This window comes from Drosophila novamexicana, unplaced genomic scaffold (genome assembly GCF_003285875.2).
Source record: "Drosophila novamexicana strain 15010-1031.04,08,12 unplaced genomic scaffold, DnovRS2.1 tig00000108-arrow-pilon, whole genome shotgun sequence".
NCBI lineage: Eukaryota > Metazoa > Arthropoda > Insecta > Diptera > Drosophilidae > Drosophila > Drosophila novamexicana.
In genome coordinates this window covers 1,721,830-1,780,314 of record NW_020824772.1, presented here as the reverse complement: position 1 = coordinate 1,780,314, position 58,485 = coordinate 1,721,830, and the positions used below count along the sequence as shown (strand labels likewise).

Genomic DNA, 58,485 nt, shown 5'->3' with positions numbered 1-58,485 from the left:
CCGCAGTCTGGCGACAACGCACTTTGCCATACCCAATAATTCAGTCGCACTGAGAGCAGCAAAAGTACATATTACAATATATAATAAACGCCCAGCTCTTCGAGTCTCAGTCTCACACTCAGGCTCAGTCTGAGTACTGAGTCTGAGTCTGAGTGTGAGTTGCTTTTGCACTTTTTTCCGTGCAGTTGAACACGAGATGCATGACAACTAAACGTGTAGCCGCGGGGCTTGCGGATTTGAAAGGAGGGCGAGCTGGTTCTTTTGCGTAGATCCCGGTTCTAACATCGCAGAGCAGCAGCACTTCATTAGTTAAACACAAAGATGAAGGGTTTATCAGCTAGTCGATTCGTTTGGCCAAATTAATTGCCACAAGAGAGAGCAAACTGCTTGAAGTAAATATTTAATTAATCGACGATTTGTGCACTGAGCTACGCCGTTTGTCTTCACAAAAATGTTGTAACTAATCGATGCCATCAATTATGTTGATAGATTGGACCCAGCAAAGCCACGTACTACACAGCGCGTACATGAAAATAGTGGCCCAGTGGCTTGTTGGCCACTTTATCACGAGTTGGCAGCTGGCTGCTTACCGCTGCGCAGAGGTACACGTAATTGAATACGCTGCGGAGCGGCGGGGATTTCTGGGTAGCTCTTATATTCATAAGCCCTGGCCATGTAAATAACAAGTGGACGTGGTTGTTGTCAAAGTTTCAAGCAGACTTTTCAAGTACCACACATAACTAGCCACAAGGATGCGGCAACAACGTAAAAAAAGAAACCACTCGCAAAGCGCGGACAGTACAAAGCAGGACAGGAGCGTGCGGGCACAATGCCTGGGCGTGGAGTCGAGTGGAGTGGACAGCAGACGGACGTGTGTCTGATCTGAATGCAAGATAAAATTATTACCCTTTTTATTTTGGTTCTCTAGCTGCTGTCCGAGTTCCAGTCCTAGTCTTAGTCCTAGACTGAATTCGAGTCGCCGTCGCCGTTGTTGTTGCTGCTGATTTCCTGTTGGACACTTTCCGTTTGTCGTTTGTTGTACAAAAGCGCGCTCTATCCTGTTCGCACGTTAGGGTTATATCTGTTTTTTTTTGTATACTCTTTGCCCGTTGAAAATGGCTAAAAAGGATGTTGCGACTTTGATTAAATATATGAAACTGCACACTTTAAATTTGCATGGAAAGTTCTCGCATAAAAATGATATTTCAAGCCATCGCCCATCACAAAATCGATAAATATCGATTAGCACATTGGTGTTCTGAGCATTTCTTGAAGCTTGTAAGACCTAAGGACACCAAATGTATACAATAGGTAGGTTCTCGTATAGTATACGCAGAATCTAAAGATATTTCTCTTGTAACATATCATTCCCCCTGCTACTTACAAACACGTTGGCATATACACACTATCAAATGGCTCATTTAAGCTCTGATTATTTCATAAAAATCACTAAGAACACATTTCCCATATTGTGACAAGTAGGCAAAGACGGAACACGGTGGGTCGACACTGGTTTCAGGGTATCTTCTAGTCGAGCACTTCCTCCTTGAGTACACTTGCTACTTTTTTATAGTCAGCGCCATGGAGCGCACAATAAGCATCATCAACAACAACACCAACAACATAGACGGCAACTGCGCCGCACACTCAACGTCATCAGCAGCACATTGTGTCCAGTTGGGAGTCGGAGTCGGAGTCAGTTCCAGTTCTAGTTCGAGCTTAAGGCGCCAAAGACGATGGCCGCATGCCGATAATGTGCGGCCATAAGGTAATGAAAATTTTATCTGATTTTATGTGCGAGTGCGAATACGCTTTTGCCAATAGTTGGCAATTTTATGCTGCACCCTTTTCCTCTATTCAGCTTCCTTTTTTTTGTGGCCAGTCTTTGATTTGATTTTGGACACCCGGGAGCATTGGCGAATGATACAATACTTTGTGGTCAACACATGTGCCCAAAAGGTATTGGGTATTGTAGTCGCATTTGATTGAAATTTGAATTGTAACCCGCCCGAGTGGCCAGCATGTTTGTAAAAAATGGATTTTCACTTAGGGGCTGGCACGAGTTATACTCCTTCACCTCCCTGCTGTACTTGTGTGTACGTGCTGCGGCAGCTCGCTCTACCCAACTCAGCTCAGCTCAGCTCAGCTACTATTTCATTTTAGATTTTAATCAATGTTGTTTGATGTGACACGTTTATGTGATGATGCTGCCCCACCCACATGGAAGCCGGAGCGAAAAGGATGTGCAACATATGCACAGAATGCGCCACTTGCCGTTTAATGAAGGCACAATGGCACAGTCAAAGCATTAAACCTACAAAAATAAGAAGTACTGGGCCCGACAGGGTTTGCAGAATCAAAAAGAATTGCTTCATTATTCGAATTATTGTTCCATAATTTGATGTCTGAGAATTGATGAAGCAAGACGGCATTGATGGACAATATCCCACACATGTGCTACAAATTGAATATACATAATAAGATCTCCAAAAAGAAGTTACTTCAATAAAGCACATGTAAATGTAAATAAATATGTAAATCACAATGCAAAGTAACAAGCAAAAGTAACGAGTAGATGAAAGTAACGATAAAAATCGCGAGATTTGGATAAGTGAGCCGGTTTTATAAAAAGTAAAGTAATTACACTTATTATTAACTGAGTTAGAGTATGTCAGCCGTGAGTGCTCGAAATTAAGAAACCGTATAAGAAATCAATAAACATTGAGAAGAAAGAGATTACAGGACGCTTATTGAGCCACTCCGCCAGTATGGGAAGTTGAAATATAGACTGGCATATTTAAATAGAATAGTGCGACTATACTTGAATGTTATATATTTATTACAAAAAAGTGTTTTTACAATGCAAGTGATTTTACAATTCTGACGACTATATCGAGAGAGTCACTTGGGGAACCGAGGTCTGATCCATTTCCGTACTTGTTCATGATTTCGCTCTAATTGACCGATTATAGATGCTTTATCAAGTCGATGAGACTGCCACAGAATCACATTATTTCTACATATCCGGTGGTTGCTTGTTGGCTGCACATAACTAATTTTTGAGGATATAAATAATTCCATTTATTTCTTATATATTCTTTCCACTTAAGGTATGTGTTGTGTAGCTTCTGAGAAATATTAAAAATTCGGTACCTTTTATCTTGTAACGATTCTTCTACGTAGACAAAATTTGACTACTTAATCATAATTAAACAAAAAAATGTATTCTGATATACGAATCGTAAAAAGTCATCTTAACCGCAGAATAGAAATGCGATTTTTTGTTCAATTATAACCAGTTCAAGAGATTTTAATCAAAAACATTGATATATAAAAATTAAGTAAAAATATTTGTGGAAACAATAGATAGTTACCAGATTGAACACTTTGTAGCTGACTTCACACAGGACATCCAGAAAAAAATAATAAAAAACATCTTTATCTAAGTAACAGAAGTGTGTTTAACACGAGTAATACCTAGAAAATCCTACATTCTCTCTCTTTCTCTCCCTCTCTCTCTCTCTCTCTCTCTTTCTCTCTCTCTCTCTGTCTATCTCTCTCTCTCTTTTTCTCTCACTTTCTCTCTCACTCTCTCTGCTTCCCTAAACACGTCTAAAGAACTGGCTGTAGCATTTTGTGATATATGTGAAGGAAACAAAATGATTTCACCCACACGTAGCCCCAATAAGCAATGCAATAAATAACAGCTAAACAAGCCAATTGAGCACAAATCGACTGTTTTGCAGGGCACACAATAAATTCGGGGCACACAACACACCTGCAGCCCGGCGTTGCCCAATGGGCAGACGCTGCAATTATCGTCAGAGCCAAGTGGAACTCTTCAACAAATCCAATAAACTTCACAATCGAGCGGCACATAAATATTAAACGATGATTGAGCTGCAACTAATACACACACACACACATAGAGCGGGGGGAAAAAGCTTAGGAAAAATTACAATTTATTGGACATTTCCGCTTTGACAAAAATGGACAATCGAAGATTTATGCGCAGTGGCCAACGATTTGCTGGCAATTTATGGGCAAGTTGTTGGACAGTCTGCGCTTAGTTCCAACAAGAGGCACACACAGTTAATACCTGATCATTTGGGGTCAAGTAGTTACATTTAAAGCTTCAAGTGGGCTTAAAGAGTGAACCCGTCAGCAGGCAAATAAAATATAATAAAATAAATGCTGATTATTATGCAGCTGACAAACTAAAAGGCACCTCAATTGCATTTCGCAGTTATTCAAATTTGCATATCATTTTGTTTGTTTGAGTGTGTGTTGGGAAAACTAAAACTAAATAAATGCCAAACAAGCCCGAAAACTTACCATCCCCCTCGGGCTTTGGCTAACTTTATTATGCCCGCCTGCCAGCTCAGATCATGCACTATATAGAGTATATATATAAATCTGTGTGAGCTTGTTTGTGTGTTTAATGAAAGCACTATCTGCGGCTGGCTGTGGCCATAGCTCAGCGTTGTCCAAAATAAAACGCACAGATTCTGATTCCATGCTGCCGACATGTGTCACTCTGCAGTCCAGCAGGCATGAAGATTTGCGGGCCTAAAGTAAGCTACAGCCCCAGCTCCTTCTGGCTCTGCATACTGGTCAAGTTGGACTAGGCAAAAATTTGCATTTTCTAAAACATTGTGAGCCCGCAGCAGCTGCTAAAGCATTGCCAGGCGGGCTTCGGCTTGGTGGGGTCTGAGCGGGGGCGTGGTCGTAGGTGTTTGCCAGCTAAGCCGGCCAAGCGGCCACAGCCACTTGACAGTGACTGGAAGCGACTCGCATGTAGCTCCAGCTTCAGCTCCAGCTCCAGCTCTTCCATCATCGTTGCAGTCTCCACTAATTCCTCAGCAGCAATTTATCAACAATAAACAGTTGCAGACATTTGCCAAGTGTGTGTGTGTGTGTGTGCTTTTGACGTGCACTGTCCCAAACAGGAATGAATGAAAAGTTGGCAATTGCTGCTGCGGGCAGCTTTAAAGAGCTTGCTTTTAGCGTTTGGCTTTTTTTAAGCTACAATTTTACTAGGCACATACCAAAGGCCTGGCTTACTTTGTATGCAGCGTGTTTTTGTTCAAATTCACTTACAGCTAATTCAACAAATGAGCTTACAATTCGCACATTGTTCAAACACGCACACTCTCACATACACCCTCACACGCACACACACACACACACACACACACACACAAATAAGCTGCCTATAATCCAATAAAAGCGCTGCAATTTTCGCGCTTGCGTTTAATTTCATTTACGCCTCATTTGTCGCCTGTCAGCTTGGCTCCGTTTGGCGGAATTTGGCTGGCAATTTTCGCATATAATTTGTATCGATGGGCGTGGCACACTTGAGCTGGGCGGCGCAACCTGTTGCCGCACATTTTTATGTGCCATTGTCGATTGATTCAATTGATCCAATTGAATATGCGAATGTGAATAAATGAGTGAATGAATGATTGAATGAATGCATACTTTCCGCTAGATCCTTATGCTAATGAGCATTTGTTGTTGTCTTGGGTAACTTTTTAAGTCCCCTGACTCATGCTGACTCGGACTTTTTTGATTATAATCGAATCGCATGCTAAAATCAAACACCTTAAGAATACACACACACACACATACAAGCCGCGTACGCACACATTGACACTTTCGACTGGCGCCGAATTGGCTTTAATAAACTTGTCGCGCTGTTAACTTTATTAAGATTAATGACAATGTGCCTGAGATTTTGCAATGGCATATAGAAAATTGAAAAGTGCCCCGCCAGCCGTTACAATAAAAGCACATTTCACTTGTTTTAATGACGTCATTACGTGGCATTTACTTGCGTCAGGGAAAAGCAACGTGGCAGCAACTACGTCTACTTCTACGTCTGCGTCTACGTCTACGTTCACGGCAGAAGTCAAGACGTTAATGTGTCCAATAATTTAATTTTAAGTACCTTGCAAAAAGAAATACGGCCACATTTTTACAGACAATTTCCTTTAATGGCAGCAAACTAAAACAACGACAACAACAGCAGCAACAATTCGCATAACTAACTGCAGCTCGGCTAGGAAACTGAGGCAGCCTGTCGAAGCGTAGAGACACCACGTCGAACTCCAAGACCAAGTCGAAAGTCAAAGTCAGCGAGAGTCCTGGGCACTCTCTACTCTCCTGTGCTGGCCACTGCAGCAATGTTCGCGCCATTAGCCAGGACATCAGCCAGTGGGGCCAGCCACGTGTAAGGACGGGGCGTGTCCTGCAGCCAAGGCGAAGGTAATTGCATGGAAAAAGCGATGGCTGCTCTGTGATGCTCACTGTGGAGACATGTGAGGCAGCTTTAGTCGTTGTAATTGAAAATTTAATATTTATTTCGCAGTTAGTAAATCAAAGTTCAACGCAGTGGATAACACTGGAATTACATATTCATCATACGCCCGGGGTGCCTGTGCACAGTGGGGCACACAAAAAGTGCGCACACATGTGAAGAGCAGCCGACCCGAGCGATAAATCAACAAGCCAACCTTTGCATGAGTTTCGTTTTTTTCCCTTGTTGGTTCGGCTTCAACTCCGACTCCAACGTGAGTCAGCATAAAGTAATAAAGTTGCAGGAGCTGAGCGAGCGAGCGGTTGTGCGCTGGAGGCTATTATCCTTCATGTAATATGCTCATATATGGATTAGTGTTCGATAATACCCCCAGCGCAAGTTCTAGTCCTGGCCGGAGCACAACTTTTTGCTGACCAGACGCGCAACTGTTGCCCGTTTTGTAGCATATGCCGCGGTGGCTGCCCCCAGCCTGGGTTGGAGGTGCGCTCAAGTCCATAAACATAAACATAAACAACAAATGCAGCAAGCGAGACAACTTTAAAGCTAAATAAATAAACCGAATGTGGAGTGTGCACAACATGACGTATGCGTAATATAGCCCCAAGTTGAGTCCTTCGGCAGCAACGAGAGGAGCGCCACAAATATTTCACAGCGCATTTTAACTGCAAAATCATAAATAACAACATGTAAATAGCTTTTATCTAACAACTCGTCAAGCGGAAGCAGTGCAAAAAAAAACCAGACCTCACGCTACGTGGTCAAAACTTGCACAAAGGGAACCCTTTACCGCTCCCCGCCGTTCCTCCCTCCACCCTCACTCTAACCATGAGCTGCCCGGCGGCGACACTTCAGCGTTGCAGCGGGCATCAATTAAACCTAAATTGTTGCAGTTGTTAACACGCAACAAAATTGTCTGCTGCAGTGCAGCAAAAAGTGAAAAAGTCCTGGAAAACCCTAAAAAAATGTAACATGAATGAATGGCTGCCTTTGGCACGACGAAGATTGAATACACTTGTGGACATGTCGCTTATAATTATGCAAAGTTCGATCAAGATTTCTAGGAAAACAGAAAAGTTATTTAAGCAAACACTCAGTATGATTGAGCTTTATGATGGTTATTAGATTTCGCTCATATGTAAGCAGGACGCAAATTCACAATTTCGTAAAATTTATCGAACAAAACATGTTTTAATTTTCGACCGAATGTTCCTATGGAAGCTATATAATATTGTAGTCCGATCCATTTGACTCCAATGTATGCACTTTCTTCCAAACAAACGAAAGCTTTAAGACTCAACTTTTGCTACTTATCAAGAATGTATATGCACCATGTGGTCGGAAGCGTCTCCTTCTATGCGTTACATATATCACAAAAAAATGATACTACACTTTATATGGGCATGCAAAATTGTATGCAGCAAATTGGTAAAACGTCAAGTGTTAAAATGGCAGCAGATCCAAATGGTTAGAGGATTGTGGGGGGAAGTGTTGCCTGCCTGCATAGAACTGCAGCTGCATAAAGCCGCAGCATGAATTGGCAAGTGGAGCGGGGCAAAGTGTGTCCAAAGGGCACGCTCGAGCCTTTGCTTTCGAGTGTGTGTGTGTGCGGCATTTATTTTATTTTTGCGAGCAGCACTGTTCAACACTGGCCAGCGAGTAGCAGCAGTCGCAACAGCGGCAACTGGGCAGCAATTACGTCGCTTGAAATATTGACAATTACTTAAATTTATCTTTTCTAAAACGTTGCATGCACCTCAGCCTCAGCGTCAGCATCAGCCTCAGCCGGCGGCGTTTGTCAATCACGCGCCCCAGACAGACACTTCACGCGTGATATATTTGAAGTGGCCACCAGCAGCCGGAGACTCCTCCTGGCTGTCGCCCAATGCCCGATTTCCCATGCGCTGCATGCACTGGTCTGTATAATTTTTGCATATTTTGGGCGTTCGGCTGCATTCCAGGCGGCTGCTCACCTGCAAATCGAAATGAATGGCTGACTGGGTGAATGAATAACTGAATGTGTGTGTGAATGAATGAATGAACGAATGAATGCGGCGTTGCGGTGGCGCCCAGTGCTGTGAAATGGCCTGGAAATGATTTAATGCGCAAATTGTGGTCAGGACGGATTTTAAATTTATGCGCGCAGGTAGCGAGTGTCCACTGTAGCAAGGGCTGGCGTCAGATATACATATACACATGTATTTATACAGATATATATGCATATTTATTTTTTAGGCTGGATTTTAAGCATACGTTTTATGAAATTTGTTATTTGAGCATTTCAACTAATTAACTTTAAAGGCAAAAATGACTTGTCCGTGCGTCTATATTTGGATTTGGACTGTAATTAATCACTGTCTGCCCCAACTGAAATGTGCTAACAAATTAACACCAGAGATGCTGCCGCCAGTAGCGGCAACAAAACACGGCAACATTGTTGCACAATCTGTGCCCAAAGCAGAAGCAGCAGCAGCAGCAGCAGCGGCGGCGGCTAGAAATGCATTTGCCTGCCAAAATGGAATTGCATATTTTCGCTGCTGCAGCACGAGAAAAGCGAAAGTTTTGAAAATGCATTTTTCATTATTTGCATCTGCATTTGCACGGCACTCGGATGAGTTACAAAAATCCATTTGCTGGCCGAGCTCATTAGTGGAGCTGACCCATTCGCCGACGTGTCTCCAAAATAAAGGGCTGACGAGCCGCATGACGGATGTATGAAATCCAAGAGGCCATATCCACAAGATACATATATACGCACGCATGGCAACTGCTTATTTTCAACTTGAAGCAGCACCCGCCAGAGGCACTGCTTCAGCTGATGTGGAGCACTAAAATAGACATCAGGTTGGCTGGTAGAGTGGGTAAGCGCAGGGCGGAGGGGACTCGGCGCAAAGTCGAAATATCTTAGTTGGGTTTTTGGGTCCATTGTGTGTGTGCGTGGCTAAGCTGCCGCTGGAGCCGGGTCATCATCAGCCGCATCATCGTTTTTATTGTGTGGGCATTTTTATGAGCACTTTGAATGCTCTGCAAAAAACACAATAAAATCAATGAGGTGTGCACGTGTGTGTGTGTGTGTGTGTGTGTGTTTGGATGTGTCGCTGCACCTCAACCACATTCAGGGCAAGGCAAACAATCAGAGAACACACACATAAACGCACATGGACACAACAGCTAAGCAATCAAGCGCAGGCAATGGCCACCTACAATGCTCTGATGAGTCTTCTGCTCCCGCTCCTCCTAGTTTACTCGTCAGGCACAGCGCGCCAACGTTTTTACCTATTCATACTTTATTATTATTATCCTTGCACACTCAGGCACACCCACACTTACACACACACACAAGCCCCCACACACACACAGAGGCGTAAAGCTAGCGTAACACGTTATCCTGGCCCAGCCTGCCCGCTTTGTTGAGCACTTTGCGAGCCGTAGCCGAAGCCGAACAAAGAATGTGCTTTATTGGCACTTTTTGCACAATTGCCGAGCCCCACATGCCAACGCCGACTGCCCCAGCTCCTGCTAGCAGTAAATGAGCGTGGCATCGCTGGGCCACCGGAGCAAGCGGAGGCGGAGGAGAATCTGTGGCAAGCTGGAGGCCAACAAGGTACACGAACGTGGCACCGTTGTATTTCAGCTTCTGCTGCTCCTCGTCATTGTTGCGCTTTGGCAACAGCCGGCATTGATGTGCGACGCCCCCAATACATATACCACCCAGTTACCCCTCCCCTACGCCCACCACCACCACCAACTACCAACACCGCCACACCGGCTGCTGTATTAGGCAAAGCAGCGTGGACTTTAGCGAGGCAAAGGCAAAGGATAAACACATTCATGGTGTGCAATCGATTGGCATAATGTGAAGCATTTTATTAAGGTTATCAATCGAGTATGAATACATAGCCTAGGTGTGTGTGCGACGGTGTGTGTTTGTATGTGTGAGTGAGTATGTGTGTGTCTGCCAGTACGTGTTGTTTGTTTGGTGAGCAAACACAGCGAGGACAACAGCCAGGACAACAGGAAGAAACGACGCAGTTCGTCGCACAACGGAATTGCCCTTATCGTAAGTGCCGCATAAAACGTTCATCGATATGAATTATGCGGAAATTATTAGAAAGCATTTAAGCGGAATTATTAATGAGAAAGTGAGAAAACGGAACGCCACGAACAAAGTTCAGCACAGTTCAGTTCCGTTGGAGATGAGCTGAGTTGAGCTGCGTCGAGGTGAGAAGTCGAGACACTTGAAAGCTGACGTCAGCTGCCTCGAGGTGTTGCCACGAAGTGTTCCATACGCCAAAAGGTAGCAACATGGGGTTTCACTTTGATGGAGTGAACAGCATTTCATACAAACTATGGTAATTATGGTTACAACATATTTTACTGAAGTTTAAAAGTTCATAACCTAATAGCACATTATTGTCTATATCATTTAGAAAACTGTTGTTTAGGTTTATTAATCTTAAGCTTTTAAATTTAATACATTTAAGTAATCGTCGGTTGCTGAGGAGTCTTAGTGAACACCCAAGTCTTACTTAAATTAATGAGAATCGCAGAAAAGGACCACATTTTAAATTAAATTGCGTTTGATTTGCAACTGCGTGTAGCTTAAGCAAATATAAGTGCGTCTCTATATATGCGTATGTATGCTTACATACGCAAACAAGTATATACATGCATACATATCTATATATCTATATATATCTACATGCATACATACTGACATTCGTGCAAAAATGAATTAGGAATTAAGGTCTGCATTTTAGGTGTTCCGTCTGTTTTAAAGCTATCGTCTTGATACTATGCATAGGTTTGTTACTGTTGCAGGCAAAAAAGAAGTGTCAGCATTAAAACTGAGTAATTCACAGATACAAATTTAAGAGCTTTTCCTGGCGAACACAACAACACACACATAATTTCACACACTCACTCACACGCACTAAATATGCGTTTATTCAAACTTTGTGCCGTGTCTATTGTGTATTGTAAAACATGAGCAAATGTGATTGTTGTTGTTGGTGTTTCACCTTTGAGCATAAAATGCACAACGATAAAAGCGGAAAACAAATTTGCTGGCAAATGAAATGAACAACGCCACGTGGGCTGTTGATTGGGCCTGTCCATGGGGTGGGCGTGGCCGTAGATGCGGATTGCGGTGGGGCGTGTAGCTCAATGAAAAATACAATCAAATGCATTCAGCTGGAAAAGCTGTACGCAAAAATAAATACACATATAAGCATGTAAAAGAGTGCAAGTGTGCGCGTGTGTGCGTGTGTGCATGCGTGCATGCGAGTGTGTGTGTTGCCTGTTTGCATTTGTGGGCTGCACACTTTTGGCTGCACACAATTGGATTAAAATTTACACGCAGTTCAGCCTCGGCGGCCACACACGCAATTATCTGGCAACGCAACGCGGCGTGGCAGGGCGGCGTGTGTGGAGTGTGGAAAGGGTATCCAGCGGCTGGTGTTGGCCTTCGCGTGACTGCGTTAATGTGCTTAACAATAAAATGCAGCGCATTAATTGATAAACCAAATGCAAAATGATGCAAAAAATAATAATGAAAAAAAAAAAAAGAGCAAAGCCAAGTATGAAAAAAATAAAATGCGTTATTGCTGGGCCTATTAAATCAATTAAAATGCCAAAGCAAGTGGCATCGCCCACTGGGCCACCCAGACAACCGAGCCGCAATTCATGATAGTTTTTCATAAATTTTATGTCTAATTTGGCGACGCGCTAATGACGCGTTCATGCCAGGCGACCAGGCGGCCAGGCAGTCGGGCGGACTGACGGCCAGGCGGTCCAAGTATTGGCCCCCCTCTAGCCCACTCGTCCCTCTCCGCAGCCTGCAGCGATGCAGCGAATTAAAAACACTTTGCGCGCATTTTGCATACAATTTTTGGATTGAGGCCAAACTCATGCAGCGGGGGCAGGCAGTGTCGTTGCCGAGGGGGGAGGCGCTCATTTAATACGCCTTAATTTCATTTTCATTTTAGTTAATTGCACCAGAACTGGCCAAAAGCTGAACGGATGAGATTAGATCACTAGCAAAAAACAAAAAAACAAATCAAACATATCTCTAACAAGCAGACTTTAACACAGAGAAAACTCACTGTGTTACCCTGTAATGTGACAACAGGCAGATGAAGCCATTATTAATATTAAAAATATTGCTTGTCTTTGTTCCTTAACAGAAAGACCCTAACTTTAACCCATAACAAAGACTCTAGGAATTAGATACTGCATTTGGTATTATATGAAACGCAGCTCAACATTTCAGATTTGCAATGCCTGTTCCGCTGATCCGCAAAACCTGGTCTATCAGTCGAATTTAAAAATACCTGTATATTAAAGCTTAATGTTTGTAGCTTTACAATTTCTATGAGAGAATATAAATTTACTGTAATGCAAAACAGAGGGTATCATGACTGCAAGCCAAATATATTCGTAAAATCGGCTTTCCACATCCGCACTGACTTGGATAGTTGAGTTTCTTACAATTTTTAATGAAACTTTTGAATATAACTGTTATCTGGGATAAAAATATTGAAATCGTGTTATTTCCACACTTGAATTTTGTGCGTCTTTTATTTGTACTAATAATCCGGATTAATATAAAATATTGGAGTTCCTATCCTTAACGTGTTCGTTAGAAAACCTTTTCGACATAATTAACAGAGCTTATTCATCACCTGCCTACAGGGTAGCAAACGTGTCGACCTTTCCAGTATAGAGTTCCATTTCCGCTGTTGTTGCTTGTACGCGTGCCTCGTAAATAAATCGAACGACCAACATATGGCATAGGACCTTTTGGTGTCTTGTTCGATCTATTAAATGCACATAAAATCATATGCAGCATAAAATAATATGAGAGGTGAGCCGAGCAGAGCAGAGCTGAGCTGGGAAAAAAGAAATGTGGTGGTAGGTGGTGCAGCGGGTGGAGCTGCTTTCGTGGCGCCTTGCCAGCCATGTGGAAAAACAAAGGGCACAACTTTTGAGCAAATAACAATTTATTACATCAATAAACTTTTTGGCGCTGCGAATGCCACGGATGCTCTGCTTCAGCTTCAGCCTTGCTCCGCTTTTCTGTTCAGCCCTAAGGTGAAATAATACGAAAATTATGCAAAAATGCCGACAACACAGGCATAAACAACGATATGCTATAACATTTCCTTTAAGGCTGGCATATTGGCAAGCATTTGATGAGATTGTAAAAGCAGCCAGCTTTCATTAGAAGGTGAATTGAGTTTTGAGCAAATTTCAGGAAATTTATGAGCCACGTATTTTATGAGAAGCATCGCTTCAGATTTGCGCCAAATCCAATACACGCAAAATTAGACTCTAAACCTGAAAAAAAAATGTTTGGTTCATAGCTCGAATCAATGCCCTGACTGAGTTTGGTTCGTCAAAATGGCATACCGCATGCACGATTAATATTACTTCAACATTTTCGTAAGCCAATTAAATTTTTAATTTATAATTATATAAAAAAATTAAACTGTGCAAGTCGAAGTGCTCTAATTTTCTGAGCCCAGCTCAGAGCCATCGCCTTAAAGTATGCAATATACAATACGGCCACAATTGGAAAGTGGGCAGCAAATAGGACGCTTATCGGTTGGGCAATTGAAAAATTGCAAATGCTTAAGTAAATAAACATAAATTATTATCAAAAAGCACATAATGCTGGAAAATCTAGCCACGAGCGAGCCATAAAATTGCTGCTGCTCGGTTAAAGCTAAGGCTATTAAATTGGCTTCTGATGCCGATTTGCGACGATTTGCAACGATTTGCGTTTCATTTATTTATTTTCATGCGGCACACAGGCAAACAAATTGATTTCTCTGGCAAGCACACAAACAAGTTCAGCTGGTATGGGCGGCATACGGGCGTGGGGCGTGGCAAAAGGCGCAGCAACTAAATCAAAGTAGAGGCAAACATAAAGAGGCGAAAGCGAAAAGTGCAAAGCGGAGTCACAACAGCGCGAAAGTGTCGACTCCTGTTGTTGTTGCTGCTGTTGCAAGCGATAAGTTGCAAAAAATTACTTGCTACATCGTAAACAACAACAAATACATTGCCCAGTCGGCAACAACCCTTTGCCCTTTCGACAGGATTGGGGCAAATTGCACGTAGTATTTCAGCATCAGCATCAGCCACGGCTTATCCCGGGCAATGAAAATTTATACAAATTCGAAAAAAGTGACAACATTTTGCTTTTATTGGCCATTAAAACGACTTAGCGACTTGACGCAACTGGGCGGAGATCACATGAGATTTGTATTTGTACCTTGCGCCCACTTTGCATACGAGAAACATCCGCTGGCCGCGATTCTACGAATCTGTGGGTGTGTGTGTGTGTGTGGACGCGGACACATAATCAGTCTTTATGACAGGGAGAGCTGGCACGCGAATGTGCTGTCAATTCCCATTCGATAAGAGGCCAAGAAATTTTTATTGGCATGGATAAAAAATCAGCACACTCGGTGGCTTTAAATTTCAGGCGAGAACTAGTAGCCAAAAGAATATTGCCCCAAACTTAAGATTTGTCTTCTGCGCGTGAATAAATGAAAATAAGAAATCAAAAATGAGTGCAAAAGTTACTTAAATCTCCATGAATTGCATTTAAAACGAATTGGGGAACTAGCTGAGGATCCGTTCAAAGTAAGCTCTGCCACCAACAAACGATTTAGGTTATAAATTTAATTATCTTGAATATTACAAGAATATTTAAGAAATTAATCCCTATATATAAAACTGTTTGTCCTGACTGAATGACTGATTAACGCACAGCTCAAAACATGATTTTGGGAAATTCCACCCGCAACTATGGACAAATGGCAAAACAAAAGTTGTATGGGCGTAAGCAGTTAAACATTTGTTTCTTAATTGTGGGTTTTTTTTTTCAAGGTATATATGTTTCTATGTTTATGCGTATACACTTAAATGTAATTGTATGTACATATATATATATGTATGTAGGTATGTGAGTATATGAGAACAAGTGTGTGCATGTGTGTACGTATATACGTGTGTTTGTATGCATGTATTCAGTATGTATGTATAGGTGTATGCACAGGTTAGTTAAATTATTTATTATCCTCTGATATATTTATAAATGATAGATATAATATAACCAGCCTATAATTCCCAAGTGATTATGGCTACGGACTTCGGATTGAGGACAAGGGCTTGCAAATCTTAAATCGTAGCAAAGTCAGCTGATGATTGTACTGATTGTACTGTTCTTAGCTTGACGTCTAATAAGGGCATTTTGTTTATGTTTAAGTGTATGATTTCATGAGAATTGGTTTAGTTTTGACGAAATCAATAAAATCGATTACACTTAAGAAGCATGTAGATACCATGTGTTGTAAGCTTAGTTGACACTTCTACTTTAAATTGGTCTCAAGCTAAAGTTTTCCTTCCCTGAGTGGTGCCTCCTTCTAGGCCAAATCTCATTGCTCATCAGCTTGGCAAACAATTTCTTGTGGCACATTTAACAATTTGCAACGTTTAAGACAAAGCCAGCCTTAAAAGGTGCGCCATTTAGCAGGCCTAAGCAAAAAATACACAAGAAATCAGCCCAAATATTGAGCGCAGCAAATGAGGCAAACGTGGAAAATCAGGCAAGGAGCCGGCGCCAGAGCCTGGCCAAATTGCTTATCGGTGAGAAAATGTTGCCGCAGCTACAAATAAATTTATTGAGTGGAAAATGTTGAATCGCAGCAGCCGCAGCAGCAGATGCCAAGTGAAAGTGAAAATTTTTGCGTGCGACGCTGGCGGCGTCAAATCCATTAACCTGATATTTACTTTTGCACACTCAAGAACACACACACATACACACACTCATAGATCGAAGCGTAAGTGAAAGTGTCTGCCTCAGATGTTGTTGTTGTTGTTCAACTTCTTCTGCTTCTGCTTCTGCTTGTACACATTTCCTGTTGTTGTTTGTTTTGGGGCCCGGAAACATGATATTTTTACGTTTAGTTTGCAAAATTGAATAACACGTAAATGTGTTTAGTGCTCTGTGAGTGTGTGTGAGTCTGTGACTAGGACGTAAATTAAACTCCCCCACAGATAGAGCACGCTGGCTGGCATAGGTTGAGGTAAATGACTTACATTACATTAACACGAGGCGAGTCCTGCCTGGCTGAGATGTTGCCTATGAAACGCAGCTGTTGAAAGCCGTTCGGCCATTTGGCCAAGTTTATTGGTCCAAGCGATAAGGCAAAAAGCATTTAGGCCTTTTGCTGTACACCAACTTTAAAGAGCAGCCTTCAGGCAGGGGCAAATAAGTCAGCAGCAAATCAAATAAGTTGCCCCCCGCCTCGAAAACACTGAAGGAACACGAATAGCAAATTTCAAAAAATTACCTTTGGCAGACGGTTTTACCCTTTTTTCTTATTTTGGTTTTTTTTTGTATTTTTATTTTTTATGCTGCGCATTTTGCGCGCCAGGCAAAAACCAATTAGACGCATTTCTGATGGACACGCGCTCAATCATTCACATTGCTGTCAAGTTGCTGCAACTTCCAACCCCCGGCGCCAATGGACTCGCAACGTGAGGAGCATTTGAAATGCCGGTGCCAAATGTTGGCTGCCAAAAATAAAACAACAAAAAAATAGAAGGCGAAAAATAGAAAGCAACAAACTCATTACAGCCCAAAAAGGTGCGCAAAATTGCCTACGTTCATTTTTCAAGTATTAGCAGCGCAATGAGTAGGGCCGAGCACATTAATAATGCCCAAATTGGGCAGGGGCAAGAAAATGCTGCCAGGGCCCAGGAAGGAGCAGGTCTGGGGGTTGCTGACGAGTGTGGGCGATCTTTGTATTGGCCATTAAATGGCCTCTGGCACTTGACGCACTCGAGCCAAGCAATTTAGCGCTAATTGTATGAAACGGCTCATCAATAGTTCAAAGGCTGCCTTGAATGAAGCTCAGCTGTCGCATAGATTTCAATAATTTCATTGAATTTCGCACAGGTTCTTCGCATTTTATTGCGACGCGGCAAAAACTTTTCCTCAAGTGTCTTCCGTTTGTCATAAAATCTGGCTCTGCCCTCTGCCTGACAGCATATGAATCACAGCAATTGGGCAGAGTTTAATGGCCAAACTTTGGCCATAGATGTAGCGACAAATGAGCGACTGCAAATGTGACTTTGTCTACTCTGTCACAGTCGCAGCAATGATTATAGCAATTACAGCAGTCGGTAGCCTGTCAGTTGGCCAATTGGCTGCCACAACTCGGTCGCGCTCCTGGCCAGCTGCCCCAACACGTTGCTGCGGCCCCAATGGCCGTTCCCCGACTGATGGCCCTGCGGCTGGCTAAGGTCGAGAGTCTGCACGCTGCCATGTAAGCTACAACAGTGGCAACACTTAACAGCCATGATGCTGTTAACGCAATGTTTTGGCCATTTCCCCTTACGATATATGTTAACTTAACGTCAAATAGCATTCGAAGCTTTCACAAAATATTGAGTAATTTTTGATAACACAGTTCAGATGAATAATATAACATTTTTAAAAATGCAAACAATTTTTATAATTTTTTAAAATGATGAAAATAAAACCAATTAATATTAATGTGTACATACCTTAAATTATTTCAATTAATTTTGACGATTTATTTTGAAGGTTTCGCAAAATATCTGAAAAAAAGAAATCAAATTGGACTTTTCATAAATTGTTAATATTTTTAAAAACCAAATAAATATTTGCATATTTTACTTGAATAAAATTCAAATAAATTGGTTTATAAACTGCTTACAGTCTTGATTCAAATTTGATTTCTGCTATCATACAGATATTTTAATTTTAACATAGTCTGATGAAAGTAGATTATATTGAGGGAAGCTAACTATGCTTACTTTTTAATAATAACAACCGAACTTAATCGCAACTGTAAGATTACTGATAATTCAGTATTTTCGAGTGCCTGGCGCAATCGAAACCCTTATCTAAATCGGCCAGGCACATAATATAAAAAGCAAAACCTTTAAAAATGCCAAGATAAGATAGATGATGCCCACATATAAGTACATATTTTTCAAACAACTTTTATGTTTTTGGTGTGCAAATTAAAGAATATTAAATTATTGATCGTAAATTATACATATTATTATTGCAGGCCACTTGAATGTTTCAGTTCAGCGTTCAATATTTATGTCGCACACATTCTATTTAACAATGAACAATGGCAGACAAACAAGGAATTGTAATTGAATGAATCCAGTTGTACGCCGCGTGCAAAAATTCTACACAATGTGCAAAATATAATGTAATAATGTTTCATTTAATTTTGGCTGGAAATGATAAATACTGGCATAAATCGCGTTATGCCACATACGTTTCCCTTCGCTTAACGCAGGGCGGCCATTGTATTAATTTGTCATAAAATTATGCGCTGCGGACCAACTAATTTTGGAGACCATAAAAGGCAAAAAATGTCAAGTGTCTATCAATAATAATAGTAAAGTATTAGTAATTATATTTAGCAATTCAATGGGAGGTATTATTATTATTTTCTTAAATGCGATCTCGGCACCTGCCCGACACCAATGGAAATATTGCCCGGGCCCAGACGTGGCACATAAACAAAACGCCAAACAAATCAAAACAAGACGCCTGTACGTGCTGCTGCCCCAAAAGGTCGAGGAACAGGCCGCAGTAATAAATGCATATATATATATGCCAAATGCAGATACAGATGCGGGTGTGGATGCGGTTATGTATTTGGTAGAGATTTGCTCAGACGATCGCTAAAATTAGCGAGCGGATGTTTTGACGCTACTTTGTTGATGCTAACCCACATCGTATATGAGTTGTTGTTGTTGTTCTCGCTGTTGTTGCTGTTGTTGTTGTCAGCAGCTAATTAAAACATATTTCCTACGCATAACTTCCTCAGCAAGTCAAAAATCTGCATATATGAAGTCGTAAAACTGTGCTCAGCTTTTTGGCTCAGTTTCTGTGCTAATTTGTGTGTCGTGTTTTTTTTTTCGGCATCTCATTTTTATGCGCGCTTGCAACAAAGTTGCCCCAGGACAGGGAGCTGGGCATCTAGATCTGGATCGTAAAGCCGCCTGACATTAAAATCTATTCCCCACATAAAAAAAAAAAAACCAACAGAAAAATTGACTTGCAAACATTCACAAATGCCACAAGGCAATTTGTCAACAATGTTGTCATATTACCTTGATACAAATTTTTTATTATCTGTTTTTTTTCCTTTGCTGTTTGCATTTTAAAAAGCCGCAGCTTCTGCTGTCAGTCATTGTCATATTAACTGTGGATGATTTATCTGCCTGACAAATATTATTAAATTATTATGTATTTTGAGATTTGAGCGCAGAGAACCAGGACGAAAAGGCATGCAAATAACTTTGCCAAATGCTGCCAAACGCTCACCGGGGAGCAATTTGTTTTTTAAACCCAGAACTACCTATAGAGCCGCCAACCCCAGCCCATACCTCGCCATACCGTGGCAACAGTGACAACCAACCCCTGGCGAATCAAAGCGTTGTGTGTGGCTTGTAATAAAATGCAAAAGAAATAGTCCAAAGAAAAACATGTCAGAGTGTTGTGGCCGGGAGTGAGCAACATGATGATACCCTACAACCAGCGCAGAGCTGACCTTGAAAACATTCGAACCGCGTACTGCGCACCTTAGGCAGAGACTCTTCTTATCCCACACCATCTGATATTTATAAATATATTTAGGGCTTAAATGCCAAAGCCCAAAGATATTCAACCAACTACAGGTTGTGCCCGTTAGGATAAGCGGGGCAGACTTAAAAAAGCCGGGCAGGCTTAAGGAAGTTAAATGTTCTGTGGATCTATACGATAACTTCGCTCTTATAACCTACAAGATCAGGTAAAATAAATAACTATCTGAAAATTGATAGTTATCAATTTCGTGAAAACGTGAGAAGATACTTCAGATTTTAATTAACCTTAATTTGCGCAGATATATGAAGGGATAAATATTCTGTAGGTTTTATATTCTTTGCACAAACACATAATACCCTTATTCCATGAGTACAGGGTATCAGAATGAGAAGAAAAGGGCACAGACACAGCGACAGAGTGAAAAAGGTAGGCGATGGCCTGAGCACTTGTTTATATCTATGTAAAATTCGCAATGAAGTCGACCGAAACTGGCACAGCAACACAAAGAGCAGCGAACGGGGGATGTGGGGATGGAAGGGGTGGCAATGTAGTTGGGGGTATGTCAAATTGGCGCAGCAGCGCAAATAAAGCAATTTGTATTCAAAATATGAAAGCTAGGGAAGCAACTGTGACGCTGACTTTCAACCCAGCAGCAACAGCAGCAGCGGCAGCAACAACAACAACAGCATCAAGCCAGTGTCTCTTTGTCACCCTTGGGCAATGAGCACCCCCTTCCCCGGGGGATGACCAAATTTCGTTCTATGCGGTTTGCAAATAATTTTTCTCCACGCTGGCAAAATTTCTTTAAAAATATTTCACAGAGAGGCGACTGGCGCCAACGCAAATACGTCGATTGCGATAAGAAACATTTCCGGATAGTTGACGTGTGAGCGGCAAAGGGCAAAGTTACGTATACGCCGCATTGTCAGCGCCAACTGCTTTAAAATTGGCATAATGAGGCACCGGCATCGTCAGCGTCTGTCGCAAGGTCTGCTGCGCGTGTTATACGGCTCATTAGCAGGCAAATTAACGCCGTCGTCTTCTGCAGGTGCCCCCTCGACCAAGCTATTAACATCCTGCAAACTAAGCCCACGAAAGTATGCAACACTTTGTGTAATAAATTAGCGAGGCACAAGCAATTGTGTGAGTGGGTATGTGTGAGACAGTGTGTGTTTGGTACTGTAGTATATTTTGTTTGATTTGTGACTCAATTAAAGTCAACGACAGCCGTGGCAGGAAGGTGCTTGCAACAACGTATTAGTAGCATTTAGACAGTGCACTCAACACTCGACGGACCCAAGTGGCTTTTGGGGTCGACAGCCGCTGACCACATGCAAGTTTTGAGTCCGGCGCCAGTGCAGGCATGCATTTTGTGTATGTGCATGTGTGTGGGTGTGTGGCTATGTGTGAGTGTGTGCACCGCTTGCAGAGCTAATTAAAGCGGTTAGCCCAAATGCCACATAATGAGGCGCACAAGTGCTGCCAAACACCGTTAACACTGCCTGTCATTTGTCAACGTACGTGTGCCTGCCTATATGTGTGTATATACATAACAGACTGTGCCGCTGTGCGAGTTTGTGTGTGCGTGTATGTGAAAAGCTGTTGAAAGCAACTAATTGGCTGCAAAGTGGCTTACAATTTGGCCTTGCTCTGTGTGTGTGCGACAATTGAAATTAGCTCTGCAGCCAAAACGCCAACTTGGCCAGGCAAATGGCTTTAAGGCTGCACTCCACTGGTAAGTCCCGACTTTAAGCCAACTGACAAATGTGTCAAACGACATGTTCACATATGTTACGCGTCGATAATATCGAGACTCACACACACGCACTCACTAAAAAAAATGAATATAGCACAGTTGTCCTCGCGACGCCGATGATTCAATACCCTTTAACCGACATGGCAAACTTTCGAACAATTAGTGCAATAAAAGCCATATAATATAAAATTCCGAATTGATTGCAGTATGTTGCAAGCACTTCGAATTGCTGGGCTTGGTAAAGATCGCGAATGAAGTCCAAGCTGGATTTCCTACAATTAATTTTCGGGTAATCATTTCTATGGCAGCTATTCGACGAAGTGGCTTTACAATGTGGTTGATTATATGCAATATTACAAAATTTCGTGAGGATACCTCTTAAACTGAGAGTGTGATTTGTGTAGGAATAGAAGGACGCAGTCACCAATTGATGCTGATCAATCTACAGCATACAAACCTTCGCTGGTTGACACATTGAGTAAGAAAATGATTATATCCTCGGCAAGGGTATTATACGAAGTGAAGCAGCACACACGCAAAACTTTGCTGCCGAGCAAGGACTAAACTTTGGCAATGTCCTGGACACTGCAGTGTCACCTTTTCAATAAACTGCGCCAAACGACGCGCCAAAGCCGTGGCAAAAAAAAAAAGAGAACAGCACCAAAGTATTAATCCCCAATCGTTTGCCAAGCACGCCAAGGATGCGGATGCGCCGCCTGCAAAAAAACGAAGGGCAGGGCAGACAAAACGTTCGGGCAACAGCTGCCGCCGCCGTCGACCTTTGTCCATGTCCGAGCGAGCAAAAACAAAAGCTGCAGAATGCCAATGGTCAGCAGAAATGCGCATAACTTTGAAAAGTTCCACACACACGCACACCCATGCCGGCAGACGGTCGAGACAGTAGCTACCTAAACACACACACGGACTCGCCAGGACATACCTTTGATTGGGGGCGTCCCCGCCGCTGCATAGATAAGTCCTGCCTGCCTGCCTGCCTGCCTGCAGTGCTAATGGCAATGTTCGCACATTCGCAACAAGGGGGCTTGAGACTGTTGGGGGGGTTTGGGACTAGAACTTATGACAGGCTAACAAGTGTTTCGCCCGACCAATGATTTAGTGAACGTGCCGGCTCAGGCCAGGCAGCCAGTGTTGAGTAACTTATGGCCAAAGCTGAGCCAGCGACAGCTGCTTATCAACCCACACCAAAACCGAGGGCAAACCCCGCCCAAGACCAAGTCCCGGCTAAACACAATTACCTGTTTACAGCAATATTAAAAGCCGCACCCCGCCGTTCCCCTCTTCGCAACACTTTACCAAATATTTCTTGGCAAACTTTTTAATGCTTACCACTAAAAGCGGCACATTAAATTATTATCTGTAAGATTATGAAATTTTTAACAGCAGGTAATAATCGTAGAGCAGCACGCAGAGTAGGGGGATGAGACCAAATGAAAGACAAACATTGGAATTGAGCCAAGTGGAGGCGGGGGCGAGAGCGAAGCCGGGGCAAAGCTTCGTTGCGCAACTTGAAACGGCATTAATGAGAATGAGTATGGGTGGTATATGGGTATATGGGGTAACAGCCTTCATCTTTGTGCCTGTAACTGAGGTAATTCAAAAGTTTGCGCCAAGGCACCGCACTCGCAACACATTACGGCTAAGTGCCACCGCCGCCGCCGCCGCCGCCGCAGCCGCGGTGGCATCCACAGACCTGCCCCGACATATCTTTGGCAATGACAGTCAGAAGTATTTACTTCTAGACACTTGTAATACCACCACCAGCAACAATTAACTCTTGTCGAGTGGTTGGCATTGCGTTGGGGCTGGTTAGACGGAAATTCCACAGTGCGTTTGTCTCAAAAAAAAAATAATAAAAGGAGGAAAAAAAGTGCGACAAAAATTTTGACATTTCTTTGCGGCAATTGGAAAATGGCTTTTGCGAACGTATGCAATTGTTGTTTTTCCGATTTTTTTGACTGTTATTTAATACCCTGTACGGATTGAAAATGTGTTCATAGTTTCGTATAAACGACAAAAGGAGGCTTGCAAAATTAACCTAAAAAGTATATGCTTGGTGATCATACCATATATAATCGAATTGTTCTGTTCGTTTGTAAAAAGGCTTCAATTGTGGCTCGAATGCCGTCTTATAACCCGGCCGGATCAAGCAAATCGTTAAGTAAGATACGATTTTTTAGTCGTCTCTATGTTGCTCGAGACACAAGTGGCGTATGAAAGTCAATAAAGCTTGCCGGACGGTCTAAATATACTAATTAAGACGTCTACAAATAAATAAATAAAAGAAATATATGGATTCCATCTATAAATAAATAAATAAAAGAAATATATGGATACCGAATACTTTAGTTTTTCGATACCTCTATCCGTGCCTAGAATCACAAGAAACACACACTGAAGCCTCGAATATGTTAAAATTGCATAAAAATCTGAATACAAGAGCCAAGGACTAGATATATCAACAACGCATTTCCAATTTGTTGTGTGTAAACAGATAATTACCAAAAAGTTTGAATGTTTTAAAAGGCAGTTGGACGTTCGGTATAGGCTATCTACTATTCGGGCACTACCGACTGGAAATCTCTGACATGTTTTTCTGTTTTCTTTTTTTTCGTCGCCTGCCATTTCTTATCACGTGTCATTGGGTTTGGTTCTTGGACAAAAGCAAATAAAACGCTGACATGTTGCAGAGGCGGCGCCGAGCAATTTGCAGTGTGCACAGGACATAGATGCGGCCAGGACTGTGACTCCCATGAACGACCAATACCGCAAATGAACGGCCCTTGACTAACCAGAGGGGATAGCAGTGCGGTGTAGGGAGAGGGGTGTTGGGGGCAGGCAGGCTGTGCGTATATGCAACATTGACATGAAGTTAATGGATGTTTTATGACCGACTAACTTCCCCAGCGATAAATCGCTTTTCCATGAGCCAGTAAATTGCGATTTGATTGTTTCTGTTCAACATGCAAACCACTTCCAATTTTGCCTATTCCCCATGCTGTTTTTCACTGTGAAAATGAACGTGAAAAGTGGTCGAGCTAAAGGTCAGTCTCTGTTGTTGTTTTTCATCTAATCTTAAAGCGCAACACTTTTCGCCAGGGGGAAACGCCAATCGATATTCCCTTCGAACTTCTATGCGATTCGTCACACGTTGCAAGCCCCATTTTCATGGCAATCAGATGCCAGCCCCAAACCCAATTCCAAATCTCATACTCTCACTCAGTTATGATGAGCGTGTAGCACAAACTAACACATAACCAAAAATATCATATAAATCAAAGTTCTTGCGTATCCCAGAAATTTATGAAAATTTATGCACTCAACCCCCGCCGCACCGCACTGTTGTGTCCAGCTTTGTGTGTTGACCCTCTTTGCTTTACCTTTTGTTGTGCCACATGCACCACTCACACACACATATGCATATCAAGTGGCTCGCAAATTTATACAACTTTTGGCTTTTTGTTGTTTTGCGGGTGGGCCACAAAAATTCATATGATAATGCGGGCTATTCACAATTTTGTTATATTTTTTCTTTTTGGTTTTCCAGCTTTCAACGCATTTGACAATTTCTTTTATAGGTAAATTTCTGAGATGATTTATGTGGCCGAATTCGTTTGAAGAAATACTAGTGGCACGTAAAGTGGCTTTAAGTGTGCCCCAAAATGGACTTCAAGCTGTGTCCACAGCAATGTGTAATCTATCGTTTCCACTGTCCACTCTAATCGCCATTTCAACATCAATTTATTTGCTATTAATCCTTCACCTTTTTATTGTTGTAACATGTTTGCCTGGCACTGGGCAGCTCAGCAGCAAGAGCTAGAGTTCCCAGCTTCAGCTCCTGCTGCTAAGTAGTCCCCAGTGTCTTGTGCCATTATATTTGCTCTGTCCAGGCAATTAGATGTTTGTGCTCGTCTGTCTGTACAGCTGCGATTGTTGTTTTTCTCTGCCAATGGAAGGTAAAATGAGCTGGCGGCGATTGGCAATCGATTTCGGGTTACGCCCTGCCCTTGGAGACCTGCGCGCCATGGTTAGTTGCGTGTTATCTAGCAACGGGTAAGGGGTGGGTGGGTGCGGCATGTCGCTTTAATCTCGCTGCTTGTTTGACAAGCTCTTAACACTAATTGAGGATATGTGAAGGAATCACCAAAGCTGCCTTTGTAGACAACTCCTTTTGACTCCATAATGATGCGGCAGCTCAATTCTATTTCACATTCCGACTTCAAAGGCGCGTGATTTTCGAACGAGCTGCAAGTTGGCAAACGAGCTCTCTTGGCCTGCGTGCTTTTCGATAAATCAGTTTAATATCGGCGCCCATAAGAGCTCTGCCAATAGCTTCTAACTGAAGTTTAACATTCATTTAAATAGTTTTTGCTTTATGAAGCTTAACAACAAAGCTCAATCAAAAAAATATATTGTAAAATAAGTACATATATTTTCAAGATCAATTTCGTCAAGTCGCGTTCACTGTTTTATCAGTTTTAACAGCCACTTAAATATCACTTATCTTTTCAACCAGTTGATAACTTTGCCATTGACACTTACAACGAAGGCGGCCGGCATTCAACCAAGCCCTTAAGCAATCCCATAAAACAGCCAAAACGAAACTGGAAACGTATATTTTTCTTTTCAAGCTTGGTTTAAAATAGCACATAGAATCATAGACAGTCAGACCCATAACATAATAACCACAAGCATAAAACATCAAAGCCCCAATCATTGCCTTTCACTACTTCCAAGTCTTGTATTTACAAATATTGGCAATGAATATGAAAAACAGATACACGAACTGAATCAAAGGCAGAAAGTCGGCTTGAATCGTGCATCGTTGAGCTGGAAGCCATAGCATAAACAGTATTCGAAATTTATTGTGCTTTTTAGTTTCCTTTAAACGAAGATTTAAAATAATCTAGCCCCTATTCCACCTTGTGTTACACAAATTTAGATCCATTGTAGATTTTTTACCAAAAAGGTGACTCGCTGTCGTTTACTTTTAAACTTATTGCGCCTGGCAAATAAATTGGCTTTTGTGAACTTTATGAACTCACGCGGGATTAACTTGTACCTTTGATTGAATTTCTTTCTGCGTTCTGCTCCAGTCGAACTGTGGGCCGCACCTCCTCAATCTGCAGCCGATAAAGCAGCATAGCACAGAAATACAGGAGTTCGCAAATAATTCTTATGCTGGCCAAGGCAGTCGACTGTCTGTGGCTAAAAACAGCTGCCAGACGCCGGTAAGTTTTTACGCACAGAAGGAAGGAGAAAGTTGGGAGTTGAAGTCTCAATCTCAGCGGCTGGAATTAGGCGTTTCCGTTCAAGTGGCCCACGGTGGCGCAGTCTCTAACAATTTGAAAATTTATGCTACCCATCGGCAAGTGGCTGCTGATTTTTGATTGTGCAACTGGGAGCCACTGTGGCATCTACCTTTTTGGACGCGCTTAAGTGGCTGTGTGGCACAATTGGTTTGGGACTTGTTTCAATTAAGGCGCATTACAATCTCTCTCTCACTGTGCCAGGGCAGCTCTACCTTCGATTGGCTGGAAAAGTTTTTATGGTTTTCTGGCGAGATTCTATTATAAAGTTTGGGTAAGACAGGCGGACAGGGTCGGCAGGGAACAAGGTATAAATAGTTTTTGCGCTACGCGAAAACCGAGAAAAGTAATTAAAATTCAAATAGCAGACAAACATTTACATTAACATTTGCCTCAAGCATGGGTGCAGTGTATCTGCTAGCTGTTGTATACAAGATGGGTATGGGTTCTATCAGTTACTCGGCTTTAAGTTGAAGTTGACGTCGTCGCTTTATTAAGCGACCCTCTGTGGCACTTCGGGCTGCGTTCTTTTGTTTGGCCTGGCGCCAGTCTGGCGCGCGATGCCACAAAGTATGCTATACTTTTGTGCTCTAGGTAAAAATCAGGCGTGTCTGCTGAGTCTGTGCGTGCATGTGTGTGAGTGAATGAGTGATGACTCTTGGCGTGTGCTGCGTAGACATAGACAATGTCGGCATGATTATACTGGCACTCCCTCTCGCACACACATCTCTCCCGGCGCTATCCACCCACACACACACACGACAACGCCAAGCGAGATTATTAATATTGTATTTAATATGTGTGCATGCCGCAGACATTTCATTATTTGCTTTGTTTTCAATACTAAATGAAAATTCAGCGTGTGTTGAACAATGCTTGAGACCTGTGCTCCATTTCAGCCTTCAGCCAACTACAGTTGATGACACATATTTACAAGCAGGTTTTATTTTAGACGTTTCAATTCCTTTCAGCATATGACTACAGTGGCTTTAAAGGTTGCTTAAGAAGCTTTAGATATAGCAGTGTTGAAAAGCATTTAAAATAATGTTATACCAAAAGCTGCCAGAAGCTTTGAATGCTTCTTAAGAAGTTGAGTGTAAAAAATCTTTAAAAGTTGTCATAGCACCAATTGAACCAATTTTTTGTTCCGCTGTAGTGTTGCAGATTTTCGGAAGTGTATTTGATCAAGTTTGTATTTGTTAAAGAGCCACAAGACATATGAATTTAATATTTTTAAATCCAATGTCCAGATGCAAGTTTTGCCTCGATTCATTTTAAATGCTTCATTCAATAATGAGAGCACCCATTAAATCACGTTGATCACGCCCTAAAAACAGCAGAAACCAGGTTCATCTACTCGTATTTCATTTTACAGAAATTCAATATCATAGCAATGCTAACACAATCCACCCACTCATAGCGCGTAGGACACAGTGTGCGCTGAAAAGTATGCAATGGCAATGCCAAAGCGCGTAAAGGTCGTTTTATACCACATAGTATCTATGTACATATCCACGTCCACATCCACGTCCTCGTCCTCAATGGCAGCCACGTATGCAGAGCACGCGTTGATAACCTAAAGTACGACGCGAGCTGCGGCAGCGCCTCCAACAGCGCTGCATGGACATAATTAATTTGGATCCCTTTTTTATACACTTTTAGAGAGTATTATAGCTCAGTTATTCAGTGTGTAACGCACAGAAGAAGGAGTTTTCAAGTCCGACTGACCGTCTCTTCCGAAACTTTTCATAGAATATTTCGAAATAAGCCAATCGTACCACTATATCTTACGAGTTTAACTAAGCTTCTTTTAGAAGCTTCGAGAGATTTTGACCAGACTCTGATATTATGAGCTCTGAAGAACTAAATATAATAAGAATCGGTAGAAAATAAAGCTTTAGCATTAAAGCTGATCTGGGTCTGCAAGAGTATTTACTCGTCAGCGAGCCATTCTTACTTGCTGTGCTCCTTTTTTTCTAGCCGCCCAGCAACTGGCCAGCAATTTGTTGCTGTTTGCTGCTGCGTAGTGTGGTGTGTGTGAGTGCGGGTGTGTGTGTGGTTTTTTTCGCGTTACTTTTGCGTGCAACCAAAAATTAATCAAGTGCTAGTTACTCAGTGTGCGCAGTTTTTAATTAAAGCGGCGCTCAGCATCAAAGCAAAGTTTACTGTAGAATTCTTTTAACATCATTTTTATTTTTTTGTTGCACTTCGATGTATGGCACGTTTAAAACTTTAAGCCACTGGAGCTGACAGCTTTCAGTTTTGAGGTGTTGTCGAAGCGCCGCTGGCAACGAGACGAGCGACGACTGCAAAATAATAATACAAACCAATTTCATGCTGAATTAAACAGGGCAGAGAGGAGCTGGTGAGGGCAGAGGTAGTGGAGCAGCGCAAACAACAATAGTTGAAGTGTCCTGTCAACAGGCAGCGGCGGCAATTACAACAACAATAACAACAACAACGAGAACAACAGAAGCAGGAACAAAGGCCGCACGTGCATTGCGCTTTTTGTTGGAGACAGGCGCAGCCAGGCAAGGGGCATGCCACACACTTGGCCTTAGGCAATTTTGAGAAAAACTTTTGCTGGCGCGTTGAATTATCACACGTAGCCCACGCTCACAGCTGCTACTATACTGTTAGTGTGTGTATGTGTGTGTGTATGTGTATGTGTGTCGCTTGGCAGCACCTCAGGCACACACCTCGCCGGCAAATGAAAACAGACCCTATGCAAACGTGTCTCGCATAATTTGCAGCAAGTGCACAACAATAGCTGCGCCATCCGCCCACGCCCCCATCAGCAGCACTGCGCTTATCAGCCAGTAGTTGCAGCGTATGGAGCCAGCTGACGTTACGAATGGGGCTGGTTTATAATGCGCGTGAAATATTAGAAATTAAAAAGCACATGACAAGTGTCGCGGAGGCACTTTGATTTGTCTGCCAGGCCGCAGACAGGAGCTGACAATGCCCATACAGCCCCCAAACATCCAACTCATCGCACTTTTAATAACTCAAGCCAAACCCAACAATAACAGCCGGAACAACTACAACAACAACAATAACTACGATGGCGTCCAGCCTTTGCTGGGGTGTTTCAATAAATTAGAAAACACCTGTTTTGGCAACGCTGCCGGCAGATGTCTGGCTCCTTTTCCATAACAAATACCACACTCCTCTAACCTATAAGCAAACGCGTAATGAAAGCAAGCTAAAATGCTGCTTTGCCGTCGGGTGCACGCGACTAGGTGATACTCGTTCACATCCAAACGTGATGTTTGTTTCGAATGCGAATGGAAATTTAGGCAATACCTATTGTAGGTAAAAATTATAAAAAACTTCCCATTTTGCAGGCTATGGCAGCTGTTCGATTATGGTGGCCCTCGGAATATACTCTCTTCACTTTGTGAGCGAGTATAATAAGCGCAATAGTACACATAATTTGTATTGGGGTTTCGCCTACCCCCTTGCCACTCCTCTCCAGCAATTGTGTATGTGTATGTAATTTATGTTTTTTTGCTACTTGGCCGCATTTCGCGGTTTTTTATTGCTACGTGTTTGGCGCGGATCACGGCTGGCGGGGCAGCAGGCCGTGCCGTGCTGGCCATAATGTCGTCATGACAGACGCGGCCATAAAAGATAATTATGATTCCGGTAATAGGTTTTATTTTCGCGTGTACCTCCTTTGTTCGTGTGCCCACAACCAGACTCGCGAGCCACGGGCCCGCTCATTGCCAAAAAACTGACGCCATGTTTGTGCCCCTTGTTGTTGTGGCTGCCGCTGGCACAAAGGTCGGCCGCTGCCTCCTCGGCTAACTCCGTCCGTCCAAATGGCTGGCAGTATCTACATTTACTTTTCGGGTGACCAACGTGGCATAGAAATTATGCGCATTATACGCGCCGCGCTTCAGCGCCTTGCTAAAAAATTATATCCGCGGCATAAAAAACTTACTTCGTTATATGCCTTTGATAAATTGCAAGCGGTTTAAGTTGTGTGTGTTATATTTTTAATTAGCACTGCAGGGCCGGGGTGAATGGATGGCGTAGAGGGGGAGCTATGGGGGGACGTTTGCTAAACTCAGTTGAGCAAATCAATGCCGTGTTTGTTTTTGCCTATTCTAATGAAGTTGTCAACCTTATGAAGATTAATGCCGCCTTCACCGTTTCAAATTAGAAAGGAAGAACTTTCGCTTAACAAAGAATAATTGTTGGAACATGATAATTGTCTTAAATGCGAATGCAAATTGAGCGAGTGTCAGGCGAATGTGATTAATGGATGACACCGAAGTGACCCAGTTTCAATTAAACTGGCGAAGGCAGCGAGTTGCTGTGAAAATATCCTTTGAGTATTCATTGGCGAAAATCAAACAGGCGAAAGCGGAAATGACAGCCGTTGACGTCTAATGGAAAACGTGTGCGGGCATAAAAATGGCCGCTAAGAAAATGCATAAAAATTGTGCGAAGGCAAACAGCGCAGACAGGACACACAGAACACACAGAAAACACAGAGCACATGTGCGAAAGGACATGCAAGGACAAACGGAAGTCACATACGCAAACTTCGCTTATCGTCCAAGACACAAAGTTACTTTTGTCCATAAAATATTTTTATACACCAGCTGCAGATTCTTCTACGGGATACACTCGCTGCTGCTCGCCCCAGCTGGGACATACCTACACGTAAAAGAAGAACAGCGTCTCGGGGCTTGGCGCTGGACTTGCGAATGGAAAATTGTTTACACAAGTCATCAGCATTTTTTAGCGAGCCTTGGCCACATTTACTTGGCCGTCTGTTTGCCAGCGTTAAGGCGCTTCGCATTTGCATAAACCTAGCCGGCAAGCCAGGACAAGCAGGACAGCCCATTATGCTTAGAGACAAGCCACCTACACACCCACATATATACGCACAACTTTTGACAACTGCAATAATCATAACTGCAACGCTCGACATTGATTTCTAATGCGAAGATTGTCGCATAAAGATTCACCCGGCCACCGCCAGGCGCCATTAATGGCTTTGTCTTACAAGTCGTTCGTGAAGTGTTCGCATTTCCACTTGATTTGAATTTTCCAACGAGCCCATAAACCAACTCAAGTTTCAACTGCCCCCAAAAAAAAAAACCGTCACTTTAGCGCTTTAGTTTTACGGCAACGAACAGAGCTTCGAGTGGGTCATCAACTGGCTAAGAAAAAAAACTAAAATGCTCAGCAGTGATTGAAATGGATATGCCCTCGAAAAAAGGTGGTGCTGCGCCTACAACCACCATTTTACTGATCTGAAATTATCTGCTCGAAGTGGAACAGGGCCAATTTTTGTGTGTTTAGGTGTACAATGTTTGCACACTGACGGAAAATGGACCCACTTCCATTCAATATCATGTTCAAAAGGGTGTTCCAGAAAGCGATTGCAAAAGTATATCGCCTTGTAAAATTTCAAGCGTTTATTTTAAAAACTTGATCGAGTCTTTCATGAAATATATAGCATTTAAATTAAAAACTTGATCGTATCTATTTGGTAAACAAATAAATTATTTATTTGTCTTTATAAATTACGGAAAAAAGAGAATTAAACGAAATCTCCATTAGTTAAAACATCCTTAATACTCCCAAAACGTTGACATAAGCCTTGATTGGGTCTGCCTTGGAAATTATCAAAATTTATCAATAAAAAATATTCAATATCGGAATTAGATTTACCAGCTTTTTATTATTTTTTAGTTAGTTTTTTAATTATATTTAATTCGTAGGTTTCTTATTATTTAAGTTATACTAAAAATTAAATAATATCCATAAAGTAAACTTTGCCATGGAATGTTAATCTCTTACATGTTTCGCAACTATGCAACAACACGTGAAAACCTATCGTTTCTGGGAACACAGCATATGACGTCTAATCGATGTCTGAGACTAAAATAAATAATCTTTGTGGTTTTTCGCATTTTAGGTTAAACGACATTTTGTACCGTGACATGTTTGCCCGTCGTCGTGGCTGTCCATATCGCAGTTGTTGTCGCTTATTTCGATTCACTTTTTGGACTGCTTGCAGATGATTGATGACACTTAATTGATGAGCATCGGGAGCGGGATTTGAAGTGACTTAGCGTAAACATTTACACTTGGCCCAGACGAAAGACAGGCTTTAAGTGCTGGTGGTCAACAGCTTTCAGCTTAAATCTGGCCAGCTGCGAGATGGCCACCACGAGACATTTTCCAGGTCACAGGTGCTTTTGTTGTCTGCATTAGATTTGCCTCTGACATTTGCCCACACAAATCTCTTTCTGTGTATGTGTGCATTTTGGGCTTTTGTTTGGCAAAAGTCTGCCCATTTGGCTGTAAAATTTATTTCATTTGACCGCCCGCTCGCCCCGTGTGCTGTCCACACTGCCCACTACACGCGTGACGCTGACAGTTTTATGGCAAAGTTAAGCCGATATCAACGGCAGGACACATGCCGCTGCAGGACGACAACCGCTGCTAGCCCCGCCGCCACCGTAAAAGTGCAAAATTTAAAGCCGTTTCTGGTCATACCTTTGCCAACAAATGGGCGGGGCCGTTGCCTTGCTTTGTGTGTGTGCAGCTATTTTGTATACAAAAAGGTTTTTAGGTTTTCCACAAAGCCTTTTAATGAAATCATTCATGGTTAAAGCAGATAACAGATTGTCACATTCCTATCCAGAGGTTGCCCACTTAGAGTGCCCGTAGGCTTTAATGTGGAATAACTTTTAATAAAATATAAGAGAATAATTGGAATTATATACTTTAATTATTCACATATCTTCCGCCGTGAAGCATTACACAATTCTAATCTTAGCACTATTTCCGCTCATCGACGTGGATATTCCGAAAACGGTGAACCGGAGCATGACATTGATCGGCTAGCATGCAAAAAGTTGTATGCAACCGCTTTCCACTAATTTTCCGTTATTAAGAGTAAAGTAGTTTGCAGCTTGGGGTGTGCATTAAACATACATCAGCTGGCAAGTCAATTAGTTAGGACAATATAAATAAACTTATAATGTACGATACGCAATATACATATTCCATTGACTGTGTATGGCGTATCGTACATTAAAAGCTTATTTGTAGCCACGCTCATGTTTCCTTGCAGTCTTAGGTGCAACTAGATATCAATGCGTTCATTTGAGCAAAAGACATGAAACCATTCGTATTGCTCGAGCCTGGTCTGAACGTATTCGCCCAGGACGTAGACATGAATGGGCACAAGCACAGGCTTTGCACCCTCTGTCAATCCCTGGTGGGCAGCAGTGATCTTGATATCGATTAAAATTGTTGCATGTAGCATATAGAGAACGCCACAAGCCAATGAGGCAATCGATTGAAAGAGCAAATAAAAAGCGAACGGATGAACGGGCTTATCCTCCTCGTAGACACCCTCCACGGGCTCCTTGCCAGTATACATCAAGTGAAAGTCGCGTTCCGCATCCCACATAGTTAATATGGATATCATTGTAAATCCAACGGAAGCTAAGCAAGATTTACAGATTTCCATGCAAAATGTCGGATTGTGGCCCGAACAAATGTTAATGCTTTGAAAGAGTGTGATCACCATGAAAACGTAGAAGGTCATTAGATATATATACTGGAAGATTTGCCTATCCCACGTCAACATATGCAAATGAACAGCCATAAATCCCGTTATGTGATATGCCAAACAAAACATATTGAAGATCGTCTCCAGCGTGTAAAATAGAAACGAAATCGGCCGCAATGTAGTTGACGATACGGGCATATTCTGATCTGTGATAATGGTTCCGACCCTGACCATGTCTTTTGTAAAACGGATGATTTAGGAATAATTTCTGGTTAAAACACAAAATTATAATTAAATCTGTTGTTTCAGACGTGACAAATTTTTGAATAAGTCAACTGTCATTCATCAAACAGTTCGAGTACCACAAGCTACTTGTGACTATGGTCAAAAATAACTTTCCCTTTCCCTTCGATACTTAAATTGAATCACCTTTCAGGTAGCATGTGGACTGTTTTACAAAAAAGTTTAAAGTTTTAATAAAATCATTCATGGTTAAAGCAGATAACAGTTTGTCACATTCCTCTCCAGAGGTTGCACACTTGGTGTGCCAGTAGGCTTAAATGTGGAATAACTTTTAATAAAATATAAGAGAATAATTGGAATTATATACTTTAATTGATCACATATCTTCCGCCGTGAAGCATTACACAATTCTAATCTTATCACTATTTCCGCTCATCGACGTGGATATTCCGAAAACGGTGAACCGGAGCATGACACCGATCGGCTAGCATGCAAAAAGTTTTATGCAACCGCTTTCCACTAATTTTCCGTTATTAAGAGTAAAGTAGTTTGCAGCTTGGGGTGTGCATTAAACAAACATCAGCTGGCAAGTCAATTAGTTAGGACAATATAAATAAACTTATAATGTACGATACGCAATATACATATTCCATTGACTGTGTATGGCGTATCGTACACTAAAAGCTTATTTTCAGCCGGGCTAATGTTTCCTTGCAGTCTTAGATGCAACTAGATATCAATGCGTTCATTTGAGCAAAAGGCATTAAACCATTCGTAATTCTCAAGCCAGCTCTGAACGTATTTGCCCAGGACGTAGAGTTCAATGGGCACAAGCGCAGAATTTGCACCCTCTGTCAATCCCTGGTGGGCAGCAGTGATCTTGATATCAATTAAAATTGTTGCATGTAGCATATAGAGTACGCCACAAGCCAATGAGGCAATCGATTGGGAGAGCAAATAAAAAGCGAATGGATGAACGGGCTTATCCTTCTCGTAGACACCCTCCACGGGCTCCTTGCCAGTATACATCAAGTGAGCGTCGCGTTCCGCATCCCACATGCTTAATATGGATATCATTGTAAATCCAAGGGAAGCTAAGCAAGATTTTAAGATTTCCATGCAAAATGTCGGATTGTGGCCCGAACAAATGTTAATGCTTTGAAAGAGTGTGATCACCATGAAAACGTAGAAAGTCATTAGATAAACATAATGAAAGATTTGCCTATCCCACGTCAGCATATGCATATCAACAGCCATAAATCCCGTTATGTGATATGCCAAACAAAACATATTGAAGATCGTCTCCAGCGTGTAAAATAGAAACGAAATCGGCCGTAATGTAGTTGACGTTACGAGATTATTCCGATCTGTGACAATGGTTCCGACCCTGACCATGTCTCTTGTAAAACGGATGATTTAGGAATAATTTCTGGCTTACACACAAAATTACAATTTATTTTGTTGTTTCAGACGTGACAAATGTTTGAATAAGTCAACTGTCATTCATCAGACAGTTCGAGTACTACAAGTGACTATGGTCAAAAAAAACCTTCCCCTTTCCCTTCAATACTTAAACAGGTAGCATCTGGACTGTTTTACAAAAAAGTTTAAAGCATATTCACAAAGCCTTTTAATAAAATCATTCATGGTTAAAGGAGATAACAGATTGTCACATTCCTCTCCAGAGGTTGCCCACTTGGTGTGCCAGTAGGCTTTAATGTGAAATTAATTTAATAAAATTATCAAAGATTTATTGAAAAACAGCAAATCAAAAGTTGCAAATCGTAGAACGAGTTGGTATTATTCGGGACACGGGAATAGACGAAATATTTCTTACAGTTTAGATATATTATCTAGCTTTGCTCGGGCTAAGTTTTTCTCTCAGAATTAATTCACCTATCTTCCGCGGTGAAGACATACCTTTTCTACATTTAAGCACAAATGTCAACTGAGTTTGACAACGATCGGATAGCATGCTAATCAGTCAATTAGTAAGGACAAAAAGTTGTATATACAAAGATCTGACATATTATATTGGCTGTGTATTGCGTATCGTACTTTAAAAGCTTATTTTTAGCCGGGCTAATGTTTCCTTGCAGACTAGGGTGCAACTAGATATTAATGAGTTCATTTGAGCAAAAGGCATTAAACCATTCGTATTTCTCAAGCCTGCTTTGAACGTATTCGCCCAGGACGTAGATATCAATGGGCACAAACACAGAATTTGCGCCCTCTGTCAATTCCTGGTGGGCAGCAGTGATCTTGATATCAAGTAAAATTGTTGCATGTAGCATATAGAGTACGCCACAAGCCAATGAGGCAACCGATTGGGAGAGCAAATAAAAAGCGAACGGATGAACGGGCTTATCCTTCTCGTAGACACCCTCCACGGGCTCCTTGCCAGTATACATCAAGTGAAAGTCGCGTTCCGCATCCCACATAGTTAATATGGATATCATTGTAAATCCAACGGAAGCTAAGCAAGATTTACAGATTTCCATGCAAAATGTCGGATTGTGGCCCGAACAAATGTTAATGCTTTGAAAGAGTGTGATCACCATGAAAACGTAGAAGGTCATTAGATATATATACTGGAAGATTTGCCTATCCCACGTCAGCATATGCATATGAACAGCCATAAATCCCGTTATGTGATATGCCAAACAAAATATATTGAAGATCGTCTCCAGCGTGTAAAATAGAAACGAAATCGGCCGCAATGTAGTTGACGATACGGGCATATTCCGATCTGTGAATGTGGCTCCGATCCTGACCATGTCTCTTGTAAAACGGATAATTTAGGAATAAAATCTGGTTAGAACAAAAAAATTACAATTTAATCTGTTGTTTTAGACAAATGTTTGAATAAGTCAACTGTTATTCATCAGACAGTTCGAGTACCACAAGCTTAAATTTAATTCCCGAACGAATGACCTGCCTGCATTACCAAGCAAAGTAGGATCATAAGAGGTGACCAAGTTCTTCAATAAATTACCTTTTTTTAGGGTATAGATGAGCTTATGAATCACTGAAGATTATATTTATACTTTTGAATAGGGTATTATAATTTTGTCATGCAATGTGTAACGCACAAAAGGCGACATCTCCGACCCGCAGCACAGCATTAACAGCCAAGTTGCCGCAATAGTCATTTCCGTCTGTCTGTCTGTCCGTCTTTGCGAACAATTTCTCAGTTTTAATGCTACCGATTTGAAGCTATGCAACAGTTCGTATTTCTGTTACAGGCAACATATGTGTTAGAACTGGCCATATCTGGCCACAGTAGCATATATCTGCCTTAAAGGCTATCAGCCGAAAAACAGGATCTTGTATACTTGTCTAGACCTGTTTTGTTGATTTAGACCAAACTATGCTGCTCATATCTGCCAAATCTTTTCAATACCGCACTACTATATCATATAGCTCTATACGAAGAAGCGTCGTTTTTGTATGTCAAATATTCTGTTTTACAAATTGTTTACACCAAACTCAGCATTTACGAGCTTCACTATTCATATACAAGGGCATTAAATGTTCGGCGTGCCGAAGATTTCCGTTCGTTCCGTTTTATTTTGTTTTGTTTTGGACACGTGCTAGCTCATTGTTATGGTTAAGCTGCATAAGCAAAATATTCTGCGTCTTATACACAACGTAAATGACGAGGCAGCGCACTGTGGAATTTAACTTTTTCATGGAAAAAGTTACCGGTGTAAGATTTCGTAGCTATGGCAAAGTATGGCTTCATTTTGATTTGTAAGTAATTCCATTATTAATGTATTCAATTACCAGATATTTCAAGTACCAGGCTCCCGTTTATTACAATATTTGTAAATTTTTTTTTTATAAAACAAAAAAAAATTGCTTAATTTTTTTTACAATTTTACATTCTGACACACAATTAAATCACATCATATTTTAAACGAGTTATTGGCTACGTCTTCCACTGTGCGTGGCTGACTTCTTGCTGGCTTTAATTAACTGTTGGGCTTCACTATCGAAGCATCGAGTAACGTCGAATCGCTTATCAATTGGGGAAACGAATAATAACAACAAGCGGCAGCACGATGTACTACTGTTTGGTAAACGTTCGGTAAATGCCGATCTACGAGTATTTTTAAGTATTTATCTCGCGTGAACGTCAACTTCTCGGCAAATGTGCGAAAAAGTTGACAGTTGGATCTGGCACGTAGGCACCTCTAGATGGCCAAAGAAATGCACTCGCCGGCATGGACGATCCGATTTCTATACGCCCTTCTGGTCTTGGGCATGGCCAGTGGCCAAGAAGCGGATGGCGAACAGAGTCATTCCACCTCGGTTGCGGGAATGGTGCAACTGTTGCAGCTGGAGGAGGAGCTCATTGAGAATCTCAGCAACTATGCGAATGAACTCGAAGGGAAGCTCAATATAGTGCGCAGGTTGATTATCAAAGAATGATGTATATATGAATATGAGATACTATAACGTGCAGTTTTCCCCCAGTTTTGTTGAAGAAATGCGGGCTGAGAGCAACAAGGCCATGAGCCACACGGAAAATTATGTGTCCAATCCGCTGAATGCATTTTCCCTTATACGACGCATGCACGAGGACTGGACACACTGGCAGCTGTACATGGAGCAGCCAGTGGGCAAACAGCAGATGGACTACATTAATCTGAAACGGGAACAGCTGCCTAGCAGCACAGATCTCGAAGAGGCAGCAGCTGCCATACATCGCATACAGGCCACCTACGACTTGAAGATCTCCGACATGGCCGCGGGTCTGCTCAATGGCAAACAGTACAAGTTCGTAGAATAAATGAATTAAAACTTCGGCACGCCGAAGATTAAATAGCCTTGTAGAAGAGTGGTTTATAACTGCTTTTCTACAAAATTTTTATATCCCACCAGTTCTATCTATAGAAGCCGATTGATACGGCTTTGCCTATATGTTTGGAAAACATATAGTGGTCCGATCCGTTTAATTTCGATATGTGGACATAGCTAGTTTCCGACTCGTTACACTCTAAACTCTTTAATTAATTGGTTTCTGTTCATTGCAATTGCTTAGTGCCAGCTTGAACGAGCTGGACACCTATGCCTTGGGCAAGTACTACTTTGATCAGCAGAGTTTTGGCGACGCCAGCCAGTGGATCTACCATGCCAGCAACCGGCTAAATGGTCCGCATAAGCTGTCTTTGCCCCTGGGCTTGGATCCGGCTGAGGTACAGCATGTTTATGCCGAGGCACTTATCAAAATGAGTGAGTGCCAGATAACAGTTGGTAAATTTTATTTAAAGTTTCATTAATTTTGTGACATTTTTAGATAGATATGCCGATGCTCTAAAGGTTCTCCAGATTGCTACGACAATTGACAAAAATAATTTAAGACTCTTGCAACGAAAAATGGAAGTCGAAACTCTGATAAGAACTTCGTCTAATATTTCACCCAAGCCAGTAGGTGCACTCTGCGAAATTAGAAACAATTGTTAACGACTTTCGACGTCTTTTTGCAGTACAACAATAAGCCCGTCGGCAACTATGAACGTGGCTGCCGTGGCCAATTCCCCACGAAGTCCAAGCTACAGTGCGTCTATAATAGCACCAATTCGCCCTTTCTGCGGCTGGCCCCGTTGAAAACGGAATTGCTTGCACTGGACCCCTACATGGTACTCTATCACGATGTGATAACACCCAGCGAGATTCGCGAACTGCAATACCTGGCCGTGCCCACTCTGAAACGTGCCACGGTCTTCAATCAGAAGATTGGTCGTAATACTGTCGTCAAGACGCGTACCTCGAAGGTGACCTGGCTGACAGATTCTTTAAATCCACTGACGGCTCGTCTAAATAGACGCATTTCGGATATGACGGGATTTGATTTGTATGGCTCGGAAATGTTGCAGGTGATGAATTACGGCCTTGGCGGACATTACGACTTGCACTTTGATTATTTCAATGCGACCATTGTGAGTGAAAGATACGTAAATAATCACTAGATTAATTAATTTGAGTCTATCTTCATATTTTTCTAGGCCAAGGATTTGACAAAACTCAATGGCGATCGCATTGCAACCGTCCTTTTCTATGTGAGTAGCCACAAAGTTTGTTTCCTAGCTAAATTAGAAAACGATTAATGCCCTTCTTTAGCTAACCGATGTGGAACAGGGTGGCGCCACGGTGTTTCCTAATATAAAACAAGCTATTTTTCCCAAAAAAGGAGCAGCTGTTATGTGGTACAATCTAAGGCATAACAATGACGGGGATCCACAAACATTGCACGCCGCCTGCCCTGTTATTGTTGGTTCCAAGTGGGGTAACTATTTTATAAAATATTCATTAAATTATATACAAAATATTTATATAAACTCAACTTCACAGTATGTAACAAATGGATACGCGAGCACCAGCAACTATTTAGAAGACCATGTCTCACAAGTCCCTAGCCTTAACTATCGCCATTTATTTTTTTCGGACAGTTAAGTCTTTTACATTTATGCCTCTCAAATGTAATCTATATAGTACTACTTGAAGTAAGTAATCTGTTTTGCATGTATAAGGCACTGACAGAAAACATGCTAACAAAACTTAACAATAAATAAAACAATGCTCAATGCTCAAAATAGAAAATTTATAAGATTTAAATCCAATGAATTCACTCGTTATACAAAAATGTTTAAGCATTACAAACATTAAGCGTTACAAACAGAAAAAGTGATAAGGCCTTATCAGAACTATGCTTCTTTTTCAATCCGCGATTTCTTAGCCAGAAACAGCAACAATATATTAAAATTTCCTAGTTAATAACTGATATCAACAAGCTTAACATATATGACCCAACGCTTTTTAACAGCAATAAATTGAATTTTTTTTGCGTGATAAGTAAGCTACATACAAACAAACGCAACGGAGTAGAAGTTGATTCACCTTCAGTAGTTTTGAATCACAGTCAGCAGAAAAATCTTTTATTAAACCAACAGTAATTTAAAAAGGGGCTGACTTTAAACTATAACTATAATAAATAGGAACAAAGCAAAGTTGGCCGTGAATTTTGAGAAACGTTAGTTGACGCATTTGTCAATGCATAACTACCTGCTATTGCTAAAAAAAATATGTTGTAAGTCTTCGCAGTTCGTACACTAAAATGCGGTCATCTGTATGGACATTTCTATATATTGCAATTGCTCTAACCCAGTGCCCGATTAGGGCCAAGGCCGCAATGGAGCAGAGCCACAGCACTTCCGTCGCGGGTATGGTGAAGTTGGTGCTGCTGGAGGCCAAGCTCATTGAGAATCTCAGCAGCTATGCGGATGAGCTCGAGAGGAGATTGAATATATTGAAAAGGTAAGTCAACACATAGGACATAGTAGATCAGAGTTACAGTTTAACGTGTATTCAGGGCCGTTCCACAATTGCAAGCCGAAAGCAATAAGGCCATAGGTCAAATGGAGCAATATGTGTCGAATCCAATAAACGGATTTTCGCTAATACGCCGAATGAATCAAGATTGGAACGATTGGATGTTATTTATGGAGGATCCAGTGGGCTCATCGCAAGTGGCTTACGTTAGTAGCCAGAAATCACAGCTACCAACCAATGTCGATCTGATTGAGGCTTGTATAGCTATTTACCGACTACAAAGGTTCTACAACTTAACGGTGAAGGACGTGTCCACAGGCATGTTAAACGGAAAGAAGTACGAGTAAGTAATATCTACAGGCCAATGTCAATAGCCTAATACCGGCAAACCACCACCTGCAGCGTTAGTCTTAATGCTCTGGACACCTACGTGTTGGGCCGAGAGCACCACAAGCACCACACTGTAGACTTGGCCGGCGAGTGGTTCGCCGAAACGAACAGCTGGTTAATGGAGCACACACTCTCAAGCCCAATTGGAGCCGACCGTGAGAAAATGCTGCACTTCTTTGCCAGCGCGTTTTTTGATTATAGTGAGTGCAGGAGTATATAATGCTGTTGCACAAACAATTAACTTTAGTTTCTATTAACTAGAATATTACTCGATTGCACTGTCACTGTTTGATCACGCTCTGGTATTAGGAAAGAAAACAGGAGATTCCACACTACTGAATAGACGACGTGTTATAGAGAAGCTAGCCCGAGAAGAGATTTTGGTTAAGAAGGAACCCAAAGCAGATGCAACCAATTACGGCAGGGGTTGCCGTGGTGAATTCGTAGGCATATCCAATTTGTATTGTGTGTACAAATTCGGGACTTCACCATTTCTCCTCTTGGCACCGATCAAAATGGAAATTCGGCTGCTTAATCCCTTTATAATAGTCTTTCATGATGTGTTGTCGCCCCGAGAAATCGATGAGCTCCAGAAACTCGCCAGACCATTGTTAGAGCGTACAACCGTGGTAAAGTTTAAAAAGTATGAAAAGGACAGCAGGCGGACCTCTAAGGGCACTTGGATTGAACGCGACCATAACAATCTGACAAAGCGCATTGAAAGACGTATTACGGATATGGTCGAATTGGACTTGCGATATTCGGAACCGTTCCAAGTTATGAACTACGGCTTAGGTGGACACTATGCGGCACATGAAGATTTCCTTGGTGACACCTGGGTGAGCTTGTGCAAATTATTAACTAGTGTAATCCTGACCATTAGATTCCGTTTTCAGGCAGATAAAAAAGAATACGACGATCGCATCGCCACTGTTCTGTTTTACGTAGGTGGATGAGCTCTTTGAGATTTTAAATCTATGCTATTCTCTATTACAATCCACAGCTAACTGATGTAGAGCAAGGAGGCGCCACAGTGTTCACCATACTTAAACAGGCTGTCAGCCCTAAGCGCGGAACGGTCCTTTTCTGGTACAATTTGCATCGTAATGGAACAGGCGATACGAGAACCCTGCATGGCGGTTGTCCAGTTTTAGTGGGCTCCAAATGGAGTAATATACCAGCTTACACTTTGATATTTTATTTATTACTTATAGTCAAATACCCACAGTAATGACCCTATGGATACGTGAGCGCATGCAACTGTTTACCAGGCCTTGTCTAAAAGCTGAATAGCCAAGGCACTTAGTGCTCCAAATTGATTTGTAAAATTGTTCGGAACGCACAAACATTTTTTATCCGAGTTTTCAGGCACCATGCAATCGGTTCTCATATCGTTTTTGTACAACAGAGACTCATAACGTTGGATTTAACTTACATTGAATCTCGGTTCATATGACACTTTCATAGCATTGACACAGTTAAAAATATATACAATTAATAAAAATGTTTATGGTCAGTAGCCCCGGGTAAAATAAACACATTTTATTTTATTTAGAGAAACATCTGTTGGAAGATGGAAAGTTTTATTATGCGGAAATTAACTAAAAATGTTTTATGACAGCTTTATTCTCGAATTGATTACAAGTATAAATAGCTTGTAAGTGGTGAATAAATTTTAGTCTCTTCAAAATAATGAAGCAAAAAAGTATCAATCGGTAAAAGACTAAAACTATTTTATTGTGTGAGGCGTACCCAACCATCGGCTCGCCTTTTCAAAGATACTAAGATATATTATACTGTTATCTGTTTAAGGCAATTACTAAAAACCCTTTTTAGGACAATAAAAAGAGCCCAGCTTATGCGGTATTTATGGACATTACTATATATAGGGATTGCTCTAATCCTATGCCCGATTAGGGCCAAGGCCGCAATGGAGCAGAGCCACAGCACTTCCGTCGCGGGTATGGTGAAGTTGGTGCTGCTAGAGGCCAAGCTCATTGAGAATCTCAGCAGCTATGCGGATGAGCTCGAGAAGAAACTGAATATATTGAAAAGGTAAGTCTTTGATTTGCAATTCGTTTATGAGTATGAGATACAGCCTTGCATGTCTTCAGGGTCGTTCCACTATTGCAAGAGAAAAGCAATAAGGCGATGAGTCAAATGGAGCAATATGTGTCGAATCCCATAAACGCATTTTCACTAATACGTCGGTTGCATAAGGATTGGAATAAATGGAAGTTATTCATGGAGGAACCACTGGGCTCATCGCAGGTGGCATATGTAAATGAACACAAAGCCCAGCTGCCGAGCCCAACTGATATGGATGAGACATGCCAAGGGTTGCACCGGCTATATGATGTGTACAACCTGACGGTGAAGGACATCGTCAGGGGGCTGATTAACGGGAAGCAGTACAAGTAAGTGATATACGAACTAACTGACAACAACAGTAACTAGTTAGCTGCCAACTCTAGCGCCAGTCTAGGAGCCTTGGATACCTACGCGATGGGCAAGTACCTGGACCACTATCGAATTCGAGATTTGGCCAGCGAATGGTTTGCGGAGACAAGCAAGTCGCTAATGCAGCACACACTCCCAATACCAATGGGAGGCGAACGTCAACAAGTGCTGCAACTCTTTGCGAGGGCATTTATCAAACAGAGTAAGCCCAAGAAATACCTAATAAAGCCATACCGATAACTGTTTTCCTTGCAAAGAGCATTACACAATCGCGCTGCCCCTCTTGGACCACGCTCTGATAAAGGGCAACAAAACAAACAATTCAGATCTGTTAAGTGAGAGGGCTCAAATCGAGGAATTGGCCCGAGCGGCGCCCAAATTAAGGCCAAGCATTAGATATACGACTGATTACGCTAGAGGATGCCGCAGTCAATACGTGCAACAAACCAACTTGATTTGCAAGTACAAGTTCAGGCCTTCGCCGTTTCTCCGTCTAGCGCCGCTCAAAATGGAGGTTCTGGTCGTTAAACCATTTATAGTGGCCTTTCACGACGTGCTGTCACCACATGAAATAGGCGAACTGCAACAGCTCGCAATGCCGCTTTTAAAGCGCACAACCGTATATGATTCAAATTCTGGGCTTCATGGATCTGTCAAAGGCACACGGACCTCAAAGGGTTTTTGGCTTTCGCGCAGCCATAATAACCTAACAAAGCGGATTGCTAGACGTATTTCGGATATGACTGGATTTCATTTAGAAGGCTCAACCTCACTACAAGTCATGAACTACGGCTTGAGTGGGCACTACGCACTGCATACCGATTACTTCAATACCACAGAGGTGAGTTGCTTTATATTCCTGAATGTAGCTATAATGCCGTATAATTTGTATTCCCTTTCAGCTTATTGCACCAGAGAGTCCGACGGGTGATCGCATTGCTACGGTTCTGTTCTATGTATGTGAAATGCAATGTTGCCTTTCCGGCCAACACTACATGAAAATCTGAATATTAATTGACAGCTAAGTGATGTAGAACAAGGTGGTGACACTGTATTCCCTCGCATTGAACAGGTCTTCAAACCAGAGCGCGGAAAGGCTCTTTTCTGGTACAATTTACATCGCAATGGAACAGGCGATAAGAGAACCCAGCATGGAGCCTGTCCAGTGCTAGTGGGTTCCAAGTGGAGTAATATTTCACAATTCTTTTTATTTGTTTTTTTTCTTACTATTAATGCACAATTCCTTAACAGTAATGACCCAATGGATAAACGAACGCCCGCAGCTCTTTGCTCGACCTTGTCTCCGGGAGAGCACCAAATGAATTTGCCTGATGTTCTAAAATAACTTTTCATCATTTCAAACTTTTAAACTGCCAATAAACATGTAATTTAGTGCGAATTTTTAGCCTGCTCGAACTGCTGCTTATGTCACTCCAAATGCGGAAACATGGACACAAACTCCTTTAGCCATCCGACACGTATGCAGACTCATAGACAAACAAATTTCCGGCGTAATCACTTTACACACTTAACAAAAACCCGCTACCAGCCCATCTACCCGACATCATCGGTGGCTTAAATGCTTTTCAAAATGCCAACACGGAAAAAAATAAAGTGCTGAGTGGTTGATAGTCGCTCGGTAGATCGCTAGCTTACTTGCTTTCGGGCATTTGGGTTATTTGGGGCTAGGTAAAACCCAAGCAACCGCAGTCGCAGCCGCAGCAACATTTTAGCATACTCCTAGGCGCCGACCTCCCACCACAGCACACCCCCACCGGCGGTCCAGCTGGCGTCTAGTGTCTGACACCGCGTACGTGATGTGCAACTTAATGTTTCAATTAGAGGTGAAGTGGCGCAACGTGGTGGCTGCCGCCTGCTGCTTAGGTTATCGTTATCGTTCCCAGTTAACCAGTGTGTATGTGCGTGTAGGTGTAGGTGTGTGTATCAGTGTCAGCATCTCTATCAGTCTGTGCACTTATCTGCTTTTAAAAGTTTTAATAATGAACTGGCGCTTACCACCGAGAAACGTGTGCGTGTTCACCCTGTCAGCGATTAAATCCAGCTCCCAGTTCCAGCCTCATCCTTAGTCGCCTGCTGACTGGGCGCTTTTTTGATAATTTGTTTACAATCCACTCGGCGCACCTTTTGTGCGGGGGCACTATTTGCATTGAGCATGGAACCGTGCATGGGGAAAGGGTATTTGGCTAGCCGAAAGGTTCGCCTTGTGCTGTGCAGTGCAGCGTGCATAATGCGTAGATTTAATTGAATTTCGCAAACGAAACTGTGAAACTCAAATAAAACTTTAGCTTGACCACAAATGAGAAAATTTTTGAGCTTGCGAAAAGTTTTTGCCAGTACGCAAAATGAAATGCAACTCTGCTCAAAAGATTTCTTATTAAAGTTTTGCAAAAGGCGCAACTCAAATGGCCTACGGCTATAGTCCTTGTCCCACAAACCCTTCTACTCCTGACCATTCGTGCGCAACCAAACACCTTTCAATAAAGCGACCTCATCGATAAATAAAAAATTGCCAACATATGCGAAACGCCGTGCGACAACCAACTAATTTTATCGGCATAGCAGACCTTTCCATGCGCTACAATTGAAAACTATTTGGAATACTCTACAAATTTTATATGAAAAAAATACCAGTTAAATTCCACTATCAACTATGGAAAATTGGCGGAAAACAGTTTTAACTAACTAACTATTATTTTGCTTACCATCGGATTTATTATTATTTTCAAAGATCTTTGGAAGAACTCATTGAACATATTTATCACACATCGCACAAAATCCACATATCTGGGTGAAATATGGGTTTTAATTTTGTATATCAACATTTTTTTACTAATAAAAATTAGGGCGTTGTTACAGGAAATAGGATTTGAGTAGTAAATTGGCCAGAGTACAATTTGTTTTACATTTTAAGAAAGCCTGGCTACCAATCAGCGCCACAGGTAACTCATTGCGTAGTCGGCGCTGCCCAGTCAAGTGTAGATGAAAACGTACCTAAAACGTATTTCATTTTGATTGTGTGCACTTTATGATGCGTCCTGTGCGCTCACAGCACCACAGAGATGATTACATATGCGCAGACCAATAATTTTGGCCAGCACACAAAAAAAAAGTAGGAAATAAATGGAATAAAAATCAAACAAGGTTAAGAAATGTTGGCTGTAAGGCAACGTTGATTGTGGAAATCTAACAAAATGTTTTATGCGCAGGCTAAAAAGGGTTGCCTGAGACGCACTCACACATTTTGTGGTCAATGAAGGAAATATGATTTGGATTTTGTTACTTTGATTACACACATTACATGCGAAATATGAAAAACGTAGCAGCCAAGACGGCAGACGCTCCCAGACGGACCCAGCGAGGTCAACGCGGTGGTGCCCAAAGTGGGTGTCGTGCCACAACGTGTGCAAAGTTTCAGCTGGAAATGTGTGCTGCAGTGGGTTTGGGTATGCTATGGGAGCTGAGGGGTGAGCTGGCAGCAGGGATAGCCAACGCGCGGCCGTAAAGCATTTGATGTGCCTGTGTCCGTCGCAGGAAATTGAGTTTTTCGTACAGCTGTAAAGCCGTATCTGTGTGTGTGTGTGCGTGTGTGTGTATAATGTAAATAATAGCCAGCAAAAAGCACCAGAAATTTATGCACGCACTCAAGCGCGCAAATTCGCTTGGTGCGTCGTCTTCGGTTCTTGGTCTTCGCAGCAGCATCACATTCTCAGGGTCAGTCAGAGTAAATATATATTATATAGAGAGTATTACGATTTTGTGGTCAAAAGTGACGCACATTTGAGAAGGCATACAATATAAATAATATATATGCTATGAATATTTATAGATTGAATATATATCTGAATAGATTGTATAACCGACAGTTTGATATAAAACAAGGGGTTCTAGTCGGGAGCTCCCGACTAGGGGATACCCTGAATCCTCTTCTTCCAACATCAAATGCATATATATATTCTATTTTAGAAGCTATATGTCAAGTTTGGTGACTCTAGTTCTTATTATTTACCAAAATTGCCCAAATAACAGGATATCGATATCGATTTTTATCGATTGCTTGGAAACGGAGTAAGTTATCGATTATCGGAAACAAACTCGATCTGCGCGGGAGCTAGGAGCATCTACATCTAAAATTTCAAGTCTCTAGCTCTTATAGGTTCTGAGATCCTTGCGTTCATACATATATACGGACGGACGGACGGACGGACGGACGGACGGACAGACAGACGGACATGGCTAGATCGAGTCAGCTATTTATGCTGATAAAGAATATATATACTTTATGGGGTCGCAGATGCTTCCCTCTGCCTGTTACATATATTTGGCTTTCGCACAAATACAATATACCCTTATACCCATTTTTAATGGGTACAGGGTATAAAAAGCCAAACTTCGTGAAAATCGGATGAGATTTGGCCGAGATGTGGGGGTAGTAAATTTTAACCCATGTCTATATACGAATCTTGGGGAAAGATTTGGACATGAATTTCGACTAAAAATCGATGTTCAGATTCGAATGCCCGATTAATCTAAAGGGAAAACCATAAAGAAAAAGCCAAACTTCGTGAAAATCGGATGAGATTTGGCCGAGATATGGGTGTGGTAATTTTTGACCGATGTCTATATACAAATCTTGAGGTAAGATTTGGACATGAATTTCGACCAAAAAATCGGTGTCGAGATTTGAATGCCACATTAATCTAGAGGGAAAACCATGAAGAAAATGCCAAACTTCGTGAAAATCGGATGAGATTTGACCGAGTTATGGGGGTGGTAATTTTTGACCCATGTCTATATACGAATCTTGAGGTAAGATTTGGACATGAATTTCGACCAAAAAATCGGTGTCGAGATTTGAATGCCAAATTAATCTAAAGGGAAAACCATAAAGAAAAAGCCAAACTTCGTGAAAATCGGATGAGATTTGGCCGAGATATGGGTGTGGTAATTTTTGACCGATGTCTATATACAAATCTTGAGGTAAGATTTGGACATGAATTTCGACCAAAAAATCGGTGTCGAGATTTGAATGCCACATTAATCTAGAGGGAAAACCATGAAGAAAATGCCAAACTTCGTGAAAATCGGATGAGATTTGACCGAGTTATGGGGGTGGTAATTTTTGACCCATGTCTATATACGAATCTTGAGGTAAGATTTGGACATGAATTTCCACCAAAAAATCGGTGTCGAGATTTGAATGCCACATTAATCTAGATGGAAAACCATGAAGAAAAAGCCAAACTTCGTGAAAATCGGATGAAAATCGGATAGAGGGAAAACCATGAAGAAAAAGCCAAACTTCGTGAAAATCGGATGAGATTTGACCGAGTTATGGGGGTGGTTAGTTTTGACCCATGTCTATATACGAATCTTGGGGTAAGATTTGGACATGAATTTCGACCAAAAAATCGGTGTCGAGATTTGAATGCCAGATTAATCTAAAGGGAAAACCATAAAGAAAAAGCCAAACTTCGTGAAAATCGGATGAGATTTGGCCGAGATATGGGTGTGGTAATTTTTGACCGATGTCTATATACAAATCTTGAGGTAAGATTTGGACATGAATTTCGACCAAAAAATCGGTGTCGAGATTTGAATGCCACATTAATCTAGAGGGAAAACCATGAAGAAAATGCCAAACTTCGTGAAAATCGGATGAGATTTGACCGAGTTATGGGGGTGGTAATTTTTGACCCATGTCTATATACGAATCTTGAGGTAAGATTTGGACATGAATTTCGACCAAAAAATCGGTGTCGAGATTTGAATGCCAAATTAATCTAAAGGGAAAACCATAAAGAAAAAGCCAAACTTCGTGAAAATCGGATGAGATTTGGCCGAGATATGGGTGTGGTAATTTTTGACCGATGTCTATATACAAATCTTGAGGTAAGATTTGGACATGAATTTCGACCAAAAAATCGGTGTCGAGATTTGAATGCCACATTAATCTAGAGGGAAAACCATGAAGAAAATGCCAAACTTCGTGAAAATCGGATGAGATTTGACCGAGTTATGGGGGTGGTAATTTTTGACCCATGTCTATATACGAATCTTGAGGTAAGATTTGGACATGAATTTCCACCAAAAAATCGGTGTCGAGATTTGAATGCCACATTAATCTAGATGGAAAACCATGAAGAAAAAGCCAAACTTCGTGAAAATCGGATGAAAATCGGATAGAGGGAAAACCATGAAGAAAAAGCCAAACTTCGTGAAAATCGGATGAGATTTGACCGAGTTATGGGGGTGGTTAGTTTTGACCCATGTCTATATACGTATCTTGGGGTAAGATTTGGACATGAATTTCGACCAAAAAATCGGTGTCGAGATTTGAATGCCAGATTAATCTAAAGGGAAAACCATAAAGAAAAAGCCAAACTTCGTGAAAATCGGATGAGATTTGGCCGAGATATGGGTGTGGTAATTTTTGACCGATGTCTATATACAAATCTTGAGGTAAGATTTGGACATGAATTTCGACCAAAAAATCGGTGTCGAGATTTGAATGCCACATTAATCTAGAGGGAAAACCATGAAGAAAATGCCAAACTTCGTGAAAATCGGATGAGATTTGACCGAGTTATGGTGGTGGTCATTTTAAACCCATGGGTATATACGAATCTTGAGGTAAGATTTGGACATGAATTTCGACCAAAAAATCGGTGTAGAGATTTGAATGCCACATTAATCTAGAGGGAAAACCATGAAGAAAATGCCAAACTTCGTGAAAATCGGATGAGATTTGACCGAGTTATGGGGGTGGTAATTTTTGACCCATGTCTATATACGAATCTTGAGGTAAGATTTGGACATGAATTTCCACCAAAAAATCGGTGTCGAGATTTGAATGCCACATTAATCTAGATGGAAAACCATGAAGAAAAAGCCAAACTTCGTGAAAATCGGATGAAAATCGGATAGAGGGAAAACCATGAAGAAAAAGCCAAACTTCGTGAAAATCGGATGAGATTTGACCGAGTTATGGGGGTGGTTAGTTTTGACCCATGTCTATATACGAATCTTGGGGTAAGATTTGGACATGAATTTCGACCAAAAAATCGGTGTCGAGATTTGAATGCCAGATTAATCTAAAGGGAAAACCATAAAGAAAAAGCCAAACTTCGTGAAAATCGGATGAGATTTGGCCGAGATATGGGTGTGGTAATTTTTGACCGATGTCTATATACAAATCTTGAGGTAAGATTTGGACATGAATTTCGACCAAAAAATCGGTGTCGAGATTTGAATGCCACATTAATCTAGAGGGAAAACCATGAAGAAAATGCCAAACTTCGTGAAAATCGGATGAGATTTGACCGAGTTATGGTGGTGGTCATTTTAAACCCATGGGTATATACGAATCTTGAGGTAAGATTTGGACATGAATTTCGACCAAAAAATCGGTGTAGAGATTTGAATGCCACATTAATCTAGAGGGAAAACCATGAAGAAAATGCCAAACTTCGTGAAAATCGGATGAGATTTGACCGAGTTATGTGAAAATCGGATGAGATTTGACCGAGTTATGGTGGTGGTCATTTTAAACCCATGGGTATATACGAATCTTGAGGTAAGATTTGGACATGAATTTCGACCAAAAAATCGGTGTAGAGATTTGAATGCCACATTAATCTAGAGGGAAAACCATGAAGAAAATGCCAAACTTCGTGAAAATCGGATGAGATTTGACCGAGTTATGGGGGTGGTCATTTTGGACCGATGTCTATATACAAATCTTGAGGTAAGATTTGGACATGAATTTCGACTAAAAAATCGGTGTCGAGATTTGAATGCCAGTTTAATCTAGAAGGAAAACCATGAAGAAAAAGCCAAACTTCATGAAAATCGGATGAGATTTAACCGAGTTATGGGGGTGGTTAGTTTTGACCCATGTCTATATACGAATCTTGGGGTAAGATTTGGACATGAATTTCGACCAAAAAATCGGTGTCGAGATTTGAATGCCAGATTAATTTAAAGGGAAAACCATAAAGAAAAAGCCAAACTTCGTGAAAATCGGATGAGATTTGACCGAGTTATGTGAAAATCGGATGAGATTTGACCGAGTTATGGTGGTGGTAATTTTAAACCCATGGGTATATACGAATCTTGAGGTAAGATTTGGACATGAATTTCGACCAAAAAATCGGTGTAAAGATTTGAATGCCACATTAATCTAGAGGGAAAACCATGAAGAAAATGCCAAACTTCGTGAAAATCGGATGAGATTTGACCGAGTTATGGGGGTGGTAATTTTTGACCCATGTCTATATACAAATCTTGAGGTAAGATTTGGACATGAATTTCGACTAAAAAATCGGTGTCGAGATTTGAATGCCAGTTTAATCTAGAGGGAAAACCATGAAGAAAAAGCCAAACTTCATGAAAATCGGATGAGATTTAACCGAGTTATGGGGGTGGTTAGTTTTGACCCATGTCTATATACGAATCTTGGGGTAAGATTTGGACATGAATTTCGACCAAAAAATCGGTGTCGAGATTTGAATGCCAGATTAATTGAAAGGGAAAACCATAAAGAAAAATCCAAACTTCATGAAAATCGGATGAGATTTGACCGAGTTATGGGGGTGGTAATTTTTGACCCATGTCTATATACAAATCTTAAGGTAAGATTTGGACATGAATTTCGACCAAAAAATCGGTGTCGAGATTTGAATGCCACATTAATCTAGATGGAAAACCATGAAGAAAAAGCCAAACTTCGTGAAAATCGGATGAGATTTGACCGAGTTATGTGAAAATCGGATGAGATTTGACCGAGTTATGGGGTTGGTAATTTTAAACCCATGGGTATATACGAATCTTGAGGTAAGATTTGGACATGAATTTCGACCAAAAAATCGGTGTCGAGATTTGAATGCCACATTAATCTAGAGGGAAAACCATAAAGAAAATGCCAAACTTCGTGACAATCGGATGATATTTGACCGAGTTATGGGGGTGGTAATTTTGGACCGATGTCTATATACAAATCTTGAGGTAAGATTTGGACATGAATTTCGACCAAAAAATCGGTGTCGAGATTTGAATGCCAGTTTAATCTAGAGGGAAAACCATGAAGAAAAAGCCAAACTTCTTGAAAATCGGATGAGATTTAACCGAGTTATGGGGGTGGTTAGTTTTGACCCATGTCTATATACGAATCTTGGGGTAAGATTTGGACATGAATTTCGACCAAAAAATCGGTGTCGAGATTTGAATGCCAGATTAATTTAAAGGGAAAACCATAAAGAAAAAGCCAAACTTCGTGAAAATCGGATGAGATTTGACCGAGTTATGTGAAAATCGGATGAGATTTGACCGAGTTATGGTGGTGGTAATTTTAAACCCATGGGTATATACGAATCTTGAGGTAAGATTTGGACATGAATTTCGACCAAAAAATCGGTGTAGAGATTTGAATGCCACATTAATCTAGAGGGAAAACCATGAAGAAAATGCCAAACTTCGTGAAAATCGGATGAGATTTGACCGAGTTATGGGGGTGGTAATTTTTGACCCATGTCTATATACAAATCTTGAGGTAAGATTTGGACATGAATTTCGACCAAAAAATCGGTGTCGAGATTTGAATGCCAGTTTAATCTAGAGGGAAAACCGTGAAGAAAAAGCCAAACTTCATGAAAATCGGATGAGATTTAACCGAGTTATGGGGGTGGTTAGTTTTGACCCATGTCTATATACGAATCTTGGGGTAAGATTTGGACATGAATTTCGACCAAAAAATCGGTGTCGAGATTTGAATGCCAGATTAATTAAAAGGGAAAACCATAAAGAAAAATCCAAACTTCGTGAAAATCGGATGAGATTTGACCGAGTTATGTGAAAATCGGATGAGATTTGACCGAGTTATGGTGGTGGTAATTTTAAACCCATGGGTATATACAAATCTTGAGGTAAGATTTGGACATGAATTTCGACCAAAAAATCGGTGTCGAGATTTGAATGCCAGTTTAATCTAGAGGGAAAACCATGAAGAAAAAGCCAAACTTCTTGAAAATCGGATGAGATTTAACCGAGTTATGGGGGTGGTTAGTTTTGACCCATGTCTATATACGAATCTTGGGGTAAGATTTGGACATGAATTTCGACCAAAAAATCGGTGTCGAGATTTGAATGCCAGATTAATTTAAAGGGAAAACCATAAAGAAAAAGCCAAACTTCGTGAAAATCGGATGAGATTTGACCGAGTTATGTGAAAATCGGATGAGATTTGACCGAGTTATGGTGGTGGTAATTTTAAACCCATGGGTATATACAAATCTTGAGGTAAGATTTGGACATGAATTTCGACCAAAAAATCGGTGTCGAGATTTGAATGCCAGTTTAATCTAGAGGGAAAACCATGAAGAAAAAGCCAAACTTCTTGAAAATCGGATGAGATTTAACCGAGTTATGGGGGTGGTTAGTTTTGACCCATGTCTATATACGAATCTTGGGGTAAGATTTGGACATGAATTTCGACCAAAAAATCGGTGTCGAGATTTGAATGCCAGATTAATTTAAAGGGAAAACCATAAAGAAAAAGCCAAACTTCGTGAAAATCGGATGAGATTTGACCGAGTTATGTGAAAATCGGATGAGATTTGACCGAGTTATGGTGGTGGTAATTTTAAACCCATGGGTATATACGAATCTTGAGGTAAGATTTGGACATGAATTTCGACCAAAAAATCGGTGTAGAGATTTGAATGCCACATTAATCTAGAGGGAAAACCATGAAGAAAATGCCAAACTTCGTGAAAATCGGATGAGATTTGACCGAGTTATGGGGGTGGTAATTTTTGACCCATGTCTATATACAAATCTTGAGGTAAGATTTGGACATGAATTTCGACCAAAAAATCGGTGTCGAGATTTGAATGCCAGTTTAATCTAGAGGGAAAACCATGAAGAAAAAGCCAAACTTCATGAAAATCGGATGAGATTTAACCGAGTTATGGGGGTGGTTAGTTTTGACCCATGTCTATATACGAATCTTGGGGTAAGATTTGGACATGAATTTCGACCAAAAAATCGGTGTCGAGATTTGAATGCCAGATTAATTTAAAGGGAAAACCATAAAGAAAAATCCAAACTTCGTGAAAATCGGATGAGATTTGACCGAGTTATGTGAAAATCGGATGAGATTTGACCGAGTTATGGTGGTGGTAATCTTAAACCCATGGGTATATACGAATCTTTAGGTAAGATTTGGACATGAATTTCGACCAAAAATTCGGTGTCGAGATTTGAATGCCATTTCAATCTTGAGGGAAAACCATGAAGAAAAAGCCAAACTTCATGAAAATCGGATGAGATTTGACCGAGTTATGGGGGTGGTAATTTTAAACCCATGGGTATATACGAATCTTGAGGTAAGATTTGGACATGAATTTCGACCAAGAAATCGGTGTCGAGATTTGAATGCCAGTTTAATCTAGAGGGAAAACCATGAAGAAAAAGCCAAACTTCATGAAAATCGGATGAGATTTAACCGAGTTATGGGGGTGGTTAGTTTTGACCCATGTCTATATACGAATCTTGGGGGTAAGATTTGGACATGAATTTCGACCAAAAAATCGGTGTCGAGATTTGAATGCCAGATTAATTTAAAGGGAAAACCATAAAGAAAAATCCAAACTTCATGAAAATCGGATGAGATTTGACCGAGTTTGGGGGTGGTAATTTTTGACCCATATCTATATACAAATCTTAAGGTAAGATTTGGACATGAATTTCGACCAAAAAATCGGTGTCGAGATTTGAATGCCAGTTTAATCTAGAGGGAAAACCATGAAGAAAAAGCCAAACTTCATGAAAATCGGATGAGATTTGGCCGAGTTATGGGGGTGGTAATTTTAAACCCATGGGTATATACGAATCTTGGGGTAAGATTTGGACATGAATTTCGACCAAAAAATCGGTGTCGAGATTTGAATGCCAGTTTAATCTAGAGGGAAAACCATGAAGAAAAAGCCAAACTTCATGAAAATCGGATGAGATTTGACCGAGTTATGGGGGTGGTAATTTTTGACCCATGTCTATATACAAATCTTTAGGTAAGATTTGGACATGAATTTCGACCAAAAAATCGGTGTCGAGATTTGAATGCCAGTTTAATCTAGAGGGAAAACCATGAAGAAAAAGCCTAACTTCATGAAAATCGGATGAGATTTGGCCGAGTTATGGGGGTGGTAATTTTAAACCCATGGGTATATACGAATCTTGGGGTAAGATTTGGACATGAATTTCGACCAAAAAATCGGTGTCGAGATTTGAATGCCAGTTTAATCTAGAGGGAAAACCATGAAGAAAAAGCCAAACTTCATGAAAATCGGATGAGATTTGACCGAGTTATGGGGGTGGTAATTTTTGACCCATGTCTATATACAAATCTTTAGGTAAGATTTGGACATGAATTTCGACCAAAAAATCGGTGTCGAGATTTGAATACCAGTTTAATCTAAAGGGAAAACCATGAAGAAAAAGCCAAACTGCGTGAAAATCGGATGAGGTTTGACCGAGTTATGGGGGTGGTAATTTTGGACCCATGTCTATATACAAATCTTGAGGTAAGATTTGGACATGAATTTCGACCAAAAAATCGGTGTCGAGATTTGAATGCCAGTTTAATCTAGAGGGAAAACCATGAAGAAAAAGCCAAACTTCATGAAAATCGGATGAGATTTGACCGAGTTATGGGGGTGGTAATTTTGGACCCATGTCTATATACAAATCTTGAGGTAAGATTTGGACATGAATTTCGACCAAAAAATCGGTGTCGAGATTTGAATGCCAGTTTAATCTAGAGGGAAAACCATGAAGAAAAGCCAAACTTCATGAAAATCGGATGAGATTTGACCGAGTTATGGGGGTGGTAATTTTTGACCCATGTCTATATACAAATCGTGAGGTAAGATTTGGACATGAATTTCGACCAAAAAATCGGTGTCGAGATTTGAATGCCAGTTTAATCTAGAGGGAAAACCATGAAGAAAAAGCCAAACTGCGTGAAAATCGGATGAGATTTGACCGAGTTATGGGGGTGGTAATTTTGGACCCATGTCTATATACAAATCGTGAGGTAAGATTTGGACATGAATTTCGACCAAAAAATCGGTGTCGAGATTTGAATGCCAGTTTAATCTAGAGGGAAAACCATGAAGAAAAAGCCAAACTTCATGAAAAGCGGATGAGATTTGACCGAGTTATGGGGGTGGTAATTTTTGACCCATGTCTATATACAAATCGTGAGGTAAGATTTGGACATGAATTTCGACCAAAAAATCGGTGTCGAGATTTGAATGCCACATTAATCTAGATGGAAAACCATGAAGAAAAAGCCAAACTTCATGAAAATCGGATGAGATTTGACCGAGTTATGGGGGTGGTAATTTTTGACCCATGTCTATATACAAATCTTTAGGTAAGATT

The 58,485-nt window shown here is 41.3% G+C and overlaps 6 protein-coding genes across 10 annotated transcripts; 3 read left to right on the top strand and 3 right to left on the bottom strand.

Moving 5' to 3' along the window:
* Positions 1-34,164: 34,164 nt before the first annotated feature.
* On the bottom strand, positions 34,165-34,830 carry LOC115771669. The gene has a single exon (XM_030717484.1). It carries the CDS (start codon positions 34,828-34,830, stop codon positions 34,165-34,167), a length of 666 nt encoding a protein of 221 aa, XP_030573344.1.
* A 371-nt stretch (positions 34,831-35,201) lies between these two features.
* LOC115772121 lies at positions 35,202-36,331 on the bottom strand. Its single transcript, XM_030718096.1, has one exon. The coding sequence runs from the start codon at positions 36,232-36,234 to the stop codon at positions 35,569-35,571; it is 666 nt and encodes a 221-aa protein (XP_030573956.1). The 5' UTR covers positions 36,235-36,331; the 3' UTR covers positions 35,202-35,568.
* A 619-nt stretch (positions 36,332-36,950) lies between these two features.
* LOC115771668 lies at positions 36,951-37,616 on the bottom strand. Its single transcript, XM_030717483.1, has one exon. The coding sequence runs from the start codon at positions 37,614-37,616 to the stop codon at positions 36,951-36,953; it is 666 nt and encodes a 221-aa protein (XP_030573343.1).
* Positions 37,617-39,037: 1,421 nt separating this feature from the next.
* Positions 39,038-41,361, top strand: LOC115772000 (prolyl 4-hydroxylase subunit alpha-2). Its single transcript, XM_030717932.1, has 8 exons — positions 39,038-39,254; positions 39,319-39,621; positions 39,887-40,077; positions 40,142-40,272; positions 40,332-40,784; positions 40,851-40,904; positions 40,966-41,131; positions 41,197-41,361. The coding sequence occupies exons 1-8, from the start codon at positions 39,040-39,042 to the stop codon at positions 41,259-41,261; spliced, it is 1,578 nt and encodes a 525-aa protein (XP_030573792.1). The 5' UTR covers positions 39,038-39,039; the 3' UTR covers positions 41,262-41,361.
* A 534-nt stretch (positions 41,362-41,895) lies between these two features.
* Positions 41,896-44,086, top strand: LOC115757673 (prolyl 4-hydroxylase subunit alpha-2-like). Its single transcript, XM_030698002.1, has 7 exons — positions 41,896-42,159; positions 42,215-42,517; positions 42,577-42,764; positions 42,826-43,403; positions 43,461-43,508; positions 43,568-43,733; positions 43,793-44,086. Exons 1-7 carry the CDS (start codon positions 41,960-41,962, stop codon positions 43,855-43,857), a joined length of 1,548 nt encoding a protein of 515 aa, XP_030553862.1. The 5' UTR covers positions 41,896-41,959; the 3' UTR covers positions 43,858-44,086.
* A 155-nt stretch (positions 44,087-44,241) lies between these two features.
* Positions 44,242-46,576, top strand: LOC115757755 (prolyl 4-hydroxylase subunit alpha-1-like). 5 transcript variants are annotated; one of them, XM_030698163.1, is made up of 8 exons: positions 44,242-44,279; positions 44,401-44,619; positions 44,679-44,981; positions 45,039-45,226; positions 45,282-45,865; positions 45,927-45,980; positions 46,097-46,211; positions 46,276-46,576. In XM_030698163.1, exons 1-8 carry the CDS (start codon positions 44,257-44,259, stop codon positions 46,344-46,346), a joined length of 1,557 nt encoding a protein of 518 aa, XP_030554023.1. In that variant the 5' UTR covers positions 44,242-44,256; the 3' UTR covers positions 46,347-46,576. The 5 variants fall into 5 exon arrangements, with proteins under 5 accessions (XP_030554023.1, XP_030554021.1, XP_030554024.1 ...); XM_030698161.1 differs by having other exon boundaries at positions 46,046-46,211; positions 46,276-46,466; XM_030698164.1 differs by having other exon boundaries at positions 46,046-46,195; positions 46,276-46,354.
* Positions 46,577-58,485: the final 11,909 nt, after the last annotated feature.

Bases quoted from the DNA above. Each gene is read 5' to 3' on its own strand.
- LOC115757755 (XM_030698161.1), top strand. From the start codon at position 44,257: ATGAAGCAAAAAAGTATCAATCG. The intron at 44,620-44,678 runs GTAAGTCTTTGA...GCATGTCTTCAG, and splicing joins AAACTGAATATATTGAAAAG to GGTCGTTCCACTATTGCAAG. The intron at 45,981-46,045 runs GTATGTGAAATG...ATTAATTGACAG, and splicing joins TTGCTACGGTTCTGTTCTAT to CTAAGTGATGTAGAACAAGG.
- LOC115772121 (XM_030718096.1), bottom strand. From the start codon at position 36,234: ATGGTCAGGGTCGGAACCATTGTCACAGATCGGAATAATCTCGTAACG.
- LOC115771669 (XM_030717484.1), bottom strand. From the start codon at position 34,830: ATGGTCAGGGTCGGAACCATTATCACAGATCAGAATATGCCCGTATCG.
- LOC115757673 (XM_030698002.1), top strand. From the start codon at position 41,960: ATGCGGTCATCTGTATGGACATTTCTATATATTGCAATTGCTCTAACC. The intron at 42,160-42,214 runs GTAAGTCAACAC...ACGTGTATTCAG, and splicing joins AGATTGAATATATTGAAAAG to GGCCGTTCCACAATTGCAAG. The intron at 43,404-43,460 runs GTGAGCTTGTGC...TTCCGTTTTCAG, and splicing joins ATTTCCTTGGTGACACCTGG to GCAGATAAAAAAGAATACGA.
- LOC115772000 (XM_030717932.1), top strand. From the start codon at position 39,040: ATGGCCAAAGAAATGCACTCGCCGGCATGGACGATCCGATTTCTATAC. The intron at 39,622-39,886 runs GTTCGTAGAATA...GCAATTGCTTAG, and splicing joins CTCAATGGCAAACAGTACAA to TGCCAGCTTGAACGAGCTGG. The intron at 40,078-40,141 runs GTGAGTGCCAGA...TGACATTTTTAG, and splicing joins CGAGGCACTTATCAAAATGA to ATAGATATGCCGATGCTCTA.
- LOC115771668 (XM_030717483.1), bottom strand. From the start codon at position 37,616: ATGGTCAGGATCGGAGCCACATTCACAGATCGGAATATGCCCGTATCG.